The sequence below is a fragment of the Lonchura striata genome, chromosome 3, assembly GCF_046129695.1.
Source record: "Lonchura striata isolate bLonStr1 chromosome 3, bLonStr1.mat, whole genome shotgun sequence".
Taxonomy (NCBI): domain Eukaryota; kingdom Metazoa; phylum Chordata; class Aves; order Passeriformes; family Estrildidae; genus Lonchura; species Lonchura striata.
The window spans coordinates 104117964-104190052 of record NC_134605.1 but is presented as its reverse complement, the minus strand read 5'-3'; the positions used below and the strand labels follow the sequence as shown (position 1 = coordinate 104190052).

Genomic DNA, 72089 nt, shown 5'->3' with positions numbered 1-72089 from the left:
TGGAGGTGAGCTGGGGCTACACTGCTTTTGCAGATGAGGAAGCTGACACAGGAGAGGTCCGTGGCTTCACACAGGGCCACACAAGGGGTGAGTTAGATCAGAAAGCTCTGGCTCTTAAACTGTGCTCAAACCACCAAACATCAGGGCAGAGGAAAATGGGAAGGAGTAGGTCCAAACCAGAAGTGAGCAGTGCCCAGGACTATAAATAGTTTAATCTGACACAGCTTTTGTGAAGCTCATGTAAAACACAGAAAAGGCTGGTGTTGCCCTGGGGTTTATGGCTGTGTTTCTTTCCAAAACCCTGCAGATCACTCAGCCCCCCAGTGCCCAGATGAGTCCTGGAAATGAAAGCCCAGCAAAGCAGTTTGTGACCACATAGACCTTGTCTGCGGCCAGGGCTTTGGGTGCTATCACAACAAAACCAGTAACAAAGTACAGCTGCTCAAAAGCAAACCTACACACAAAGCCTTGGAATAGTGGAGCAGTGAGTGAGAAACAAGGAGGAGCAGGGGAGAGAGGAATGGAGATGCTTGACAAGAGGAGCTCTGGTAATCCAGGATCTCTGGGGGAAGCTAAAATGCAGAACTGTCTGCAGTATGACTGGATGTGTTTGCACCCAAACACAGAGTGATTGTGTTCAGAGATGTAACTGCCTGCCCTGTGCTCCTGGCTGGGAATAAAACAAAGCCCTGCTCTTTGGAGAGGGGGGAACGTGACTCAGCATGGAGGAGTTCCAGTCATCCTGCCAGCATGCCAGAGCTGCTGTCCTCAGGCTGTACGTGCCCCTGGGCCACATCTTAGGAGAGGAGGGATGTTTTCATGGACACTGTGCCAGAGCAGAGGCAGGATGCAGAGACATACGAGTTACTCATCCTGGCTTAAACCCCACAGGATGTCTCAAGTGACTGAGCTGTAGGCTGAAATAGAGACTTAAACTATCAGTTTGTGGATTTTGGCAATAAGTCTTTTTCCACAGAGAGGGCCAACATGGGATGACCAAGTAGATAACCCCAAATGACAGCAGAAAAAGCTGCCAGATGGAGTTGTCTGTTCCTGAGGGATTTTGGCATCACTAGTGGCTGTAAATGCCCAGACCCTATTATGGTAATATCAGAGCAGAGAAATTGTGGTCACAGGAGGAACAATGCTTATTTTTTGCTCATCTGTGCTGGGTGATTTTTGTAGCTGTTTATAAAATTCTGAAATCAAGAAATTTCTGTCTTCTCCATTTTTCTGCCAGGGCAGCTTCTGTTTCGGAGAACAGTCCCCAGATGGGGAGCACTGGAAATGAGATGTGAAATGAGAACTCAAATTTCACATTAGAATCAGAAATTAGGAACAACAGTTAGCTCACCTCTCTACTTTCTATGCAGGACAAATTAATTCCCTCAAAATTTCAATGTTTTCAGTGTTATTTGCTTAATCTGATGGAACTGATCTTTTATTAGGAAATTAAAATGTTGTAGCATGATTCATCAGGAAGCAGATAAAATATATTTAAGGAACTATGTTAAATTATTATATGTCTAAACATGTATAATAAAGCAAGGATTTTAATATCCAATTTATACAGAAGGTTGTAAGAGATTTATTGGACCAGACATTCTAATGCATGTTAATTTTGGGTGTAATAACAGAAATGCAAAGCAAATTGGAAGACAACACCTGCGACAGTTGTGACATAGTGGAAATAATTCAATACTACCCATTAAAGCTGAGCAGAGACGGAGAAGTCAGGAAGATGATACCACAGAAGAAGAGAACGAGCTGTTGCTCCTCCAGAATCAGACATGGTTTCTGTCTTTGCCATTTCTTAGCTCATTACCCCTAGAACAGGCTCCAGCTGTAGTGCATTGATTTAGCAGTCAGCCATCCTATTTCACAGCTACCTTCTCATTAAGTCTTTCATTAGAAACAAAATCAAAACCACTTGTGATAGCTCTGTTAACTGCCAGCAATCTGCTGACTGGGTTTGGAAGCCATCACCCTCACCTTCCAGGTTGTAAGGTTTTCCTCACTTGTTTGCCCTTTTCCTTGGATTCTTGCTCTGTTTTCACCCATATATCCAACAGTGTCACAGACAGCAGTTTCTCCACAGTTGCACAGACTGCTGTCCCAAGGGGGCTCACTAATATCTGTGTAGAGTAAGCAGGATTATGATGTTTTGAATACTTTCTAGTGCTGGTTTTATTTACAGTGCTCCTCATTTCAAGGATTACTTGTGATTTCTTGTGACTGATAGTGTTACAGATGTTGCACTGGAGCTGTGATGGCAGCTGGAGCATACAATGTGAGAACTGAAATTCTGTTTAAAGCTCCTGTGGTAACCCAGGAAAATAATATTCATTTGCCTCCCATTCCATTCAAATACATATGTGTGGACACTATGGCCAGATGGCAGCCTGTACAGCATTTATTTCTGCAGCTCTCTGAGATACTTTACAGGAGATTTTCTTTAGGATCCACATTGAATGTTGTTGCTATACTAAGCTTGTTCAGCTGGCCTGATTCCCTTTGGTCAGATATGTATAAGGGTATGTTTAAAACATTTTTTCATGGGAAAAAAAAGGTAAATTAAAAAAAAGAAAAATACATCCTAGCTTATTGCTGCTTTCTGCAAAGGTCTGTTCTCTTCACCAGGGTTTACTTTGGCAGACTAGAGTGTGCAGATCTGCCTGTGGGTGTCATTTCCAAGCATGTTTGCTGTTCAAATGATCAGCATCTGGTCCTTTCCTATACAGAAGTCTGGTTCCAATGATCTTTTTAGAAGTGGGAGAGAAATAAAAATGTGACTCAAACATCACAGTGCCATGTATAAAAGTACCCTATGGCCAAGCTTCAGGACCTGACTCTTCCTGCATGGGGTCAAACAAAATGACACGCATAAAAATCTGGACCTGATTCTCTAGGTTATAAACCCACAAAACCTGGAGTTTTCCAAGCTTAGAAAAATCTTTCATTATCTCTGTTCCAGGGGATGGTTCCTATGGATTATTGAGCAATTCAGTTGCTCAGGAAGCCTAACAAAGTGCTAGAGCCCCTCAGCCCTGAGGTACCTGTGCAAAGGGTTCCTCATCTGCTCAGGCACTCCCTGCTGCGAGATGACAGGTGCTCTGCTATTGCCCAAGTCCTTTTCATCAAGGGCTGTCAACAGCATGTCTTTGTTTGCCCAAACCAGCTGGGCTCTCAGGCTACACCTAACTCACTCAGGCTGCATCAGACTCGTGGCATCCTTCTCCAGTAAATGTGAGGGGATGTTGGTGCAGTAGGAGCCCCTTTTGCTTAGAGACCTTGAGAAACTCAAAGGTAATATAGGGTGATGAGTGCTGAGGACCCAGACAGGAGTTAAGAACGGAGTTTACCTCCATAACATAGAGCTCTATTGTTATAGCAAAAATAAATAATAATAGCAACCACAATAAAAGCTGTGACTAGGACAAAAGTGTTGATTCATGCCAACATCCTCAGGATACATAAATATATACACACACACACACACATACAAGCACACTCTTGAGCCTGCAGGTACCAAAGTTGCATAGGTAAATATCCAGATTAGCTGTCACATGCATTTTACTTCTGTAGCACTTCCCTCTCAAGGATCTCGGGGACCTTTGTGGACATCCACAAACAGTTGAAGTGAATAAATATTGAATGTGCATCTCCAGTGAGGGAATCCTGACCCTGCTCTGAGCAGGGATGTTGAACCAGATGGTCTCCAGAGCCCTTCTATCTGCAATGATTCTGTGAAACAGCCTTAAACAACATGGAAAATCTGGGTTAGGATCAGATCCTTTGAGTCAGCTCTGAGCACACCATTCATCAGCCCACTTCTTAGGACTTAGATGGGTGGAAGAGGTAGTTGTCCTCTAAGAATGTTACCATCAGGAATTTTATGCTGATCCCAACTACTACCTTATAAGGAAGTTGGACTTTGATGATCCTTGAAGGTTCCTTTTTATTGTATGATTTCTAAGGCTGGTAAAACTTCATCTTTTTTCAAAATCTTAGAAAAATTATACTCAACAAGGCAAAGTTCCTTCTTTGGATGAGTGTTTCCAAAGATCTCAGGCCTTGACTTGCTTCTAGTTGAATCCATGAGAAAAAAATTAACAAATTAATTCAAAAGAACTTGAGTTAGGTTGGTACATGGAAAATTCCACCATGTTGCTTTTAGTGAATAATGACTCTAATTAATAATAATCAATTTTCTCTTTTGGTGCAGTGGTGTACTCAGGTTAAATGATTGCTACTTGATACAGTGACAGCTGTAACTGGTATGTTCAGTGCTAGGTCAGGTGGCACTGGATCTATTTTTCCTCTGTTCTCCAAATGGCAGTGCACAAATCCCTTGCACATTTATATCCACATAGCCCAAAAATGACTTGAGCCCATCATCCCTCAAGTAGCACTGGTCCATGTTGTTGCATGAGATTATTCTGATTATGTCTGTTGCATCAGATCATTTATGTTCTCCTTTTTGTCTCCTGTGTTGTCCTTTTTCAGGGTTTCCTCACTGCAGCTTCTCTTCCTTTGCACACTGCATACCTTGTTTAGATAAGATATTCAGATTTGGATATCTTAGTCAGCTTCCATGATATTTAGCTCCACAAAACCTTCTGGTAAGGCAAACCAAGCTGCTTGCCTTAGTGGTTTAGTTCATCCCTGTCATAAAATTTAAGCCTGGTGTGATGGAGGTGTGTGGGGTAATGGGATAAGCCAGTTGGGAAAATGCAGAGTGGGAGAGGTATGTCCCTGCTGAGAATATTTCATTCACCATTCATGGGGAAGAAAGGTCACTGAGAGTGAGCCATAAAGTGGATGAATTGCCCAGGCAAGATATACAGACACCAGAGGTCATACATTAAGTATGACACTTTTTATGAAACTCATTTAATGGGGGGTTCTGTATATCCTAAATCTTATTTTTCTTCTGACACAGGAAAATTCCCTTAGGCTACCAGCATCAGCTGTTCTCTGTTATGCTGCCATCTGTTATGTAAAATAACTAGAATTCCTTTTTTCTCCTTCCCTCATGGCTTTCCTGTTTTCCAGCTTTGGTCAGTTTTGTCTTTTTGGCTTTCTTTTATGATGCAAAATAGCTTTTTACTTGTTAAATAAATAAAATACTGCCAGAAAGACTTAAATTATTTATCTTTACATATAAAATGCATCATTTTGTTTTTACAGTAGTCATTTGAGAAATACCCATTGCTTTGCTTTCTAGTTGCTGACTTAAATCACAATGTGTTCCAGAGTGTATGGGGCATTGATGCTGGGAGTTGAGGCAAGTTCCCTGTGATGGTGTGGTGGTGTACTTCAGATCCAAATCCAGATTCAGACTTTAAACATTTTCAAAATGGAAATGTTACTGAATTAAGGGTTTGGATTTAGAATTTTCATTCATTAAAGATCCAATGCTAAAGATAGTGGGCCAGGAATTAAATATATGTAATATTTATACTGCCAGGGTGCTCCATACATGGCATTGAAGTATTTGGTGACTTCTTAGGTTGATATGGACTTTGGAAATATCTGAAACATGCTGTAAAACAGACTGAACAGTTGTGTTGTTATCTTATTTTAAGTCTTTTCTTAAAATTTTAGCTGTTCTTCATTTTTTTCTGGTAAGCCTCAAACAATTTTTAGGGCAACCCCTCAGCACATTTCCCTGTGCAGACTATACATTCACTGTTTTTCTGAAACTGAAAAAATAATCATGTACATGTAGAAAAATCAAATTCCATCTGACCAAAGGGGTTTTACAGAAAAATGACTCTTCTGCAGATTTTCAGATGACTGCAGTAAATCCAGGGTTCAACAGTCTATACTGCCCTCAGAAGACAGCAGATGCTGTGATGCAATGTCTATCTCTCCAGCTCCCCTTCCCCCTGGGGGTCTGGGCAGCTCCCTCTGTTCCCTCAGCTGGTGGAAATCATCTTGGAGTCTGCAAACTCTCTGCATCACCAGTCTCTTTATAAAAGTTTTTACTTTATAAACGTAAGGGACAGTGGAGCTTTTCTGTATGCTAACCTCAATTTTGAGCTCTATTTCCAGGAAGAGGGAAAATGTGATGGCATGGGAAATTACTGATCCTCTGCTGTTATAAAAGGGACAGAAAGAGAAAAGGTGTTCACTGCCTGGTGCAAAATAGCTCTTCAGTGAACTTTTGTGGGGGAGCTGGGAGGGAAGAGGCTGAGGTTTCTTCTTGGAGCTGATCAAGGAGAAGCAGAGAGGACTGGCAGGATCTGCTTTCACTGGGGACTGTTGTGTCTGCTGGCCTCCAGCAGATGAGCTGCTGGAAATCACACAGAATTCATAACTTTATGCATTCCTAAACCATCCACACTCTTTTTTTTTTTTTTTTAAGTCTTTCAGAAGAAAAGCCACAAAACACACAAAGCCTGTTTCTATGTAGGTACTAACTTGCTCCACAAACTCACCCCTTTCGTGGATAGCCCCCGCTATTTAAGTGATCAAGTTGTCCTGCTGAGGAACTGTGACTGTTCTAAGGGCCAGCAGCAATGGGCTTGTGGGCTTCTGCTTTCGTGAAGGACTAAGAGATGGTCTGATACCAATTCAATTCAGATATGTAAATTTTGTTACTTATGTCTCAGCTCTTCTGAGACTCCATTAAAGTCATTAGAGGCAAAATAGGAAGTTGGAGTTAAATTCTCTTCTTATCTTTGCCTTTGAATGAGAAAAATACTCCCCTCAGCATGCTTCTTTGATGACACAGAAGGCAGAGGGAAGCTAAAAACAACTTTTACACATTGAAATTTAAGTGAAGCTGCTTCCACCTGGAGTCTGTGCCTGATGTGTTCCAGGAGGAGTCTGTGGCGACACAGCAAAGCTGAAAGCTGGCAAGCAGTGAGCTGACACTGAGCACAGCAGACTGGGAAGTGTCCATGGAGATGTTGACCAGATCAGTGGTACCACCACAGACACAACCAAAGTTGCTTGAGCTCTCTGTCAGATGCCAGTCAGACAGAACCAAATGCAGCTGCACAGAGTTGTCACTCACTAAGGTCCCCTGGGGTAAAGAAGCAGTGTATTTTTGAAGTTATGCTGGAGTATCCAGCATGGAGGATGTGTGGGAATTACCCAGATGTCAGTCTTGTAGCAACACATGGTAGGCTGAAGATATTTCCCTCTTCTGTAAGAAATCATGCTTTCTTGGATCAGTTGGGGAAATTGGCAATAAATAATGGCTTTGACCATTATGCCTTTAGGGCTACTGAATATGGGGGAAATGACATATATGCAGTTTTTACTCTATGCAAGCCCTCTAAGAAGGGGCTACACATGGAATATTTACTGCATTATTTTACAGGAATTCTCTGGTTAGGAAACTGCAGGACAGCTGTAAATAGTAAGTTACCCAAGTCACGGGACAGTGGAGTTTGCTCCATGAGATGTGTCTTCTGGGGGCTTTAAAGGGAGTTTATAGAGGTTAGTATATTAGGAAATTTGAGCCAGGACACTGAGCTAAACCTTTCTGTTACATGACAGGCACACTGAGCACTGTAGTGAGTTGCTGAAACTCCCCAGTCATGACTGCACAGTATGTTCAGTATCACTAACAGAAATAAGGGATTTATCAGTGGCAAAAATCCCAATAACTCATCCTGTCTGCCACTTCAGAATGATATATGCTCAGTTTTCTTCTTCTTCCACGGACTTGCAGCCACCTTCAGGGATGGGACAAGAGCAGCTGTTCAAACACTGTGTAGCAACCATAAACCATGCAAGGAAGTAGAAAGATTTATCATTACTCTTCATCTCCAAGGAATTCCTGGAAGATGGTGGAAATTTCTTTTCATCCCCAAGTATACCATGTCTCTTCTGACAAAGGTATGCCAAGGTATCTTTAGTGTCCCAGCACATTTGACTTCTTTTTTTGTGCCCACCAAAGGAAGGACCTACCATTGCAAGGCTCATGGAAGCAGAAATATTGAGGTTTCAGCTCAATTTTGATAAATTGAGAAGAAGTGAGTGTTATGAGTGAGAAAGCCTCATTTAATGGGAGTACTGAAATCCACATGCTCTTAATTTTATTTTTTCCTAATCTCTCTGAAAATGCAGAGAATGCAAAAGAGTTTACGTAGAAATCTATGCAGAACTCCAGAGTCCATTTCTGACTGTCTTGTTGACACATCATTTGATGGCCTTCTATATAACCAATTTTTTTCTCTCCAAAAAGTAAGTGGAAGAAGTGTTCCCATGTGATTATTTTCAGGAAAATAGTCCCAATTTGATGATATTGTAGGCATATTTATCTAATTATGTTTTTCTAGCTGTGTTAAAGAACTATCTTGAGAAGTGCACTCAAAGGAAACGTACATGATCTAGCATTGCAATGGGAAGGATTGCAGTTAATTTAGTTAAAACTCAGACACGGGGCTGGGCTGTCAGGACTTCTCTGCTTTGTTCAGGGTGCAGGAGTGGCTCCAGAGCCCTCAAAGCACAAAGAAAATCAGAAACAAGGTAGCTCTGCTGTATCTTCATGATCCAGACACACTGTGCTAGTGATGCCTATCACCCATGTCACAGAGGTAAAGGGTTTGATCCTTCAGCTGGACTCTCTTACACAGGCTCCCCAAAACCAAAGCAGAGCAGCTAAAAGTGAAAACCTATCTGAGCCTTCACGCATCTTTAATTTTGGACAATGAAGCTTCTATCTCTGCTTGAGAGATCCAATATTGCTCCTGGCATGGATTTAAGCAGCTGTATGTCAAGGATTTACAAAAATTCGAGCAGCAGAGTATAGCCCAGGGCTTCAGCAAGCACAGTTTAAATGGTATAGTTAGGCATTTACTGAGATGTTTCTTGGTGTAAATTGTATTACCTGTTCTTCACACTTGCTTACAGCCTTTGTTAGCAGAGACAAATGGTATGATCGTAAGTCCTATTGAAACATTCAATCTACTTTTAATGCTGGGCTAGTAAATCCATAAATGCCAGCATTTATTAAAAATGCCATTTTCAGACATTTACATGGAAAAGGAGCTGTTTATTATGAACCAGGTCCATTGCACCTCACATGTTTTTCAGGTATGGCCCACAGAAATCCAGCCTGGAAGTGCAGAGGAGCAGGGCTGTCCTGGCAGCCTCCACAATGCCTTGCTGAAGACTTCTTTCCTCCCTCTTATCTATCTGGACTGCAGCCTCTCCCCAGGTGGGGAATCTCCCTTGCTCATATCCTGTGGTCCCAATGCAGACCAAAGTCTGTGAGCATTTCTGTAACATACACATATAAAACATTTTCAGAGGAATAATAGGACACTTGAAAATGGGAATTGCTTTTCTTTTTTGAGCTCCCTGCAATGGATGATGTTTACCAATCTACCAGGAGCCAACAGCTCATGTTGTCCTCTTTCCCCCTCTCACCCTGACCTTGGTACAGCTCTATTATATCAAGATACAATATTCCTACTATTGTTGAATCTCACTTCCTGAGAGACAAAAATCTGGGTTCTCTCCCTCTAAAAGTGTGACTCACAACAGGAAAAAAACCTTCACAGGAGGTCTACTCTTCCAGAATAGTTCCTCTTCTTCTCATTCTTGAGCTCAGGAAATTATATAATACAAAAAGAAAATGTTTTTTAAAGGGAAAAGGGCAAACTTGGATTGAACAAATATCTTTCCTGTTAGGATACTCATGATGAAAACTGCAAATGTCTGTCAAGGGCTGCCCTTCAGTCAAGGCTGTGCTTTCTTTCCTGGCCTGAGTACTTTTCTCCTAAAAAACATCTTTCTTGCTGTCTTAGAACAGATGCTAAGTGTGAAGAAAGAAGGAAATAGCTGCAGCAGAAATGTAACTTTTAAAACTATTGCTGGTAGATATTTGCACAAAGGACTGTAGATATGATTGAAGTTGATGTAAAGGAAACCACCTATGGACCAGAAGCATTTAATTTCTGTCAACAGAGTACAAATAGTAAATGGCTTTGGCTTCCAGGTATGATGTTTACCAATACCTGACACTTACATATATAAAAGTGTATGTTTATTATAGCACATTGTCTTCATTTTCTTCAAGGCTACTTTCAAACAAAGCTTTGAGAAGCTGGCATTCATGAGCCCAAAGGCTGAGCAGACATGGCTGGGCACTGCTGGTGGGTGTCCAGACCCTGCCCCAGCCCTGGCCAGGATGCCAGGGCTGGGGCAATTTGGAGTCCAGCCCCTCTGGAACAGCCACAGGGTGTTTATTGCTTGTCACTAACCCACCCCAGTTTCCCCCTCTGTGCAATGAGTACTGTTCTCTGTATCTGCAGAGTAAATAAAGAATAACTCAATCTCACTTATTGTGGCACCTAAGAAGCTAGAAAAGAAATCTAAGTTGTTTCAGTTCTTTCTGTGCAATTTGTTCAGCTTTCCCTCCTTCAGAAAGGAGGGAAACATGCAGTGGCAAGTCTGACTGTGAATGAGTTTAGGGAGGGTGAATCTGTGGGTGTAACTCTATCATCCAGTGCAGCCAGGTCCAAAAAACAGGCCTGTGAGCCTGAGAAAAATGGGCATAGAAATAGAGAGACAAAGAGGGAATAGACAACAGAGGGGAGAGATTGAAGAGAAGGAAGAGACAGAAGGAAAGGAAAGGAAAGGAAAGGAAAGGAAAGGAAAGGAAAGGAAAGGAAAGGAAAGGAAAGGAAAGGAAAGGAAAGGAAAGGAAAGGAAAGGAAAGGAAAGGAAAGGAAAGGAAAGGAAAGGAAAGGAAAGGAAAGGAAAGGAAAGGAAAGGAAAGGAAAGGAAAGGAAAGGAAAGGAAAGGAAAGGAAAGGAAAGGAAAGGTGAAATGAGGAAAAAAGAAATAAAGAATAGAGGAAAGGAGGGAAATACATACATCATGTTTTAAAATTATAACTTTCCTTAAAATCTAGTTTTCATTACTGAGTCAATATATGAAATTTACCATTAAAAATGTACTAAAGGAGAGTAACACAGCAAATACTATAAGGATGGAAATATAACCACAGCAATAAACTAAAGTGGCTCAAGGCATACCAGCTCTGCACACTAGCACCAAACACCTCTCCATCCTCAAATACCAAGAGACAATATCAAGCCAAAGAATATCTCAGAGAAGTTTTTTTCTCCCTAACTGTTCAAATCCATATCTGACCTCTGCTGGTCAGGTTTCTCCATGATGCATTTGCAGAACACCACATATCGCCTTCCCAGGAATGGCTGACAGAAACTGGGAAGTGATGTTTTGTATATGGCTATTTTGATTCTTCTCTCAGCAGAGTTTTTAGGCAGCTGGGGAATCCGACCACTGTTTCTAACAGTTCCCTGGGCAGGCAGCAGTGCTTTGGCAGCCAGCACTCAGCGGGGTGAGGTGTGCGGCTGCTCTCCCGACAGGTACCCGGCAGCGTGACCGCGTTTCGCTCACCTGCCTGGGAACTCGCCGGGTCAAGTTTCCCACGGGCCAGCGCACCTTTACTGCCACCCAGCCACTGGGACAGCTACGGCTCTGCTGACACAAAAATCCCACCCCCTGCTCACGGAATGCTTCGTGGTCAGACTGTTATTAACTCGGATTTTCATGCTCATGATCCAGCTGTGTTTATAAAAAACGTAATTGACTTTCCTTGCTCGTTTTAAACATTTAGGAAGTGCAGAGAGAATGTGCCTGCATGGGAACGTGCTGGACTGGCCCAAAGCTGGGCGAGTTCTCTCTGACTGCAGACCTGCATCTGAGATGCATGTGACAGGTAGGTGATTCGTTTAATACATCACTGAGAGGTATTCACACATAGAGTGTGTTGCAGGGACCTGGGAGCACAAACAGACCGCAGTGAGATGCATATTGCAGAGGTACAAGTCTTCACAAACACCCCAACCTCATGCTCAGCCCTCAACGAGAGCCATGGCTTCGTGGGGAAGCATTCCCCCCTCCTGAGTTCGGCAGGGAGCATCCCCGCTCTTCAGTAATAATAAGAATAATAATTTAATTTCATGTGACCATCTGGCAATGACTGGTCCATGAACATTAATCACAGGTAGCCTCTAAAAGTAGCTTCAGACACAAACTGAAGTGTTCCTCAGAATTACCAGCTCCTGTTCTAAATGGCAGTGTTTGTGAGCTCTTGAGCTTTAATATAAAGTGTATCATGCACAGGAGCTGGGAGCTTTGCATGGACTTAAATGTACTTTCTTCTTTCATACATTAATATGTTGGTTCCACACTGTAATCTTTGGCTAGCCACAAAACTCTGTAGGCTTCTAGATGCTTGTCCCCTGTTAATGAGCCCACAAGACTGATTTCTCAGTCTTATGACATCAATGTGACCTCATATTTACATGGAAAAATCAGTGGCTGAAAGTATTGGCACAAGTCAAATCCTGAAGTCCTTTCCCAACCAGAAACCTCATCAAAATCAGTAGGGCCAAAGATGTAATAATTGCTCATGTAAAAGTTTCAGAGCTGTTCTTTCAATCTCCATATCTAAAAAATACCTGTTAAAATGTGTCAGATCAGTTTGCTTTGTGTCTTTTCTTGCTAACTTGAAAAATGCCTTGATGATTGCACAATCACAGTCCTTCAAAGAATATCTCTGATTTGACTGTAAAAAAGCTTCATAATGCTGGATTTGCCACACAGACTACACTTGCCTTTGGGATGAATGGGGTACATTCTGCCTATTGAGCCAAAATCCATGCAGCAGTGCTCAGATTTTAATGAACAGAAAATCTTTGCTGGAAAGACAGGTTAGACTTGATTTATTTTTTTCTTAAGAAGAGAAAATATTGTCAGTAGCAGTGGGAAGGAGTCAATGTGTGTTCACTGGTTACAGCAGTTACAAGATCTTGTATATGAAAATGTATTAGAACCCCATGGTTTTCACATTTTCTGAGGAAAATTTAGTTACAGATTCGCATTGATGAACAAATGCCATGAGCTTTTCCCACTCCTATTGACATTAAGGGGAATTTTGTCATTCATTTTCTAAGGAACAACTTTTGGTTATTCTCTTTATTCCATGCACAAGAATGCTAACTGAGCAGCACAGGGATTTAACTTCAGAACACGCTTGTGGGACATTATAACACAGACAATGCAGAAAACCTGATTTTAAAGATATGTCTTAACATAGACACTGCTGTAGGACCAGGGAATGAGCCTATTGTGTAGACAGCAGGCAGCCATGGAAATCAAGGACCGCAGACTGAATTTAAGTGAGTTCCTACTGTAAAGCAGGAGAGGATAATGTGATTCATGGATGTATGAACAAGGAAGTAGTGAGTAGGAGTGGGGAGCTGATCTTATCTCTCCTCACTGCTCTGGTAAGACTAATACTGGCAAAGTGCATAAAGTTCTGGTGCCTTGTATTTTAATTGTAAAAGCTGGAGACAGGTCAGAGAGAGGATGAGAGAAAAATGTCTCTCTCTAGTGAAAGCCTGGAAGGAATCTCTCTGCTTACCTTATCAAAAAGATGGAGACATGACTTGATGACTTGATTAAAGCATACAAGTACCACCACAACAAGATAATACCATATGCAAAAGATCTTCTTCATGTAGTGGAGAGAGCATAGCAGGAATCAACGGCTGGAAGCCGAAGCCAAACAAATTCATACAAAGAAACCCAGGCATGCATTATTAATAGTAAGAGCAATTAATCCTGGGAACTACTTACCAAAAGTAGGGCTGAATTCTCTGTCTCTTGATGTTTTCAGATCAAGATTGGATGTCTTCCTAGTAGAGATGCCTCAGGCAAACCCTTATGAAAGGGAAGCAAGGTGAGACATAATAGTCTGTGATACACCATCAGACCAGTTGAGTAGATGATCCTGTTCTTACTACCCACTGGCTCTATCACTGCTAGTAAATTAAAGTGTCAGGACCCAGGCCCAGACTCCAGAGCATGATCACCTATGCTATTAAATTGTTAGGACAGTCCTTCATATGTTGTTGACCAGGGTAAACTGACCCTCTCCCAGACACACCTAGCACTGTTTGGGAACAAGTATAGTCCAAGGTTACAAGAAATTTGGTCATGGGCACTGTATTTTGGAGAGGAAAGGAACATAATAGTCGTACATGCTGACCAGACCACCCTTTGGCAAGATCCATTTTTGCCTGTATTACTTGCAAAGATTTGATTTGGCTACAGCACCTCAAGGTTTGACACCAACCAAGAGAAACATCTGTGAATCAAATATTCCAGAGCCGCCTCCAAGTAGGTGGAATGATGTTGACACACTCACAGCTTTGAAGAGCTGTAAAATGGAAAAAGGAAGAATGTTTTGACATATTTTGAATATTCAGAAAGGCTAATTGTTTCCTGAAGTAACTGACATTCCATGGGAGTAGTGTATTCCTGCCCGTCATGTCCATACTAGATGGAGACATTGAAGCAGTGCTTCCCACACAGCCCTGGCAATTAGGCAACATGGAGCCTGATGGCTGGGATCTTTTAAATGTCAACACAGCTTCCTATTCCATGCTCACCCGGCCCTCATTAGCAGCACTGAGTTAATGTCTTTGTTGCTGCTGGTGATGATGTGCAGGGACACAAGGGCTATACCTCGATGTCTGCTGTAATAGGAGAACAAGGAGTGCAAGTTCAGGATTTAGTATCTCATCTCAGGGATCCCACAAGGATGCTTTTCACTGTTTCTGAGTGCTAGAAGCATTTCTTGCCTCCTGAATATTAAACAGACACTAACCCTCAGGCTTTTTATAGAAGAAAAAATACCATATGTTCTGGCTAAAGCTTTAGTAGGTTCTAAACAATTTCTACAGTAAAATTGCATCTACAATTAATTTTTTCCAGCACTGTTGAACCTGGCAGCACAGTAAATATTGTATGGGTCGTAAAGACAGCTGAGCAGCAGTTGCTGTGGACATCAGAGGCCCCTAATGCATTAGTTTGTCTAGTGGTAGACATGGGACAAAGGACTGGAATTATAGCAAGCCCCTATGTAAAGACTTCCAGATTTCATCCCTGTTTATAAATCAACCAACACAGAACCCTCAAGAGAAAACAAAATAGTACTGCCACTTCTTTCTAGTGTAAGAAATGAAGGCAGAAAGACCAGGTGCTTTAGGTCCATGAGATGTACAAAGAGAACTGGAGGACAGGTCTCCATTCCAGGCCTTTGTGCAGAGACACCACGTGTCCATAAGAGATGTCTTGCTCCGTGCTGAGTACTGAAGTGCCATGTCTAAGTTAACAGACAGTACCTGAATGAGGGACTTTAGCGTAAGTTCCCATATCTCCCCAAATCCACCTTTTTCTTGGCATGTATCAAAAATCTCTTGCCCAAGAAAACAGAACAATTCTGAATCTCTCTGAGACTCTCCAAAAGAGCTCACAGCTGCAGCACTGGAATGGAAAAAGACCCTTTTAAGTTCTCTTCTGCAAGCCTGAAGATCCTATGCTGACAAGAAGGTCATCTATCTCAGATTAAGGTTTATTATTTTTGTGAAACTCAGATCACTCAACACCTGGAGGCAATTTCCTAAGCATCTGCACTTTTACAATGTGAAGCCAAGGTAGGATGAAAGGGCAAAACACAGTCAACTCTCAGAAAATCTGGCACTCCTGGGCTTAGCAAGCTTGCCTTAGCTGAGTAAAGTTGCCATTTGCAGGATATCTGTGAAAAGCTTCTGGATTAAGTGAAGCAATGTTATGGTTATGATTTTCACTTCATTATACAGACCACGCTTATTTTAGAAAATTGCATTCACATTTCTTGCGGGCCTTAAAATATTATGTTGTCATAAAAGGTGGATATAACACTGACAAGCAGAACTCTGAAAAGATGATACAAATATGTGAGCGAGGTGTAGACAGGCCCATGGTTTGCCATCACTCATCCCATGCCAGCCTGTGCTCCTGCAGTCACAGCTCAGGCACAGTTCAGGAGCTGAACCACTGCCAACAGGCGCTTACGATGGGGCCACTCAATTTTGGGGACAAGGTTGCTTACCTGTGTGGTCATGAGGAATGCCACAACTCTAGGCCATGGGGCAGCATGAGTCCTAGAACTACTTTCTTAGTCACAGTGGTGACATCTTAGGATTTATCTTGCCAGGACATGAGAGTAAAGGAATAAATGAAGCTCTCTGAAACAATTTAAACATCAGGACTTAGCAGAAATAGTCATTATTAAATTTATTACATTAAGTTTAGGTGTCTGCATCTAAGTGTCAACACATAAGGTAAAGGAGAAGTTGTTTTTATCACCTGAGACCTTGGTGCTCTCTCTGGCTTCTAGATAGCAGTGCAAACATATTTGGGACTGTGCTGTGTCAATTCCCACAGCACCACATAAAAGTCTTGTGCATCCCAGGACATGTGTCTGGCCAGTGGAGCTGAGCCCACAGCCCCTCAATACAGAGCTGAAACCCACCCCAAACTTATTAAGGACTGATTTTTAAATTTGTAATAAAAGTAATTAATTTAAAAATACAGACAAATAAAATAATATGTTGGTCTTTTAATCAAGATAATTATAAAGATTGAAATGCTACTCTTAGTTGTTTTATTCAAAGCATACAGAGGTATCACAGGTATCAAGGGCTACCAGTGTGGATTTTCATTATTTGTATTATTCTTCATTCTGCAATTCTAGGTACTGAAATTTTGCCTGTGTGAGATGGCATTGTGTTTTCAGAGAAGGTCATGGGTGGATCATGTCTCTGGATGCAGCACTGGTCTCTAGTGTTTTTAATATTTTTATAGAGCACAGAAAGCAAATGTGGGGATAAATTCCTAGGACATATCTATGCTGCTACTGCCCCTCTGCTGTGTCTCCCCCTCCAACCCATGAGGACTGAACCCCTGTGGAGCCCGGCCAGCTGGGCAGTGGGGCGAGGCGGGCGGACGGAAGGAATTTCTCCTTGGATCCCGGGGGGCTTGGAGAAGCTCCCTCGTGAGTCCAAAGACGAGCTGGTCCCACAAGCAAAGGAAAGAGGCGCTCTCCCTCAGGATTAGTTTCAAAGTTTAATGAGGGCCTGGGGAGATCCAAGGCCACATCTGACCTCGAAGGACATCTAGAGCAAGAGAGAGGGTGTCCCTGCCCAGAGCAGCCAGATATGGGGGGGCGGGAAACCCGAGCAGGCAATGGGGGAAGGACATGGGAGCGGCTCTCGGGGGGGCAAGGCCTCAGAGTGACCCTGAGGAGGGGCTGGGGGAGGAGTCCCAGCATGGGTCCAGCTACCTGGTGACCCTGGGAGAAGGATCTGGACAAAGGGAGAGGGTCATCAGGTGATGGACACATCACCTGGGAGGAGACAGGGGGATGGGTTGGGGTTTGATGGACATACACGTACTGATGGGAAAGGTGGGATGAACCAGACAGGTACAGAGGGGATATGGAGGGACAAACCATTATGAGGGGATATACAGTGCAAACACAACTCTACACCCCTCTATGACAGTGACAGTGATTTCTCAGCCTGAGGCTCTGCAGTGTGAGAACTTCCAACAGAACGAACAAAAGGACAATTGTAAGAACAGAGTGGTTTGGCAAATAAATGAGTAAGAGACACTGGGCACATTCAGAGTAGCCAAACTGAGCCTGAACACATGACCTAGCATCCGCCAGGACACATCCGTGTCCATGTCCAGTCTCGTGAGGGACAAGCTGTCAGGCAGGCTGAGATCTCAGAGATCTCCACTCTGCCATTGATGGCCTGCTGTATCACAGGATCACAGAGTATCCCAGGTTGGAAGGGACCCACAGCTGGGTTATAGAATGTCTTGAGGTGATGAGAGATCCTGGGAGCATCCCTCACCTCATTGTTGTCATCCCATTTTTTAGGTTTTGTCTTCTGTGTTCTGTAACACTTTCAGCATGTGCTGCTAAGCTGGGTCTGGTTTTGAACCATGTGTCCTTGGAAACTGGAGCACCCCTGTCTCAATCATACTTTAATAAACTTGGGACACTAAATGCCTCTGTGCACTTTGTATTAGGTAATGTTTGACCAGTCACAGCAGAAAGCTTTAAATGAACAGAACTTTATTGGAGGAAAGAGAGGGAAGGAAACAGAAGGAAGCAACAGTTGGGGAAATCTGAATTAACACCCAGCCAGCCCCAGGCTTGACTCTCAGTAGAGTTATAAAAGACTTAGCCTGGACTCCTCTTTCTGTTTGCAGCTGTGACAGTACAAAGGGACAGCACTGCCCTCCTGCCCGGTCCCAGTCAGATTGAAACATGCCTGTGCTCAGGGTGTTACAGTGGGATGCTTGCTCAGGCCATTTCCAGGGCTCTGAGTATCCCATGGACAATGCAGTTGCCCTAGACTGGTGCCTAATAGCCTCCAAGCTGCAGGTTTTGCCATGGAGTGCTGTGGCTCATGCAGTACCAGCTCTTGCTTATAGCAGGGACCTGCTCCCCTCTACAGGAATCACTTGCTTGGGTCACCTCTGGGCCATCCACCCGCAGCTCCCTTGAAAAGCTGCAGATGCCTTTTCTCCAGGCTCCCCAATGGGGCCAGTGAACTCTACACCTTTTAAGACACCCAGGATCATGTTTGCAAGCCTCCTGGGTGCAGCAGTTGTTTCCTACCATGTGTTTTCACTGTACCAAGGCCATAAATTTGTAAAGTTTATAGGTATTACTATTGCAAGTGACAAAGATGGTTTCTGTGGTGCAGTAACACCTGGTCTGTGAGGGGATTGTAACTCGACCTAATGGCCAGAGGTGATGGGGTGCAAGAAGGGATGATATCCCTCTGCCTCCTGATGCCCAAGAAGAGGGATGTGTGCTTAGGTACAGGGGGAAGAATGGTACAAAAGGAGCTAAGGAAAGAAAACACAGAGAACAAGGAGAGAAAACAGTAGGCAGAGCACATGATATGAAATGGGTCAAAAGGGCAGGTAGGGAAACAGACCATCTGCGACATGGTGCAGCCATTTCCTACTCATAATATTTCATTTTCCCAGAGGAAAATGCGCTTTTCCTCCTTCCCCTACAAGTCTTCACTACTGGCACAATCTGTGACCTGGGGGCTGCAGGCTAGGACATCTCCTGCCTGCACAGCCACAATGGCCCCAGTGCTAGTGACATCCAAAAGAGCCTGGAAATACTTGTTTCCACCCTCAGCATGTTTTGTACTGATATAAGCCTTGAAGGTTCTTATATCGAGAACGAAATGCCTTTGGTTCAGGTTTGCCAAGTGCTGTTACACTCCATACTCGTATTTCTCCAAAACCTTCCTCCCGGGTCCCAGGATATATTCTCCCTCTTACTACATGTTACAGAAACTCCGTGTTGCACACACCAAGTACGGGGTTAACTGAGCCCTTCACAGCACTCAGATTTTTGAAAAATGGGCAGTGGGTATTGTTTCTTCCAGCGTGCTCCTTCCCGTGTGAGGTGCGGAGCCGGAGCGCTCCATTAGGGACACGGGACAAAGCTGAGGCTGCTGTGACACCCCGAGCCGCAGCTGGGCTGTGGGCAGGGTGCCGGGCTGTGGGCAGGGTGCTGGGCTTGGGCAGGGTGCTGGGCTGTGGGCAGGGTGCTGGGCTGTGGGGAGGGTGCTGGGCTGTGGGCAAGGTGCTGGGCTGTGGGCAGGGTGCCGGGCTGTGGGCAGGGTGCTGGGCTTGGGCAGGGTGCTGGGCTTGGGGAGGGTGCCGGGCTGTGGGCAGGGTGCTGGGCTTGGGCAGGGTGCTGGGCTTGGGGAGGGCTGCCGGGCTGTGGGCAAGGTGCTGGGTGTGGGCAGGGTGCTGGGCTTGGGCAGGGTGCTGGGCTTGGGCAAGGTGCTGGGTGTGGGCAGGGTGCTGGGCTTGGGCAAGGTGCTGGGTGTGGGCAGGGTGCTGGGCTTGGGCAGGGTGCTGGGCCGTGGGCAGGGTGCTGGGCTGTGGGGAGGGTGCTGGGTTTGGGCAGGGTGCTGGGCTTGGGCAGGTTGCCGGGCTGTGGGGAGGGTGCCGGGCTGTGGGCAGGGTGCTGGGCTGTGGGCAGGGTGCCGGGCTGTGGGCAGGGTTCCGGGCCCGGCCAGCCGAGACACGGCGCTCTCGATAAGGGCGTGTGAGGGATGCTGGCACCAAGCAGGGAACATCCCCTTCTGTCTCCGTGCCCCCGAGCTGGGCTGCCCCGCTCCACAGGAGCTGACTCATGGAGATTCGCTAACCCAGGGAAACGCGAAATATTTAACATTCCTCGCACCGTCTCACAGGGAAAAAAAATAACAGTGATCAAGGGAAATGTGAAATAGTTGACATTCCCCGCACCCTGTCACAGCAAGAAATGCTGTGGGTTTCGTGCCCTGCGGGCCCTTCACTCTGAATGTCCGCGTTCCTGGCGGCGCGGAAGGGCCCGCGGGGCTCCGCAGGAGCAGGAAACGCCTGGGTCGTCCGAGGCCGGTGTGGGCGAGGAGAGCAGCGAGCCGCGCTCAGCAGCCCCGGCAGCCCCCAGCAGCCCCGGCAGCCCCGGTAGCCCTCGGCAGCCCCCAGCAGCCCCGGTAGCCCTCAGCAGCCTCAGCAGCCCCCAGCAGCCCCGGCAGCCTCAGCAGCCCCCGGCAGCCCTCAGCAGCCTCAGCAGCCCCGGCAGCCCTCAGCAGCCCCGGTAGCCCTCGGCAGCCCCCAGCAAACCCGGCAGCCCTCAGCAGCCCCGGCAGCCCTCAGCAGCCTCAGCAGCCCCGGCAGCCCTCAGCAGCCCTCAAAGCCTCAGCAGCCCTCAGCAGCCCCGGCAGCCCTCGGCAGCCCTCAGCAGCCCTCAGCAGCCCTCAGCAGCCCTCGGCAGCCCCGGCAGCCTCAGCAGCCAGGGCTGGGCTCGGCCGGGGACGTGCCGGCAGCCCCCGGGCATCAGGATGGAGGGGCAGCGCCAAGCTTCTCGCAGAAAGCAGGGAAGAGCTGTGAGATGAAATGGAGACTTTCCCTGTGGAAGAGTCCGGATTCACATTGAAAAAAAAAAAAAAAAAATAATGTCAGTCTGCTGTCACATACCTGGCTTGGCCCTGTTGTAATTTACATGTGATTCTTGAGCAGCCCTCCCCGTGGCTGGGGCAGGCGTCAGACATTTTGTGCTTAAGTACAAATTAAAGGATGTCTTATCTTTGTTTTCCCGTCGTCTGTCCTCTCTGTGCCTCATATAGCTGACCTTTATACATCCTTACTTTACAGGAAAGGGCAAAACACCTGAGAATTCACTTATATTGTATCAAAGGGAATGTCTCAAGAAGCCCCAAACAACAAAACCACAAACCCCCAACCGTGCCTCTGTTCCTCCGTCCCTTCCTCAGGTAGGCATTTTGGGACCTTTCAGTATCAATCTGGCAGTTTGGGATCCTGTTTCAATTGAAGTGTCTTCATGAAATAAATCTTACTGAAATCTGCTTCTCCATCAGCAGAAGAACCACCCTGGATAAATCCCACCTCTCTCCCTTCTCTAAATGGCTGTGATGATATCACTAACTTGTGCTGGATCTGCATGGCTTAAAGTTAGCAACAATGTACGGAAATAAACCCAGCATTTTTACCATTTCTTTCTCAGATACTCATCTCCTAATTTCTCTTTCTTACCTACATATGAGAAAAGAAAGTGAAAACCTTTCTGCTTGTCAGACAATTAATTCCTCTTTTTAATTATGAGGGTATTTTGCCATAAATGTGGTTTAAATTCTACCCAGGTTGTCTTCTGCTTCTCCCACTACTTCTCAAAACCTTTAAAATATATAATGTGTTATTGCTTCATGGGCTCATTGACTCCCACATTGTGCTGGAATATGCTACCATGAGAATACTTATTAAGTCAAGCTTTTTAAAAATTAAAGAGGCTTTAAGCAATCCTTCTCCCTGACAGTTCTGATTGCATTGCTGAGGACAGACAGGGCTGAGGCTGCCTCTCTGCCCCCTTCCCACAGGGTCTAGGTGGTTTGAATCCCTGCCTCCCTCAGCAAGGCTGCTTTTTTGGACCAATTTCTTAATTTCTCACCCCTGCATCAGCTGTTTCCATTGGTGAAATGTGAAAGAAAATCACCCCACAAGTACGACAGCAACTAAAGAGAGTTAAAAGTCTCCTACAGAAACCTTCTCTATCTGAAAATTTTGGTTAATATGAACCAAAATTATTTTTTTGGCTATGTATATCTGATTTGGAGGGGGGATAAAAGGAAATTATTTTTTGCTTAACATAGGAGAAAATTATTGCCCAAAGGTAACTAAGAGACCTTTGCCTAGACTTTGCCTAGACCAGAATTCCAATGTCCTCTCTACAAATATCTGGACATGAGAATAGGGACTTGACTTTTCCTCTACAATCTATATCTGAGTATGAAAACAACATTTCCTGTTTAGGCAGAGATTGAATAAACAGTTAGAGGAGAAATTTTCCCTTAGGTTGAACTAAGAAACAGAAGTTTAGGGTTTCTGGAGATGAGAAATACTTCTGTATTTCTCTATCTAAGATATTTTTGATCTAAACCAACATGACTCTTAGGGGAGATAGAATTTAAACCCTCAAAGGCATTTTTTAGTAAATTTAAGATAATTTTAAAATTCAAGATGGCTTTCTGCAGTGAAAAGTAAAAGGTTTTGTTTAGCAAAAGCCAAGAAGGGATACCAAAGTAATATTTCCAAAACATATGCCTCTATTTTGAGGGTCAATATTTTTTGCCAAACTTAAGCCAGATTTGTAAGTAGATTTATTCTTTCTGAAGGTCTTTTGATTTTGATGGGGATTTTTTTATTTGAGTTTTGGTGGATTTTCTTTTTCTTTTTCTTTTTTCAGGAAAAAGCATACTGTTTGTAAAACTGAATTTAGAAAGCTTCCATGTTCTCTCACTGCATCTGGAATAAGGATTGTGACCATTTGGTTATGCTGAAGTAGGTAAGAGGCTTCTCCCTCACTCCTATTATTTTTTCATCTCTAAAAATAGTGGTTTTCTCCTGTGGTGAATCAAGGAATCAGTTTTCTAGTCGGATTTCTTGCCAGGCTGTGACCTGTCTCCCAGCAGGATGAACTCCGCTGCAAACCTTCTTTCTAATTTAATGCCTGGCCAAGGCATAGAAGCGGTTTTGAACAGGAAGACTATCAGCAAACCCCTGTGCACTTTCCAATCCTCTGGCATCTCACCAGATGAAAGAAAGAGGTGATAGAGGAATTATCTCAGGCAGTGGTGCGGTCTCTTGGCAACTAGTTCCTGAGGGAAGCAAGAAAAAATTGTCCTCCAGGTTTGAGGCTCTCACTATCCAAGGAAGAGAACTAAACACTAATGTATTACTTTTGGCGAGCTACCTGTAGGTAAAAACACATTTAATTTCTTGAGCTGGATATCAGTTACAGTATTGTGAGTAATATCAGCAGGATTACGGCGATTTTGCCACTCCTGCAGAGTCAGAGGACAGCAAACTGAAATCGCTGCCTTGATCTGCTCTGCCTGTTTGCTCTTGTTAAAAGGCCAGGGACTGGTTTTCAAGTGGGACAGGTTTTTGAGGGCTCATTGTCAACAGCTGAAAGTGCTTTCAGCACAGCTCACACCCAAAGGCAGGTCAGCGAGCACTATTTTTTCTTCCCTTGGAAATGTACTGAGCGACGCCAGGGATGCAATTTATGTAACACAGTGGTGTGCTACGGCATTCTGCAGGCAATTTAGGAGCCTTGTGATCTAGACTAGCATGAAGAGACAAGGTTATTTTAATAAATGCTCACTCCTGCCCCTACGGTATCATCAAAACAAAAAGTTTTACATTACCTCTGCTTCAGGCATGCTGGTTTTCAATGGCAGCATGGTGCACTGGTGCACATGGGAGCTCCAGCTTCACAGCCAAACCACATGCCACAGATTATTACAAATTAATAAAATAGTAAAAAAGTTTTGGCTTCCTCTATATTTGTAGGACCAGGATGCTGCCATGCATATTATTGTATCCTTAGATTTTACATTTCCTTCTGTGGGCAGAAACCTTAGAACCCCCCAGATTAATATAATTAAACAAAAGTAAATGCCAAGGGAATAAGTGCTGCAATATAAACTGCCTAAACTCTGATTCCTCAGTGGATACCTTGCTTTTATAAGAAATAGCAAATCTGAGTATGACCCTGAGTGCCCAGCCATTGCCTCCAGGCTGTCGTGGGGAAAGCAAAGGCTCATCTTGCCACCTGCTAATTCTCAAAATTTCGTCATGAAATACAACATCTGAAAGGGCGGGACTGAGCTTTACGTCACTTTTAAATTCAATGGCTCATTCATTCAAATAAGATTTATACAGGCATTATGCAATTTTGCAGCACACAGTCACCAGGGTTGTGTAATGAATATCTTGTGAACCTTAACTGGGTGTAGATCATCTCATGACCATGGCTGGGAACCAAACAGGGGCCATGTACCTACTGAACGTATAAAAATGTGTTGAAGTCTCTGACTCAGTTGTTGTCTTATATAAAAGAGAAATGCTAGAGCATTGTGAAACCTTGGAGTTATGCAAGGAGGGAGTTTAATTACTATTATTGAATTTGTACATTTTTTGCACTGCTTGTAGCTTTTAATTACTCATTACATTTTAAGTACTTGACAATTAGAAATAAGAACTGCAGGCAAATTTGTCCTTGATACTGCTTTTAGAGCAATTGAAAGTTAAATCCATCCATAAGCTTATTTTAATTCATACATGATGTAATGAAAAAGGAAAGCTAATAAAAATCTTATTCACTCGTTTCTTCCTGAGAATTTGTCAAAGAGATTAAACATTTCTCATTAGCAGTGTTTTTACTTCTATTAAAAGGTTTTCCCACCTTGAAATACTCCAAAAGTATTTATTTATGTTACCAGAAATCATTTCTGGAAGTTATAACATGCACACATCTATTTTCCAGCCTACAGTTTACTGGGAATATTGACATAGTTTCTTGCAAACAAAAGGCGTAAAAAAAGTAAAAATACAATATTTATTGCTAAATGTATGAAAACATAATAATAAAAACTTGACACAATTAATTGGAAGAAAAAAATTCTCATTTAAAAATTCAGGATGGAAAACCAAAAACTTAAGTATACCTTATTATCTACCAAAGTTTTGAGTGCTAATGGAGTGAAAGGCAGAATGCTTTGGGTTTTGTCTTTTCTACATGGACATCTGCAATCATTCTTATAGAAAATATCAGGAGAAAAACAAGCAAAAAAGCATTTGATAATGATTCATGCTTGCACTTGTAAACATGGCATAAGCACTCAACACAAGGAAGTGAACATCAGTTCTGCAGAGTTACGGAAAGAAATATAATAATGTACACTAGGCCAGAAAAAATGAGCATTTCAAATAATGTTGACCGTGGTCCCCCTTGTCCCTTAACATAGTTCCCATGCCCATGGCAGTGACAGTCACTGGGTTTAACTGAATTCTCAGTTACATTTCTGTTGCCACTGCTGAGTTTAATTCACTTATTTGGTTTACTAGTAGTTAACAACTTGTGTGAACTGAAGGGACTGTGATTATCAATACCAGTATTGCTCAATACTCAGGATTGAGTCTCCATTGATTCTATTAACCAGCAAGGAGTACAGAGCCTGAATTGTGGTAATGGGGGGAAAAAGTATCACACTGATGTCCCTGTATTTTTATAGTTATCACTTTCCACTTAGTCTATGCTCTGCACATCCTCAGGGTTGCAGCAATTCATTCTGGTGGCTGATCTCAGTTTAGTAATTTAATTTGTTTCCTATATAGCAGAGTGATGGCACATATAAACAAAGCATGTCAATTTGATTTGAGCATTTTGACTTCTCCTCTGACGTCTTTACAGCATAAGCACAACAATAATAAATCTCTGCCACTATTTATTTTTTGCACCCAAAATCCCTGGCCAAGCTCAGGAGATGAATGTTACTTATTTCTGCACAAAAGTGATGATTAGATTTTTGCCCTAAAGGTTCAAGGTGGCTACAAAAATAACTGAGTCACTACCCATGGAGGTATTTAAAAGAAAGACATGTAGATGTGGCGCTCAGGGACATGGCTTAGTGGGTGACTTAGCAGTGCTGGTTAATGGGTGGACTCTATGATTTGGAGGTCTTTTCCACCCTAAAGGATTCTGTGATTGTGTGAATTAGCATAATTTCAAGGTTTATTCCCACAGACGGGTTTTCCTGGTAGCCAGAAGGAGATGGCAGGACATGGAGGGTGTTTTGGGCCTGGATGTGCCCAAGTGCTGTGCAGGACAGCTTGGTGACCTAGAACAACATCCCAACAGGTACTGGTGCCTGTGCCTGGAGCTGTGCCCTGCAAGCCTGGAGTTTGCTGGTGCCAACACACCCGACAAGGTCAGACCTCCAGCTCCAGCCACCTTCCCGAGGTAGCTACAAAACAAGCCCCAAATTACATGAAGCTCACTCAGCCCACCACAGGATATTTATTTAGCCTTGCCACTCTCAGGCAAAGTTTTCAGCTGGTGGTGAAGAATTTGATGCTTAACACTGAAGCCAAAACCCTCAAAGGCTAAGAAGCAGTGAGAGGCAGTGGCACAGAGCCGCGGATCCCGGCAGCCCGCGGTGCCCCTGGCTCGCCTGCCCCTGTTTTGGGTTACACAATGTGGGTGACTCAGCCAGGGAGAGGGAGCCCGGGGAGGGGGAAATAAATGTGTTTGGAGGAGGAAATTGAAGGAAGAAGAGTATTTTCTGTAGGGGAGTAGAGTGGTATGTAGGACTGCTCGGTGGAAATCCAACATAAACCTTGCACAAGCCTGACTGCTATGATTCCCACGACTGTCTTCTCATTCCTTAAGTAATTGAGGCTTCAGCTCAGCAAAGCATGAAAGCTCAGGCTTCATTTTATGCTGTCAGTAAGTGCTTTGCTGAACAGGGGCTTAAAGTATCAAGCTCCTTGCATGAGATTTATCCCACCTAATTTTAGACATTTGCAGTGCAGATACCTACACCAGAGCTAGTGACCCCAGGCTCTCCCCACTATGAATGAGGACAAATAAGCATCTCTGGGGTGCTGTTCATTAGGCCTACTCTACCTTAGAACAAGAAATAGCACTCACAGAAGTATTTGCAATCAGAGCTCAAAATAGCTAAATCAGATGTAAACATCTACAATCTGTGTACCTACATTCATGCACCTGAACCACAACAGCCTCAGACAACAGATGAGTAGGAAGAAACCATACCAATTGGGAGAAATCAGGAAAATGCAAACTTAATTTTAACAGAGAACGGAAAATGAAAATTATTTTCTCCCTGAGAAAGTTACAGTTGGAATTGTTTTTAAGACAAACAGAGGAAGAACAGAATAGGCCATTGTTATTCCCTTGTTTAAGGCATTATTTCTTTCATACTTGCATTGTTTGAGATTGCTTCCCTGCCTCCATCAGTTACTGGGGATGCCTGCTTACATGCCTAACTTTTAGAAAGCTGTATTTAGGTGAGGTTAATCTCCTCTTGTGTCAAACAGATTATTTTTGAAGGAGTAATCTCAAATATTTGAGATATTTCTGCAAAGTTATTTAATTTAGAGCTCATGTTTCTCTGACTATTGAAAACCACTGCTTTCCCTGCGTAGGCAACTGTGATGTAAACTTCTGGGGATCACTACAAACATGGGAATGCCTGGAATCCCTCTGGGAAATAACTGCAAAACCTTTAATCCCTGTTATCTCTGAGAGCACATATTTTTGTTTGCTTGATTAGCAGTGGGAGAGGATGAGAGATTGGTGTGTTGGGCAGTAAAGCCTTGTGCTGTTTCCCTGCTGCTGCCTCAGGCTGTCTCGGGGAAGGTGCTTGTTCCTGGGCAAGGACCCCTGAGCAGAAGAGCAGCAGCAGTGCTTGGTGTGAAGTGGTGGGAGGCAGGGAAAGTGTGGCAAATACAAAATCAGCAGCAACAACTGCAGCTGTTCAAAGTACAACACAGTGACTAGTACTGTTAGACTTAGTTGGTGCTCAATCACAGAATCACAGAACCACAGAATCACAGAATGGCTTGGGTTGGAGTTCCAACCCTCTGCCATGGTCATGGCCATCTTCCACTAGAGCAGGTTGTCCAACACCCCATACAACCTGGCCTTGAACACTTCCAGGGATGGGGCACTCACAGCTTCTCTGGGCAACTTGTTCACTGTTTCACCACCCCCACAGTAAATCATCTCTTCCTAATATCTAATTAGGAAGAATATCTAATTAATGTGCTCTGACTCCTATGGCAGGAGTTTGGGATGCCCACTTAAGCACTGAGTTGAGGCAATAAGTTATCAATAAAATTGCTTGACATTTCCTTCTGCAAACAGTGGAGACAGGCAGCTACAGAAAATAATTAATCCTATCCCAAGGAAAAAATTTAAAATTTGTGGATTGAATCTCTCCGTGAATACAACAGTCACTCTTTCTAACTGCAGGAAAGTCATGAGATACTTTACAGTAGTGGATAATTCACTCCTTAAACATTCCTAATACAAACACTGCTAACACAGAATCTCACGACTGGAAAATTCTTTTTTTCTGCACTTTGACATCTACTAAAATGAGGACTGTGCTGAGATTGCTGCTTCCATGTGCTCTTACAGGGCAGCTGATAACAGAGTTCTGGGCTCTGTGAAGCCTGCAGAAGGAAAATTCATGTAGAGGACTACAAGACATCTTTGTATTTTGACATCTTTCTGACTCTAACGTGAAAGCTTCTACCACAAGCCTGGGAGCTATCTGGGGACCTGATCTAGTAAAGGGTGTATTTTACTTGGGGACAGATTCTGTTTGGCTGTTTTGTGGGACCAAAGAACAGGAAATGATTCACTGACAAAGGGGGGAACAGATGCCTTGACTCACAGTTTCCTGCTATAACCACTAGACAATTCCTCTAGCAATTCCTTACTGCATCAAAAGGATGGATTAGTTTCTTAATTCCTTCAACATCATGAAATGGTTTTCCAGTATTATACATCCAGGCTTACCATATTGCCTACTGGAGGAAGAGCTCTAGGTTTTATTCTGTAAGTTAGTAGAAAAAGTGCCAAACAAGTGTATTTGCCTGTCCAAATGCTAATTGCTGATGGAACCAAAGTGCCAAATCTGCTGCAGTGCTTTCCTCACATGTGGAGGGCTGAGAATTATGGAGTTGATTTACCCATATCTGACATAGTTCATGAAATTCCAAAAGTAACAGAAGATTTTTTTTGCCTAATTTGGTATTTTTCTGGATGATGTTTAAGAATCCCAAAAGGATTGTGTCCACATAAAAGCAAATTTCAGACATTACTGTTCTATTAACTCATTCTGGGGTTTCACTTTCTTTCCAGTAAATAGAACTGCTTTGTATCCATGACCACTGTAAATGGTTTCTAGATCATACAAGGATGATCAAAAGAGTGATTTACCAGGCATGGATGCAAAAAGCTTATACTTACACTTAAGCTCTCAGCTGTACTTGAGAATCTTAAATGAAACTCTGCTATCAGATTGTCTCATATATGCAGTTTCTTTATAATGATTTCTCCTAAAGAGAAAACACACTGTTTTCAAAACCAGTGTGCTTAGGCTGACAAATACACAGGATCCCCTTGAAGGAACACTCAGAGTCAGCCCAGACAGCATTTCCCCTTGCAGGCTGATTTTAGTTTTAAGACTGTGCCATCTGCTGTTGGAATTGGAGATTTCTCTGGGTCCGCAAAGTCTGCAGCAGTCAGCTCCGATGGCCTGGCCACACATAATTCACTCCTTTTGTGATTTGTCCCAGGTGGGGGACACATTGTAGAGTGACTGCCATCCCTGTCAGAGGCTTCAACCTTCCCAGGGTCATTTATTTCACCACTTGGAAGGGCTCTCCTTTGCCACGGACATGTAAGGGCTTCCATTTTCCCCTCCTGCTCAGAAGTATCAAAGGTGGTATGACACACATGGGCTGTAGAGTCATAGTCTACAATATTAGATTTTAGCAGAAAATAGAACCTTCTTCTGCTCTTCAGTTCCATGAACAGAGAAGGTGCACAGACAACTAATGGGCAATTTCACCTTCCCAGTCTCATACTTTAGTTCCCATTGTTTATATGCTTGTGGGATCACAGAGCTATTAAAAACTAGACTGAACAATAGAGATATTATTCTGCTACTGAAACTGGATTACACTCTTAACCACAAGCATTTCTTATGTGCCAACATGAAAGCGATACCGCTTTGGGAAAACTGAAAATGACTGTGCACTGGGTACTCAGATTCCTCACAAGGGTGACCCACATCTTCTGCAGAAGCATTTCTGAGCTCAAAGGTCTACCAGGAAAGATTGGCAGGGAAACATTCCCAAATGCATTTTGAAGTTTAACATTTCAACATGGGGCATTTTCCTGGTAGTTGCTGCAGAATAGGCATGCTGTGCTCCATGCCTGTCTATGGCAGTTCAAAAATGAGGCAGTTGGTATATGGATGAGTTTTCCAAGGGAACAATACCACATTTTGAGAGACACAACTGACCTGGAACATCTAATCCCACTCCTGTTTCCTGTTATAACTGCATCTGACTGCCTCACATCACCAACATGCCTATTTACTTACACTATTAAAAAAGGAAAAGTCTTACATTTTATACACAGAATTATGTGAGCAGTTAGTTAATAGGATTCTGTTACTGAGAGCAATAGGACCTGGCACCTTTGGCACTTGTCTAATGAGGGGGATGTATATGCCTAAGGATCAAACTGAGAATGGCCAGAACACCACACAATAAGCTCATTAGAAATCCTCAGACATGCACCTTAAACCCTGTTGTGCTTCAGGATTAAGGCAGTTTTTAAGGCTTGTTTTTCTCTCAACAGCATGAAGAACTCCCAGATCAACAAGCATCATTAATACTCACAGCTGGCATGACACCAGTGCTCCTCCAAGTACCTATCCCAAGGCTTTAGGTGTCCATCCTACCATGAACAGTTCCTGCACCAAAATGTCACCACCTGCCATGCCAGCCCACACCACTGGCCACACCAGCTGACCCTGCTGGCCACACCAGCTGACTCTGCTGGCCACACCAGTCTGTGGCTTGTGGAACCTGCCCCAATGCTACTCACAGGCACAGGACATTCTGAAGTTAAAACCAAAGCTCACAGGGAGAGCAAGGGGTGGTGTTGCCTTGTGTAGACCATGGGCTGTTGGAGTTGGGGAATGCTGGTCTGAGAATACAAGCAAATAAAGGATGTGAAAGCAAAGCCATTAGCTCCTGAGCTGATATGACTTGGCCAGTATTACACAGCAGAGCTGGGAAGTGAACATGCCCCCAAAGGTCATGTAAACCATGGTTTGTTTTCTAGTTGAGAAATAAAACAGAAAATACCAGGAACACAAGTAGAAAATCCCTTTGGCAGACTGAGAATGTGGCTAATACTGGTGTTCCTCCTCTGCTTCATTTAATCATTTTAAAATTTGTTTATAGCAGCAAATTATTCCATTTCAGATAGAAACATGATGAAGTGTCAGTAGAGACCCTTGACATAATGATGGCCAGCATTTCCTTCCATGATCTGATTTTTTCCCACAGGACACACCATTCACACCAAGCCCTTTTTCAGTGGGAGCTGCTCTCTCCCAATACTGCCTGCAGCCTGAGGCTAATAAGAGGAGAGGTGTACAGAGATCAAGATGCTGAAGACCTTTCCCAGTTTTCCTGGCTTTGGAAGGTCTCAGAGCAAGCCAGAAGCAGGACTACAAATGAAACAGGAGGGCTGAAAGCAGGAGGTAAAAGTAGCTGTGATTTTTTGACCAAGAGGCCTTGGGTGAGAGTGAGACATGAAGTGAGCTCCTCCTGGAGGGAGGCCTTGGGTCCAGCCATCACTGGGCAGACCTGGCAGATGGAGCTGGGCTCCAGCCTCAGCTGCCCTCTCCTGCCTGTCCCCAGGCCAGCACAGCTCTGCCCAGCAGCAGCACCACTCAGATAAAGAAACTGAGCTACTGCCTACATTTTCCAGCCTGGATTGCCTCCTGAGACACTTTGCTTCCCACATTCCCAAGGTAGATTTAAAATTAGCACTGCCTCTGATCCATGCCAGGTAAACAGATCTTATTTTCCTGGTTTGCATGTTTGAATAGCATGTGTTGCATGGTATCTAATGACCACGGTAAGCTGCAGGCAGCACAGCTTTTGGAGGCTGAGAAAAGACACATTTCATCTCTGGAGATGTCTCATGCAGTGAATTTAAGCTCAATACCCTAAATTTAGAACAACATTACATGAAAGTAACATGAATTGTAAGGAGCTGCTAAAGGACTTGAACTTGGCTTAACACACATTCCTGCAAGCACTCAGAAAATTGCAATGTACTCCCTTCTGAAAAACAGCTACCAAATATGCAGCCTTCCCTTCTAAAATGCTGCATTATTTGGGTAGAAATCTGGAAGAACAAGTAACCCTGTGCATGGGAGTCTCCAGCAGCACTGCTGCGACAACATGTTGCTGTATGGTGTGGCTGGCAGGCTGGTGGGATGGCTCTGAGTGCTAAATTATGCAATGTTGTGAGAGATACAGCCCCAGAAACTAAATGTTATCAGAAAAGTCACAATATAGTTGCTATGGCAATTATAAAATGGGAAACCATCAGTGTCATTTATTTCATTATTATCACATGCCTTATGATGAAATCTTGGCACCCTTGGTTGGGGAAAGAGACTATAAATGTGGGGTTTATCCCAAGTGGCTGAGGAGGTTTTTTTTTTGTGTAGGCTGAGCAGCAGAGCAACAACCCCAACAAATCCTGATTGTCTGGATCTTTGGGGCATAACTCAGGGACACAGTCATGGGATGCAGACAAAATGGTAGCTTGAAAAACCTTAGGACTTAGTTGCTAATAGAGATTTCTGCTAAAAACCCAGATCCAGAATCTTCTTTGTGATTACTGTAGCCCTATGGCTTGGCTGCTCACAGGACAGAGCCCTTGTTAGAGCAAACCTATGTGCACTGGAAGCACAGGCAACTGCCAGCCATGGAGGAGACTCAGCCCTTCACTGTGACACCTCCTTTGAAGGAACCAGGGTCAAATTTTATTTATTTGAAATTAGAAAACTGGCTAGGAAGCATAAAAAACATAAGCAGCCAGCTCCACTGGTGCCCCTCATATGTTGATGAGGAAAAGAGAGCTAAAATGATCCCAACACCGTGTGTCTAGGGTCAAATTAATAGGTTACAAAGGCTGAATGGTACATCTCCAAAAGACAATGCAGAAAAAGGATGTCGAGGGAATGTGCAAAATAAGAGACTCCAAAACCAGCATGATACCTGTCAGAAATGCCTTTTGGTGAGAAATACAGTTTTAATATCTTTTATTTATCAGAAGTCAGTCTAAGAGGTAACCTGCATGTGACAGTGAGGCACTTTGTCAGGAGGAACATGAGAATTATATCGCTTTCAGAGCAAGTCACAGAAATCAGTGGTGGGAAACCAGAACTAGATAACATTAAATTAGCAACAAGATGTAGGCTTTTTCCTGTGGAAGATGACTAAACATGAGAAGAAAACATGGAGGATGTGGTGGATGTGGTACATTTTTCAGACCTCACATCTCCAATCAAAGTGGAAGATCCTCTTCAGATGCAAAGTTTATCTGAGCACATCTGGGGACAGCCAAGCCTCTGATACTCGGACTTCATGAGAATGTGAAACTGCCTGAGCACTGCAGTGTAGCCACACTTTTACCAGTGGATGTGTGCTCAGACTCTTTTGACACTAAAATCTCCCTGAAGGAAGTGATACCCTCCCTCCAGTGTGTCAGCTGCATCTCTCTGAATGCTGGTTTTGATAGCAATAAACTGTGTGTCATCACTCATTTACTCCATGCTCACTGTGTCGTGTGCCAGTTTGGATTAAAGCAAGGAGAGACATCTTAATTTGGAGACTTCTCTGTAGATATCATGTTCCTATAAAATTGCACACGTGCTGCTGGTTGCTGATGAAGGGACCTAGGAAGTCTTCAAAGCACGAGCTTGAAGTGTTTGTCAAAAGAAACAGCAAATTACCAGCTGGTTTCCCAGACAGCTGGATTTGGGACACAGGCTGAAAAGCACTGAGAATAAATATGCATGGAAAGAACCTAATAAAGCCCTCTCTTTTGCTGCCAAACAAATACATTTATTACTTGTATAAAATATTTATAATAGTATGTAGTAAGTTGCAGTCAGCTTTTTTTTTTTTTTTTTTTTAGAGGGGCATAAATTTTTCTGCCAGACTCCCAGATCACCACTGAGATGTGCAAAAAACCTATCAATCCTGCTGTATATTCATGCAGCTCTGCATAGGCTTCCACCCAGGGGAAGAATGGGTGCTAAGGGTGCGAGTGACCTGGGGCACTTAACAGCTTCTTTCTGAATTGTTTGACAGGGATGCAAACCTCTTCACCTCCAGGACAGCCAGTTATGCATACTTTTATGTCTACTTCTGCTTTGCTCTCGAGGCCTTTGATTTTATCTTTAAACCAGCAGTGTTTATGGTTCTCAAGATGATGTGTTCTGCTAAACAAGCTCCTTTGTCCCACAGTGTGGCTGACAAATCTGCTAGTGAAACAATTTTGCTATTCAGGAACTTCAGTTCTGCCTCCAACTTTTTCTCTGTCGCCTTTGAACTGCCACTGCTGCATTGATGCCTGCTCTGGCTCTGCCTGCCATGCATGTCATTGCTATAGCCCATTAAAAGCAGTTGCAGCCCTGCTTACCACTGGCTTCCTCCTTCCTTTGAAGCCGCTTTCTTTGACTGGTCTTAATTAATGCATAAGCTGGGAAAGTGCCTTCTTTCCTCCTTTCAAGATGTTTTTTGTTTCTTTGTTTTAGTTTCATGTCTTTGGCTGAATAGATGTTTCCAGTATGTTCTTTATGAAAATGAAAGGGAAATTGAAGCTTACACAACTTTTTTATTGGTGAAAGAAACCCAGGCCGTGGTCTTTTTTGACTGTGTTACCATTGCGTGCTTTTTTTTGACTCCATTTCTTCTCTCTATTCAGGAAAGCCAAGTAACATGATTAAAGTCTTCTTCCAACTCAAAGACTTTGACAGCAAACAAAGATGGATCACTTACCAACTGAATGAATCATGTACAGGAAACCAAGGCAAGTGTTAAACATATTTACTAGGGGAATCAGTTAAGAATGGTATGCTGAAGATCTGCAATTAATTAACAGCAGTTCCCTGTACTGAAACAAGAGATTGAAAAGCTATTAGATAATTAGTGAAATTCTATAAAGCTGCATTCCTCAAAGCAGCCACAGATGCCTAAAGGAAATGTCGGACTGCTAGGCCAGATACCAACCTGTCAAGGAATGAATCATCTTACTTAATGTCAAATACCTGGCCACGTGGGCAGCTGTGCAAAAGAGCTGAATAGTCTGAACAGATGGAGCACTCCTCTCTCATTACTGGTCATTGTCACGCTGCTGCCAGGCGTGCAGCCACCACCTTCCTCAGTTTCCTCATCGACAGGCTAAGCAAGCTCAGTACTTCATCAGCTTTAGGCATGTCCATGGAAAGTCTCTGCTGCACCAGGGCTTCAGACAGGAGGAAAAATGGGAGACGGGAGATGTTTGCAAATTACACAAATATGTGATTAATACTTGTCCTGAACATCAGCAGATGGACATCAGGACTTGGTGCAAATGTCCCTTCAAGCCTGTAAACAAGAAGGTTGTGAGATAATCTCAGCTTGTAAATGAGCTTCATTACAGCAGAGCAGGAGGGTCCCAGCCCACAGCAGGGCCGCAGCAGCAGCCTTGCTGGGGGACACATCCTCACTCAGCATTTCATTGCCCACGAATGCCTGAAGCAGAGACCTATGCTTTGATCTCAGCCACGTCCAAACATCCTTCTGCCCACATCTGCTCTGTGCTCCCCCGAAACCTCTCCCAGCTGTGGGCTCAGAAACACAGGGATTGCTCCATGTCACTTAAATAGGTGCAAACCCCCACAGTTACCCCAAATCCCTGAGGCTCAGAGAGTGGAAAGCAAAGCCTTGTGATCCTACATGAAGGTCTGTTCTGAACAGCCTGGTCAGCACCAAGGGCTCCTTCAAGGGAAGGCACAGCTCATGCTCTGCCGTGATGCAGGGATTTCTGAGCAGCTGCTTACAAACAAAACTCACCTGCCTTCTTCCAGATGCAGCTTGCTGAACTCCTTAAGGTTAGGGAGTTTGATTAAAGAGGTCTCCTCACTGGCCCTCAGAAGGTGGTTTTGATGGGGCCTCAAAAGAGGGGTTGCTGGGGCAGGTTAAAAGCTTCCTATCTGTATCTCTGACTTGTTTGACATCACTAATGTTTCTATCATGTCTTGATTAAACATGAGTAGTGTCAGGGTAGGGCATTTCTCTTGAGTTTTCTGGGAGAATCCTTAAGTCTACTGTTAATACATCAGGTCAGAACCTTATAATTTCTGTGAAATGTTATTAAAATAATTTAATTTCTTCATTTTTTAGTAAATTTCATTTTTAATGAGTCAATAGAAAATTGAAATAAACTTAATGCCTTAATTTCAGCTAGAAAACTCTGCTTTGTCTTTACCAAGAAAACCGCCCAAACCAAGGTTTTTGCCTTTTTTTTCAGTTGCTGTATGATTTTGTCAAAATCAAACAGCTTTCATTAAATATTTAAACATTAATAAAGCTTGATTTTTCTTCAGAAAACTTCTCAAAGCCTACCTTCATAATTTCAGCACCCTGAATGACAAACTCAGCACAGAAGCAGACAGGTTTGACCAGGACCCATCAGGCATTAGAGTCTGCACTATTTTGTCAGTGGAAATCCACCACATTTTGATCTATGACAGATAGGTGGATCCAGCTCCTAGTTATTGGACTTTCTGTCCAGGTATGAAGGGAGAACAATTCCCCATCTGACATTTGCAATTATCTCATGTCACACATAAATGGAAAAATATCTCCTCACGTTTGCAATAAAATTTCAGTTTTCCATATAACATGACATGATAATAACTTGTGCTATTTTCATAGAGCAATAGTGTAAGAGATATGCTGCCAATGAGCCAGTAATAATACTAGGGAAAAAAAAAGGTCTAATGTGATTATGCTTATCTTTTTAAATAAATGCCATTAGAGGCCAGCCACAGTAATTGCCTCCATTGAAGAAAAAAAAAAAAAAAAAAAGAAATAGAAAGGAATGGTGCAAAGCAGTAATCTCATACTCAATTAAGCAATGCTGACTCCTGAAATGTCTTTCAGCTTATGTTTCCCCAGGAAAAGAAAAACAAACTAATTTAGATGAGCTGAAAGTAGTGAATTTATGTATGAGCTGAGATACAGATTGTATGCACTTTAACAGCTCAGACCTGGAGAGATGTATCTTCATTTTACAAACAGAGAAATAAAAAAGGGTAAAAAATAAAAATCAAGATAAGGAGAAAAATAAAATACAAGTATCTAAACTAAGCACATTACTGCAATTTTTAACTATGGAGGAAGTCCCCCTCTCTCTGACATTTGCACATGACTACTCAGTTATCAGCTCAGGGCTCCAGATGCGTGCAAGATAGACATATTCTCACAAGACATCAGTATCAGGCCTAGGAACAGAAACAGGAACAGAAATTCCTGAGGTTTTAAACCACAAGATTATTCAGTGCTGAATTTTAGAAGATAGGCAGTATGAGATACAGACAGAAAATGGTAACTTTGTGTGATCCATGTTTAAGCAGAAGTTTCCTATCAAATAATATTTGAAGCACCACCATACCCCCACAGCACCCTCCTGTATATTAAGCATTTCTCCCAAAACCTTCTTCTCCTCATAAGGCCATTCAGCATATCATTTTATTCACAATTCTCCTGTATTTCATCTGGAAATTTCTAGAGTGTTATAAACACCCTACTGTGCTTTCAAAACCTAGACTTGTTTAGGATTAATTGTAATTCAGCCCAGAACATGGGAATAATAAATCTTTAATCCCTGAAGATCTGATAATCCAATGGAAGCAATGGAAGGATGGAAGGATGGAATGAGTCTTCCCCACTGGTGTCTTTTCAGTGGGTTTAGTTTGAGCTCCAGCACTTGGATCCACACTCAAGAGAGAGCACTCCCTGCTGGGTGTGAAATAAACAATGACAGATAAAAGTCATTCCCTTACCAGCCTTTTCCTGTGCTGGATTTACTACAAACGTGACTTTTAATGCTGTTTTATTTAAATAAGCGTTTGGTTTTGTTTTTGTTTGTTTGGTTTTTTGTTGTTGTTATGGCCCCTGGTAAGTCCCACGGTGTTTGTGCCAGGTGCAAGACACAACCATGCTGAGAGAACAAGGAGCTCACTCCTTTCTTTCACTGCTATTCAACGTTTATTAATTGCTCAGAGGTTGTCCCCCTAGATTGAGCAAGGCAAAAACTCAGCTTTCCACTTAAAAAGAAACTCGGTGACTTTGAAAAAAGACATTCTAAGAGCATCATCTGTGCTTGTTCATCAGGTGGCTGAAGACATTTTCCATCCTGCACGGCGAAGAGGTCTGTGGTTCGAGGCGCTCTGCTCCGCGCTCTGCTGGCGGCGGTAAAATGCTGTTTCTCGGAGGATGAGCCCGAGATGAGAGCGCAGCCCGCGCTGCGTTACATGGCAGCGCTTGTCATCATCACAGCCATGGTGCTCGATAACGACGTGCTTGTAGCGCTGCCTGACAACAGAAGTACATCCCTAAACACTGTTCTGTCTAGACTGGGGAATTCTGCAGAAAAGCATCACTTGTGAGCATCCCTGCATATCCCAATCCTCAGCGAACATCTGCTCTCGAAACAACGCTTCTGCTTCGAATCGCAACGCCTTCACCTTTCATCGCGTACCACTCATCCTTCCATAGGGGAGACCCAATCCGTGCATTAACCCCTTCCTCCCCTCGCACCAGCGATCGGCCGCGCCCGGGGTCCCACTCCCGCCCCCCCCGCTCGGCGCACCCGCCCTTCGCCACGAAGCTCCCGTAAGCACCGACGTGTCCGCGCCCCCCGGGCCCCCCCGCATCCCCGCCCCGGCCGGCCGGTCCCCCGCCCGCGCCGCTCCGCAGCCGCACCGGAGCCGCTCGGGGCGGCGGCGGCGAGCGCGGCTCCGGCACCAACTTTGGGAGCGGAGCGAGCGGAGCGTCCCCGGCGGGGGCGGGCGGCCAGGCTGGGGCCGGCGGCGCGGATGGCGCTGGGCGCGGGGGAGCTGCCGGGGCGGCTGCTGGCGCTGCTCTGGCCGGCGCTGGTGCTGGCGGCCGCCGCGGCCGCGCTGCTCGTCCTGCGGGGGCTGCGGGACCGAGGGGCCGCGCCGGGACCCCCCCGGCCCCGCGCCGCCGGGGAGGCGCAGGAGGAGGAGGAGGAAGAGGAGGAGGAGGAGGAGGAGGGGGATGGCCCCGCGGGGGCCGGCGGCCGGCCGGCCGGGGCGCTGCCGGCGCGGCAGCCGGAGGAACAAAGGCGCACGGCGCAGGTAAGGGTAGTGGGGGGTCGCGCCTCGCCCGCTCCCCGGGACGGGGCGAGCATCCTTCCCTCTTTGCTCCCCGGCATCTTTTCGGGGTAGAGAACACTCCTGCACCCTCTGCGTGCGGCCCCCACCGGGCTGCTGCCATCCCATCTCACTTGTCTCATCCCATATCATCCCGTGCCGCCCAGGACGCACCGTCCCGAACCTCTCGATGTGATTTAGGGGTTAGGGGTTTCAGCATTCCCGTTAACCCTGTGGTGCCAACAAGGTTGACAGGGAAAGGCAGCAGGTCGCCCGAGCACCTGGCTGGGGGCTGCTGACACTGGCCTTTCATCCGCCGTTCTGGCTGACAGCGTAACTCCAAATGAGATGGATCCCCTTTGCAGGGAATTAAGAAAACTCCAGTTAATGTCCATCATATTAAGAAGCAATATACAAGATTAGTATCCATACTACGGTGTTAATCAATGTGCTAATTATGTGTATTTACTCCAAATCAAAGCTCTGTTAGTGTTAGTGTATGAATACTGTGAGCTGATGACCATGGCCACCCTGTTGAATATATGCTGTGAGTTTGATTTGATGCACAGTGTTGAAGTTTCTGTATGACATTGTCATGACGGTTGCTTTGACGCACTATAAGCTGTCTGTAGCAGAAAATCTCAGTGTAAATTACAGAAAACAATTTCACTGAGGCAGTGCAATATGGAAAGCTCTCAGAATAACTTACCAAACATAAGTATGTACTTAAAATTAGTACACTGAGCTTTTTTAAACATTTTAATCTGTTACTATTGTCTCCTAGGTCTCATTTCTGAGCAAGACAAACAAAATGAATTTGCAGGATTTTTTTTTTAAGTGTGCTATAAAATAAGTGGGTTTGTTCCTCAGGAACAGAAATGTGTCAGGCTTTCTATTATTAGTTTTCAAGGGTTTATTATTTTGTCATGGATGCTTTAGCTTTTAGTTGTATTATAGTTATCTTTTAAAAAATGATTCAATTCTAGATAATTTTTTCTTTCATCAGTCAGAGAAGAATCTTGACCTGGCAGCACAAGTACCCCTGAATTAGTAAAGAACAATTAAATCCAAAAACAATCTGAACAGAGCTGCCAGTGTCAAGGGGTAAAGAAGGATTTCAGTAACAATTTTATCATACCTTTATAATCATCAATACTAGATGACTTGAGTTGTCTGCAGAACAAATGGAAATTTTCCAGAGCTGCCAATACTGGAGGCTGTGTGGGACAGAAAGGGGAGAAACCCACTTTATTGTTTAATCTGTTACTATTATCTCCTAGGTCTCATTTTTGAGAAAGACAAACAAAATGAATTTGCAGGGGTTTTTTTAAATGTTTGCTATAAAATAAGTGGTTTTGTTCTTCATGAACAGAAATGTGTCAGAGACATTCCAGGTGCTGTGATGGTGGCAGGGTTATTAGTTCAAGCTTATGGCATTGATTTGAATAGATATCTTCTAGTCAGAGATGCTGCATCTCACAGGCCTAAGTAACAGAAACCAAAGAACAGGAATGATAACCTGAAGGGATAAATTTGTTTACAGTCATGTGCAGTTTCTGCCATTAATCTCATCTTTTCCAATGCTGAGCAATTCCTACTCTTTAGGAACTGGGCTCTAGCAGTTGCATTTACACAGTAGCATCATCTTCTGTATGAGACGCCCTGATTATCATGCAGGGTGTGGAAAACATAGTCCTGAGGAGGTGGAGAACGACAAGAGAATGATCAAGAAAAATAACTTAAAAGATCCTAAAGATAGATAACCCAGAGAAAATTTCTTGCATGCTGAAATGAAAAACGAAGGCTTGTTCTCCCATGACAATACCATGCCCTTTCCTTTCTGTTTGTCTCTTTTGTTTTCTTTTCCCCATCATACCTTCTCCACTGCTCCTTGTCATTTCCCATCAGGTTCTCTCTGTCTTTGGAACATCATATCCTTGAGGCAAAAACTGTATCTCCTTATTTAAGTGTAAAATGCTGCCCTGCTTTGGCACTTAGCTGATGGGAGGATGCCAGAACAGCCAAACACCTTTGATATGCTGAAATTTGCATATGAAAATCTCCACCAAAGCAGCAGCAGAGGTGCCATTAATAACAAAGTCTCCCATTCATACACATGGCCAATGTGATAAGATGGGGTGTGCAGGTATTGCAGGATGGGAGGATGGGACCCCCTCTCTGCTGCCTGCTGAGATATGAAAAAGACAAGACACAAACTGCCTCCAGTGCTCAGGTGTGTTGATACATCCCAGCAGCCAAACATCTGCATATCCTGGAGTGGTGGATAAGTCAAGATCTTAATTAAAAGAACCTAGGTGGTTAATTATTTTTTCAGTTTGGGAATGCATGTTTACCAGTGATTCCCAGTTGCTGCCCCAGGGGTGGGCTGTCTGGTTGCCTTCCCATGAAATCTGCTCTTACTTGGCTGCAGGATGATGTAGGACTGATCTTCCCTTTGTGTGTCCCTACTCCCCATTGCAATAGGCAGACAGACACTCTCCAGGAGCCATGGTCCCTGTTAGACCCAGCCAGATTGGCTTCAACAGCCCATGTGAGATCAGTCTGTTGAACAGACTTTCATTGAATCATGGAATGGTTTGGGTTGGAAGGGGACCTTTAAGATCATCAGGTTCCAACTCCCTTGCTGTGGGCAGGAACACCTTTCACTAGACCAGGTTGCTCAGAGCTCCATCCAGTCTGTCCTTGAATACCTCCAGGGATGGGGCACCCACTGCTTCCCTGGGCAACCTGTTCCAGTGCCTCACCGTCCTCACGGCAAAGAACTTCTTCCTAATATCTAATCTAAACCTCCTCTCTTTCAATTTGAACTCATTCCCTCATTCCCCCTTGTCCTCTTACTACATGCTCTTATAAATAGTTATGCCCTATCTTCCCTTGAAGTTCCCTTCAGGTAGGGGAAGGCCTCAGTTGGATCTCTGGTCTAGGAATGGTAATCCCCAATTTAGTGCACCCACCAAGATTCCCCAAAACCACACGCTCCTCCCTTCTGCTCCGAAGCTTTTCCCCTCCCACCTGCAGTGGGATGGACTTGAGACTTGGAGGCACAAAAGGTAAAGATCTTAAACTGAGATAAGATCATTTTACTGGAAACAGCAACGAGATAAAAAACAAAAACAACAACAACAAAACCACAAACAAAACACAAAAAAACCCCAACAAAACAAAACAAAAACCAAAAAAAACCACCAAAAAACCAGGAAAAGGAATAATACGAATGACACAGGGTACAAGAAAATAAATTATTTACACAGAAAACCCCTTGACAGTAGACAATACCAGACGGGAAGGACTCCCTTCTCCCCAAAAGAGTCCCTTCCCTTGGCACCCCAGCTAATGACAGTAAGGTGGGATAGAAAAAGCTCCGGGTCCTGGCCCTCAGAGTTTCCGCAAAAAAATTAACCCTGTCCTGCCCAGAACGAGGGCAGTCACGCTGAGGTCTTCTCTTTTGCAGGCTGAACAACCCAAATTCTCTCAAGACTTTCCTCATAGCAGAGGCTCCATCCCTCTGATCAGCTAGGTGGCCTTCTCTGGACTCACTCCAACAGCTCCATGTCCTTCCTGTGCTGGGACCCCAGGGCTGGATGCTGCACTGGAGGTGGGGTCTCAGCAGGGCAGAGCAGAGCCCTGGGGCAGAATCCCCCCTCCTCTGGTGCTTTGGGTGCAGCCAGGACACACTTGGCTTTCTGGGCTGTGAGAACACGTGGCTGTGTCATGTCCAGCCTCTCACCCACCACTGTGGTCCAATGGTTTCATGGCCTCCACACAACCATGCAAGCACACTTTGAATGTGATCTCATTATGCATAGAACAAAACAAGTTACATTCTGGCTGTTGTCACATAGCCACACACACACCAAAAAAAAAGTCTGGAAATTATGCTGAGAGTGTTTAGCCTTTTTCAGGATTGCCTTTTCCCTAATTTTGGGAAATTGCTAATGGGACTTGCTGGAAGCCAACTGATCTGAATGGCAGTTTTTGATTTGGGATGTTTGTGTTTATTCAAAGTTTTTGAGCTGTTCTGCAAATTGGTCAGTTGTAAAGAAGAACATTTTTTACAAATGCAGTGACATCATCTTCCTTAAAAAACTTCTAAAAATATGTGCTATCTGATACATTCCAAAAGAAAGCTTTATGCTTTTCTGAAGTTTTTTTATAAACTGGAGATACTTTTTGCTTCTTGCAGGATTGCTTAACAGTACCAGAACTACATATCCATCCCTTCAGCTTCAGAATTTCACAAATAGATGGGTTTTTTTTACCTTTTCAGGTTACACAGTATTTTTCATGCCAATGAAACACAGTTGCACAATTATTGTTATACAGCTATCTTGGATGAGAATTGATTTTTAAAGTATCCTGGAAGGTGTTGGAGTTTGGTAATTGCCTCCTTAAAATGGAGCTGTTATCCCTTGTTGAGATGGTGCTCTAATTAATCAGAATAGAAGATGCCAGGAAACTGATTTCTTCCCTCCTCACAACAGTAGTTTTAATCTACTCATGCTACAGAAACTCTTTCCCCAGATATGTTTTTTTCCCCTGATGATGAGAGCAGCTAAACCAAAGCAGATACATGTCAGGTATGATTGTGTTTATGGCTGCTGTGTGGCTTCTGATGTGTCCAGGGAAGGCTGGCCAGCTGGAAGACATGTAATGCAGGCAGCGTTATCTTAAGGATGTTTCCCTAAATTTTCTTGTGCAACTGTTTTTGGATATGAATGGCTACATATGCAGTTCTGGCTCCCACTCCTTGTTATCAACCTGTGTTTGTGCTCAAGGGGTCCCCATGGGCAACTACATCCCTGGGAATATGTGCAGATTAATGGATTTTCTGTGCTGATGGCCCAGATCCTTTTCCACAAGGTTATTGGAATATCCATTTGATGGGAGAACTGCCCCTTTCTTTTCTACATTAGGTGCTGTAAGGGAAAGGGAAAATTTTGCATATTCTTAGTGTGTAGTTCTATATATTTCTGTCTGTTCATTGCATGTGTTTCCTATGTAATTTTCTTTTCCAACAGTCTTCTTTCCTACTGGGAACACATTTGTCTGAAGTGATTTTGACAGGGAAAACTTTGCATTGCCACATATCGATAACAGCTATTAACAACAAGATTATTAGTACTTACAGTATTGATCAAAAACCAGGATTCTGCTCTCTTTTCCCTCCCCTTTGCAGATATGCCTCTGTAGTGTTGTGAGCAGCCATGTCCCAGAGAAGTTCCTTTATGTCCTTCTGCCATGCATGGGGAGCCACTCAGTTTCCCTTGCTAACAAACCCAACTTTTTTTTGGCTTTCCATTGTCACCTGAGCAGTTGTCATTATGTTATCCTTTCTCTAGCTGTTAGAACTGAATGAGTGATTTCCTTTGAAGCTGGTACTCTCCTGTTTCTCTGATGGCCTCTGCCTCTGCGTAAACCCCATCCTTTCTCCTCTGACAAATGCAGGCTTGTCTTTTCCCATTCACCTGGTTCCCATTGGTTTAGGGAATAGGTCTCCCTGAGCAAAGTCCATCGTCAGGACAAGACCATGTGGCAAAAAGCCAGACTGGCCAGGATGTCTGCTTCCATTTATGGACCAGAGTTAATGAAAGCCAGCACTGCTTTGTTTCCCAACACGTTTGTCTCGCCGATTGCTGGCTGGCTGTGGATGCAGAAACGGGAGCCCTGTCTGGCTGCAGCAGCAGCAGCAGCAGCACTTGGGTTTGCTCTCCCCATGGTCCAGCCCCTGCTTCTGTGCACAGGAGACAGGAACCCACCTGCAGAGAGCCAACAGTGAACTGCAAGTGGTGCTGCAAATAATCTGACTCAGAGCATGCAGTGGAGGGAGCAAAGACTGGATCTTCCAGAGGATGCTGAGAGGGATGAAGAAAGACTTCCTGCTCACTTTTCAGCTTGTTAAAGATCTACTGAGAAAGCTGAAAAGTGCAGTCATACCTTGTTCAGTTGTAACAGAGCATGTTTAAAGGAGATTATTTATTTCCCTGCTAAGAAAGTCCTTTTCTTTTTGTTCTTTTCTCCCACTCCCTTCCTTAATAATTTAATTTAGTGCATATGGGTGTTACTTTCATCATACCAGTATTGCCCTTTAGCCTAAGTCCACGATATTTTTCTTGTGTTGTAACATAAAGTGAAAAAAAACCTCCAGGTTTTGGTTTGTTTTTTGTTTGTTTGTTGTTTTTTTTTTTTTTCCCACTGGAATTGAGCACTAAGAAACAATTTAATTGAAGTGTTTCTTAAATCTGGAAATGGTTTTGTGTTCACAGACCCCCTGCCAGAATGGGGTAGTTTTGCTTCCTTTCATTTTCAGTGTCCAACCCACTTAATTTGAGTTTTCTGAAAGTGGTAGCTGAGAACAATTTTCTGAATCTTTATTCATGTTCTTAAATGAATTTCCTGATTTCCAATGTGTGAAGCATATAATAGCTCCCTTTGGGTTTCATAGGCTGAGCTTATTTTGTCCTAGTATCCCTCTACTGGGCAAACCTTTCAGTGCCTTCCTAAGGAAGGCAATTTTAAGCACCTTTCCCAAGAGGGACAAAGGGCAGTTAGTGAACCTGAAGCTGATATTCTCATGATATTTAATTACTCCTCTAACCAGTTGGTGGCACTGAGATGTGAAAGCAGGCAGCCTGATCTGATAGACACAAAGGTGTTGGGTTTTTTAAAAATGACTAGTCTAACAAAACTGAAATTCATAAAGGTAAGTCTCTAGGCATACAGCTTTATGCTTTGAATACAAGGTTTATATACTAAACCCAGCATTTTTGGGCACTTGGAGATGTATCACTTTGACTCCTTTCTTTGTGACTTTATGTAGAACTATATTAACAGCATAAAATAAATTAAAAACTAGCTCAAGAGAATCAGAAATTGCTAGTTTCAGAACAATCATCAGAAATATAACTTTAGGTTGCATAAAAAAAATGAAAAAAAGGCAGGGGGTGGGGGGGAAATCCTGTTCCACTGGGTCATGAACCAAATGACCATGAACTAAAAACAATCTTTCTATTGTTCCACAGAATGTGAGTAGAAATTAATATGCTAAGTCTGATTCCACTAGAAGTCCTGATTCTGTTTCTCTGCATATATTTGATGTATTTGGAATTGCACTTAATATAGTCATTTAATGTGGTGGATTTAGATGTGTTTTCCCTGTACAAAACTACATTTTTCATTAAGAAAAAAATTCCCCTGAAAATATTAATTTCTCTGTAATGATTCCATTAGGTTAAATAAAATACAATAATGAAAATTCCTTTTTCCTTTTCATAGTGGCCAAATGGCAGGATAAAGAGGCATGACTAATCCCCTACCCTAAGGGCTTCAAAAGGGAAGAATAGGGTAGGGTGGGGTTCCTCAGCCACACGGCCAGCTTACTGCCTGAAAAAGGGTTGGATAAGGGCAGGATTTAATACAAAAGGTCAGGCTAACATAATACGTTTCCACTGAAAGGAAATAAAACTCAGTAAAAATTCTTGGTGATGAAAGAAAGGGAGTTCTTGGTATTATTGAAGGATGGCAGAGAAGCAGGTCTTTCAGGTTCAAAAGAAGAGCATCACCACAGTGGTGGGACATTTGCTGAGAATCAGTCAGTGGTCAGGTTTGGTATTTTTTTGCCCTCAGCTGCTCTTTAGGAAGGATGCAACAAGGTTCAGGAGTCCCAAGTGGGCACTTAGGGCTGAATAGCCAGTCAGTCATCATGAAGACCCCTGGGATATAATAAATGACTATTTAACCTCCTAGTCAGTGATGGAGAGAGAGGGGGATGTTTGTCTAGCAGGTGAAATATCATTTCAGTAGTGAACGTTGTGCTTGTCTGGTAAAAGTACGCAGCAGTCAGGTTGGCAAAGCACTAAAACAAAGTGCTGCAAATTTCCAGCTCCTTGCTTAATGTCATTTATATGGAGAGAAAGTCCAGGAACGTGATCCTGCCCCAGATGAGACGAGTCTGTCAGAGCCAATATATTTTGCATCTCCCCTAATCCTGTATTGCACTGAGCGTTTTCCTTCTGGAGTTCTTGCCTGTGTGAGAGCCCTGTTCAGCCTCGGGCTGTGCTCGCTTGTGCCAGCCTGGGGGAGGAAGGCAGCTTCATGCCCTTAATCCTGACATGTCCCTCTCTGCCTGCAGTCCCTCATGCTTACAGAAGCATCTTGGTATAAAGAGAGGCTAACAGGAGGTGGGATGTCTTTTATCCTCTTATCTGTGTGTTTCTGAAAGACGGCAAAAAAGCATCCTCCTCTTTGCCTCCTAAGCTGGTGTTGCTATTTCTGTGCCCATGGTGGCAGTCTTGCTCAAACTGCCTTCACTTGGGAGGTCCATTTGCAAAGCCTTTAGAAAACAGTGAAGGTTTCATTATGAAAACTGGGAAATCACTAGGGTCTGATGACATCAGGAAGGAATATTCCACTTACATGTTGTTTGGCTTCCCCCAGTCATCTCTTCTTGCATTCATCCAATAAAATTCCATTTTCCTGAAGTTCACTGTAATAAAATTTAAAGTCATTCCCCCAAGATTCTATATTGCATAGGAATTGTTGTCCACTGAGACAAGATCTATCTGTATTCTCACACATTTAAATGGACAGAAACATATACTGGGAAAGAAAGAATCATATAAACTCAAGATTTTCCATATCTACATGGTTCAAATTTTCACCAAAGTGTCCCTGGTTTTGTATTTTATATCCCACATTTTTGTGAGAAGCTGCTTCCCTCCCTGCGGAAGGTAGAGTGGGATTTTTCCCTTGAGCAGAGCAGGAGATAGAGAACAGTTTGCTTTGTGGTGGGATTTATGGAGTGCCTCTAGTAAATGAACCTGAGAGGCTTAGAAGAGAGTGCCCGTGGGAAAAAACAAGACAGCCTTGCTAGCTACTAACAAATGTTGCTGGGTTTTAACAGAGAAGTAATTATTTTACTAATGTTCAGAATAACATAATTGTAAACAATTATATTGTTTGCATTTGACAGCCAAGGGGGACACAGGAGATTTTGGCATAAGCTTATAATGTGAAGCTGGTGGAATTACTGATATAATAGGCAAGGGTTTTGCCTCCTACTCCTGTGATGTTTTACTGGAAGACCCCAAATCAGTATTGTCTGTGTGCAAAATCCACAATTTTGGGGCTTCTTCTCCTAATCATTGTAGAACTTGGGATGAACACCAGCTGCTGGGTCCATGTCCACCATGGGCTTGTAACTGGTCTGGAATTCCAAGAAAACACCTCCAGGGATGAAACATTTGCCAGCATACAGGTGTCTGTCATGCACTTCAAACCAGACCTTTCTGAGACTTGTGAAAAATAGCTCTAAAATCCCCAAAATATCAAAGAGATGACCATTAAGAGTCTGAAGGACTGCAGCCCCACTGGGTCTGCTGGGGAGAGACATGGGCAGTGACCCACAGGATTTTATCTGCTGTTAACTTATCATGGCCCCAGTGTCTCAGGGACAGAGATGACCTGTGAGAATGGGAGAGGGAGGAGGCAGGAGGCAGCATCAGCTGGCTTCCCTTCCCCAAGAGGAATGGGCACCTGAATTCAACAGGGATCAGATGGGTTTTGCTCCAGGCAGGGCTGCCTTCACCTGCCAGGGATCTCTTTGCCCCTGGCAGAGGATGGATCAAGGATTAGGGTGACAGCCTGAGTAAGGCTCCCTTCTGGGAGATGTGGGGTCAACTGGGCAGCCCAACAGGTCTGATGGGCTGAAGGAAGCCTGGACAGTGCTGAACAGCAGTAGCTGCATTGCACAGGGAGAACAACCTGGAAAAGTCAGAGAAGTGCCATACAACCAGCAATGAGCTGCTGTGTGTGTCAGGGAGAAACAGAGGCACCTGTGGAGGGAGCTTCAGCCTTGTCTTGGATGCTGCTGGCTCTGCAGAGTGTGCAGTGGCCCTTGCTGGCACAGCCCTTGCTGGCCCAGCTGCAGATTTACACCCTCCCATCCCTGTAGCTGGTGGCTGGCAATTCCTGGGGAATTCTGAGACAGCTGAGACATTAGTCAAACTATAATTTGAAAAATCCTTAAACATTTATTGTTTATTTTACTGGATCAAGGTAGCATAAAATCCATTATTTTAGTTGGTCAGATAGACTTGAGAGGGAACATAAGGTCCACCCCGACTGGGAAACAAGAATTACAATAAGCCCTCTCATGTCTATGCTGTTTTTTTAAGAAAGGCTTACCCTATTTGAAAAACAACTTTGATCCTAGACAAATCTTATCATAGACCACAAATATGTCTGCTTTGGAATAAATCTTTGTGGAGTTTCTGGACTTACATTCATAAAGGCTTAGCATACGTTAATTAACTTGGAATTAATTACTCCAGTTGGAACAAGGCCACAAATTCTAGCCCAGATTCGTAAAGGGGGTTACTTAGGTGTATCTTTCAGACTATTATATGTATTTTAGGAAGGTATTGAAATAAATATATTTTAATATATATTTACACATACACACACATACATGTTTATGTACTATAATTCATTTTGTTATTGTCCACCTCCTAGGTTCCAGTGAATGGCCATCTTATCACATCAGTCAACATCAGAGAGAAAAAGCTCCTCAAGGTACCAGCAAAAGTTTTAGAGTATTCTCTTTCATATTCTCTTTCAAGAGACAGTTGTTTTAAGAATGTTAATTTCTTAAAGGTTGCTTTTCCTTGGTTTGCTGCACTTAAGAGATGCTGCAGTAGTATAAGACCATGTAATTTTCTGGCACAGCCACATTGTAGTTTTTGTCACTGCCACCACAAGGGGGATGGTCTCGTCATCCAAGCCCAGAAATGGGTGCTGGAATCTCCTGTATTTCCATTCCAGCTCTGACAGGGACATTTCCTTGGGTCTGTGTAAGGGTTTTACCTTGGACATTGAGCACTTGTATTGGTGTGGAGAAAGAGGCTAATGCTTTAAAGAGCTTCCAAGGCTTTACAGAAAGTTCCAAATTGCCCAGAGGAGCTGTCTGCCCTGTCCCTGAAAGTGTTCTAGGCCAGGCTGGATAGGGCTTTGAGCAGCCTGGTCTAGTGGAAGGTGGCAGGGGGGTTGGAACTGGATGGTCTTTAAGGTTCCTTCTAAACCATTCTGTGATTTTGTGATTCTAAGTGAGGAGCAGCCCCTGAGTCTGGGCAGGGAGGTATGTTTTCTGGTTTCCCTCCTTGGAAGAGTCAAGAATCGCTGTTTAAATAGAACATTCAAAATTTATGGTTTAGGGTTAGCACTACTGTTTCATCAAGCTGTATGCAAATGGCCTCAGCTACTCCTGAGCCCTTCAGATTAGTGCAAACTACAGATATCTGCATTAAAAACAGGCAGCTCCATGGTTGGAAAGGGAAGGGGAGGGCTGGGGTTTTTTTTTTGTTAAGCATTGTCAGGGTCCTAACTCTTGATTATAGCACTCCTGATTTTAACAGGGGTAAATAATTTAGACTTTCCTCTTTCAGAGGAAGAACTTAGGAAAAATGAATGCAAATCTTACTATAGAGCAGGTACCTGAATTAAAATGCGAACTTTCTAATCTAGTAGATAGGATTTGTAGGTCCAAAGCAATAGCATTTATTGGTTTGGAATTTGCAATAAAATCTGTTCAGGAAGACTTTTGCACACACTTAAAAGACTCCAGCACCCCCCTACTCTCTCTGAGTATCATGGGTTGTCTCCATTTCACAACTAATGTCCTGACTCTTTTTTCTTCCAGATGAAACATAACAAATATTTTTTTTCTCTTTCTGCTCTATATCTCCTCTATACTGTAGCCTAAGAAGAAGAGGAAAACCCAGTGCTCAGAGAAGAACGTGCCAAAAGATCTGCTTTCTGTGGAAAAAGACAAACTGCAAGAGGAAGAAGGTAACAAAAGATCTGATTCTTGTTATCTGATTCATATTACCATATAATAACATGGGATGAAATATGTCAAAAGGGAGGCCTTCTCTGCAATTCTAGAGTTCTGTGTCAGTGGGGAAAGCTGCCAGTTTGGGAGTTATTTCTATCACCTGCTCCTTTCCACATGTAACTACGTGGACAGGTGCTGTTGTGATCTGGTTTAATTACAGAGGAGTAAAGAGAACTAATTCCCTGTGAATAAAATGGATCGAACCCTGGAAGATTTGAATATGCCCAAAAACACGATTCAAACCAATGAGCTTAGATGTTGAGATCAAAAAATTGATGTATTTTATTTAATAGTAAGAGGCAAAGAGAAAAGAAAGAAATAAAGAAAAATAGAAAAGAGGTGTATGGGGGAAGAGGAAGAGTGACAAAGATCAGAAATGTATCGCCACTCCATGGGTTCCAACAATGCCTTGTTGCTTCCCTCCATCTGGTCTTCTTGGTGGTGAGGGTTCCCTACCTTAAAGTATAAAGTGCCATGGATTAATATACATTTGGGGAAATGAGAATGTCCGTGTGCCTCCCCTGATGGGGCAAGTTTGACACTGTCCCTTGCAACACTATGGATCTCTTACATCACGTGCAGTGCTCTGGTGCAGGGTCTGGGGACTCTTTTTGGGAGGGGCCTTTGATGGACCATGACACTTTTCTGCTGTCCCTCACACGTCCCTTAGGATGTCCCTTAGGTCTGGCTTTCCTGAGCTGGTCTGCACAGCAGCGGGTGGGCACTCAGTGCCTCGGGCCAGAGGCTGTGCCACACACCCAAAACCTTTCCTCCTCCCCCCTTTGGTGCAGGGTCTGTGTGAGCTTGGCAGCTGATAAACCTGGGGTTGTGGCTCCACCTCGGAGCAGGTGCTGTGCTGGGCTGTGGGTGCTCTTCCAGATGCTTTGAACAATAGTGTGACTTTCCTTATCTCAAGTTGCCTTATGGGCTTAACTCGCAGTCCAGGGTTTCAGTCAGGAGGCCCATCCAGGGTGGCCTTCGGTGATGCAGCTTCATTATGCTCTTTTTCTGTAATGGGCAAAAGTCCTTCATAAAGATGTTTAAGCCATAAAATTTCAGTCTCTGACAGGAGCCATGTGCTTTCCTGCCACACTCCCCCAAGTCTCGACTGTGTACACAGGGAGGGCAAATCTGCAGGTGAGGAAGGATCCCTGAAGTGGTCAGAGGCCCTGTGGTCAGCAGAGTACTTCCGCTAATCCTGTGGCCTCTGCCCTGCTGATACACAGATGGAGCAGCACACTGTTGTGCCCATGACTAAGGCTGGTAAAGGTGCTGGGGCAATTCACAGCCAACTTGTAGCACGCTTGTGAGCAGAGCCAAGACCTTTGCTTGCAAGCAGATCTGCAAAGAAATCTGGCAGAGGCCAGCAAGGCTCAGGCAGCTAGAATTTCACTGGAAAATCCATTGCATCCCATGAGCCCTTCTCTGCCTCCCCCCACCAAGGGTTGCACTGAAAACAACAAATTCTAAGCTTTTCTGGGCTTAAAAGATTGCAATGTGATTAGTGTGGTGGTGAAGTCCTTGCTGCTGTTGGACCAGAGTCCTTCCTGGGGCCCGTGAGGTTGCTGGGGGAGAAGGGAACACAGCAGAGGCTTTCTGCAAACAGATCTGTAATTTTTTGAATGGATGAGCCAGCTGAATTGTTTCATGTGTTTTTCAGGGATGCTTCAGATAAAGGAAGTGTCTTGGTCAGTTCCAGGGGCTGTGTTTTCCCCTTCATTTACCATTTTTGCCAGCACCTCCTCTGACTTCTTGGATCATGGAGAGCATGGATGGAGACAGGATGTGGCCCCACGGGTGTGGATGAATGTGTGTGTAAAGCAGCTGAGTAGGAGAGGGTGTCCACATTGCAGAACAAGTCTAGGGATAGAGGAACTCAGTAAATTGAAGCCTTATTTAATGGTTAAGATTTTCATTAACTTCTCCCCCCTGTCAGATATATAAGGTGGTTGATGCTTTGCTGTGACATCTCCCCCAAGGGAATGGGTGTCACATCAGGCTTACACACAGGACAGAAGAATATGTGCACAGACAGGTCTGTGATGGGGATTTCTTACATAATACATCTCTGCAGAGGAAACAAAGGCTGCACACAGGGGACATGCTGCACAAGGTCTGATGTTCTCTTACAGCCAGCATCAGAAACTTTCAGATTGTTGTTTACCTTGGTGCTAAGCAGTAAAGGCAATGAAGAAAGTTGTTTGATAGCTTAAAAATGGACATTGCTCTCTGTTATAGGAGTTTGGCAGACCAAGATCAGCAGCCGTGAAAAGAGACACTTAAGGAAGGAAAGGCTGAAACAAAAAGGTAAATGTACAGGCTCAATTTGCACACCTGATCTGGCTGGGCTTGTTACCCCTCCCCACAGCCCAGTGTCTCTTTGCTCTATTCATCATTTGGCAGCAAAATCCATGCACTCACTGAGGCTATTTACTTAAGAAAAGACAGCTTTGGGAGCTTTTACTTGGGAGCTTGCCTTTTACTCTGTGCTCTCATTAAAACACACAGCAGAGCACACAGCATTACCCACAGGACTTTGAAAGCAGATGTCTGTTAGAGCATAGATCTGCTAAAGGCTTGGTGTCACGTGGGCTTGTTCATTTTGCATGGCTTGACAAAGGTTTTTTGATAATGGATGTGTAAAAACATGAATAATTTTCTCAGTTCCAAACAGGTTCTTTAGTCCAGGATTGTCCAGACTAAAGAACTATAATAGGAATAGGCTCTTTTCCTAATGAGTTAAAATGAAATTACAGTTTGTGCTCACTCCACATTTTTTTTCTGGGGATTTCAAGGTGTCTGCTGTGCGCTTATGCCTATATACATCTCTGCTAATCATACAGCAGAAATCATAGTGGTTATATGTAATAACCACTATATGAAAGCAGATCATGGAATTAAAACATTTGGAAGTATATTCATTATATGTGATAAAATGATCAAAATAACCTTTAGGTTTATAATATTAGAGTAATTTAGAAGCTAAGATAGGGGTTTGGATATTGGAGAGACATAGCTGGATTAGGAAATTTAGCTGGATATGTGTGAGTTAGTGCACTGTCTGCAGTAAGGCTTTTAAAGTGCTCTCAGGTACTCTATTGAAGGGTAAGAGAACATTTTCAATAGAAAAATATACAGAAACCTTGAGACCACTTTATCTATCTTTTGGATTATATAGAGTTAAATATCAAGAGTTTAGATTTTTGACTCTTGGTTTATCAAGGGTCTTTAAAGGCTAGAGGTGCTGAGGTCACCAGTTTCTCTCCAGTAAATGGGTCCACATTTCCTTCTTCATGTAAGTTGACCTGTTGTCATCAGTGGTGCCAGCTCCACATGCAGAACCCCACAGGGATTAACCCTAAGGTCATGCAGGTGTTAAAGGCTTTGCTAACCCAGGAAAGGGAGCTCCAAGTCTCATTTGAAGCACCAGAAGTCTTTGGTGCAGTCCTGCAGTCTGTGCATGAACCCTGGATCGTGCTGGCATGGGCATTTACAGGGTAGTGAGATGTGATCTAGGAAGAAGCCCTAACCCTGATGACTGCTGGCTGCTGTTCCCTGGCAGGGGAGAAAGAGCAGCATCATCATTAAGGTATATGAAGGTGGAGTTGGTGTCAGCAGTGGTCTCCTCCTCACCAGAGCTTCAGAAAATGCTTTGCTATTCTGAAGGCTGGAGTCATGAAACACTTGAGGAGTCCTTTGGAACAAAACTGTTGGAGATAACAGTCATTTTTTAAAATATTCATACGCCTGCACTGATTTCTCTAGCAGTCTTGAATGACCAACATCCAAGAGGTTTGCTTTCTTTTTTCTTGGAGGTCCAGCTCTTCTCTTTCTCTCCCTTCACTGCTGTGGACCCCCAGCAGAACCCTGGAGGCCCTGAGCCTCCTCTCCAGGGAGGGATGCCCAAGGCTGCTGTGGCACCATCCTTCTCACACTGGCCTTCTTGTTTTCCACTTCAGTGCCCCATCCCAGGAGCTGCGTTTCACTGCCACCATGTCTGTAAATAATTTCAGTTGGAAATAGTCTGATGGGTTTAGATCAGGCTTTGTTCTGTTTTCTCTCCTGAACAACTCTTCCTTGTAATGAAAAATAATGATGATCCTGTTGTAACGATGATCCTGTGGTAATGTTTATTCCCGAGAAGACCCCGGCAGAGCATCTCTGGGTAGCTCAGCAGCTGAGCCAGCCTTTGACTGGGACGAGAAGGGAGCGGTGTGGCCACTCACAGAGGACACTGGTGGTGGTGGAAAAGGTGCTTTCTTTGCCAAGGCAGAGTGTGGGACTGTGCTGAAGGGCTCAGGAGCCCTACGGGCAGAATTGGCACCCTCCAGGTCAGAAGACGATGTTTTCTCCAATGTAGGTGAGTGCTGACATTCAAATATTGCTGAGGGGAAGCTTCACAAATTGCTGTGTCCTCATCAAAGTGCAGCCCCACCAATATTCATCCTGCATACATAGTGTTGTCCACCCCCCCTTGGACCCTGCTAGGTGTCATTTATTTCCCAGCAATGTGAAAAGAGGATTCTTTATGGCAGAAATTCCTTGTGTTGTAGACTACCTGCTGGGTGCAAGCTGTTTTCTACCCACAGGTACTATTTGTGTCTTTTACAACCAAAGTCTTGCCTTCTGAGGATGCTCACACCTGGCCAGAGTTAGGCTGCAGGGTATATCTGTGTGTTTCAAAAAAGGAAAAGGCAGGGTATTCCTAAATCAAAAGCATTTGATTTTGACTACATTCTCAGTGATTGATTGAGCATGGTGGCTGAATTTAATAAGGCCGCATGATGACTCACCTTCAGTAGCATTAATCCAGTACTCTGATGATTCAGAAAATGCTCTTAGGTTGCCCTCATGTGAGTTACCTTCTCTGCTAGAGTCCTTTTCTTGCAAACTACAGGGTTGATGGGGGAGGGCATTAGTACCATTTTTACTCTAATGCTTTCAAAAGGCCATTTCCAATACATGATGACAACTTTGCCAGCAGTGCATAAAGGGTATCAGTTCAGATGAGTGAAGAATTTAAGTCCAGAGAAGTGCCACGCTGGTGTGACATGCACATTAAAAGTCTGAGAAGGTATACATGGTGATGGGGCTGGACTCTCTCTGTCCATAAAGGTGATTTCTCCTTGCTTGATGCTTGTCCAGCAACAGCAGTGGATGTAGGCCTGGAATTAAGAGAACATGGAAGGGATGTAATAAGCTTGGGAGCATGAGGTAACATGACATCAGATTTTGGGTTACTGTTTGTTTGCATTTTAAATTCAGGAACATGGGATATTGCAGATGTAAAATCCTGTCCTGTGACCTTTGGGACATTGTCAGATCTCTCCAGGGATTTAGGTGAGTGGCCTCTCGTTGTACTTCTGTCTGAATTCTTATGTCACTTTCTTAGCTGCTTGGCTGAAAAGGGCTGTCACTGATCACACATGGGTCTTCTCCCCTGGAGCCACATCTCATTAGTCACTCTCCCTTGCAGAACTTGCTTGCATCTGCAATCCAGCACATCAGAGTTTTAGGGAGCGACATCAGAACCTTTTATTGAGCACTTTCCAAACTCGTGTGCTCATCTTGGAATAAATTAAAAAAAAAAAAATACTGCCTCCCCTGCAGGTTCTTTCTGTTAGGTTGACTCACACAGAATGTTTCTGTTGTGCTCTGATAACCAACAAATTCAGAGAATTTCAGACCAAGGGAGGGAGTGAATGTCCAGCTTGGACAGGCTGTGTTAGAGGCTGCCTAGCCAGCAGCTTCTCATCCAGCACAGTGAGGGATTTCCTGCCGGAGCCTCTCCATGTGTGGCCTTGAGAAGGATGGAGCATCTCCTCGTTTTGCACTGAGCTAAGCCTCATTTCTGGCTTTCACTTTGCATCTTTGCACCTGTCAGTTTTCACTGATTGACTGCAAGCACCCCTGGTTCATACATTCCCTGCCTAACAGAAACTCATATTTGACTGAAAGTTTAGCTGTATGATTAATGCAGAGTCTGGTCCTGAATCTGTTAGAGATGCTAAAGACAAGCATAGATACATATAGATATCTGTGCACAAAACAGAGCATGTGATGTTAATCAGAATGCTGAAATCAGCTTCTGAAGCCAGATAAGGCAATTAATATAACACATGCCATATTTAACCATCTGTCTTCCAACACTTTGTCAGGGGATTCAAGCTGTTCCTAATGTATAAGTACTCAACAAGGAGAAATACTTTTTAATATCTGCATTTATGCAGCAAAAACCCCAAACTGATACACAACACAAACCTCAGAGTGCATTAGGTGAAAGGAAGAAAGGAAAAGTCAGAGATGTGGAAAAGCTGTGATTTATGAAAGATGTGAAGAATACCCTAAGTCTGTTATGTACAGGTCTTAGAAAGGGGCTAAGGGGAGTCATTCAGGGAGGCATGTGAATCCTACTGTTGCTTTAGTTACTGAAAGTAATCATCAAAGGAACTTTTTCCTCCAGCAGTTCTCTTACCTGTGCTCTTTCATGGAGCAATTAATTTGGTAATTATGGATTTCTGTTAGCTTGAGCAGAAGCCTTCTCACTGAAGGTGGTGGGAGTTGGAGCTGGATACTCTGGATGCGGCTTTTGCTCTGCAGGAACTGCAGCTCTCTCCTTAGGTCCCCCAACAGAGATGTGCCAGCAGTTTACTTTTAGGAATGTTGTTAGTTTAGCCATTCCTGAGTGAGTTGCTTTTAATAACTTATGCATGTAGTGTCCTCGTCCGGCCTTTGTTAATAAACCCACAGTGATGAGAAGCGTAGATTAATGTGTGGCTTAAATTACATAACATCCAGGCATTGTGACATAGTGAGCAGACAGAGGCATGATTAATTGGTTTTAATAATGTGAATATACCTATGTCATTAGCTTTTAAGTTTGGGATTTGGGATTTTTTTGATTTAATTTTGTAATGAAGATGCTTTCCTGTGTGCAGATAATGTGAAGAGTAAATCATCTGAGGACAGTCCTTCCAGATGCTGTTGGCATGGCAGCTCGACTTTCCTCCCAGCAGATGATGCGTGGCAGGGGCAGGGTACGTCTCTTTGCCCTTTTTCTGTAGACAGACAAGTGCACCAATTCAGGAACTCTCTTCAGTCCATTCCCTAAGCCTCAGACATCAGGATCCACTTCATATGGCTCATTTGCTGGTCAGGGAGAAATCCCGTGTGGGTCTGGTTTTGAGCAGGTGCCCAGAGCTGCTGTGAGCTCAGTCTTCAGGGCAGCAGTTGTCCATGTGGAATCCTTGAGAAGGGCAAGAAAGTACATTTTATTTGTTTTCCCTCAGAAGAAAAACAAATAATGCAGTAGGTACAGTCTGTTTTTGTGCTTACATAGTGGTGCAGAGTGTAACTAGAGCTCTGGGCAGCAGCAGCAGCTGTAGGGGGCTGTCTGCAGGCTCTCCAGCAGTGCACTGCTATCAGCTGCGGGCAGATAAGCACAGAACAGGGCAAGCACAGGGCAAGCACAGGGCAATCCCTCCCCACAGCCTGCAGAGAGCGGGGCAGGGACTTCCTGAGCCACAGGCAGCAGCATGGGCTCTGCGTTTCAAAAAGCCCCATGTGTTAGCAGTCAACTCAGATTACTGAATTTATGAAACAAGTTCAAAGCTGTTTGGTTTTCATAACTGAAGCATTGTGTTTGCCTCCCTCCCTCCCATGGTTGTGTGGGAAGGTGGAGCTGAGTGAGCCTTTTCCAGGCAGCTGCAGCCAGAGATCAGTGGGGTGGCTGGGGGAGAGCCATGGGAGGACAGGGTGCTTTTCAAGCTCCATGTACCTTTGCCAAAACTTTAAATTTCCTTGGAAATGCCCTGAATCCAGATGCAGAATACAACTCCAGTGCATTGTGGCAGTCAGGATTTCAGTCTTTTTTGACTGGTTATGGGTGTTTTTTAGTTTTAAAAGAAAGACAAGCGTGGGTCCTGAGTTGCTGGAATAATTTGGCATGAACAGTGTGGGTATTAGATGACCTTTTCTCCTGACCTTTTGGTCAGGATCAAGTGAAGTATTTATATATACCCCTGTTGTTGAGAAGCCTTTCTCTGCTCTTGCAGGAATGATGGCTGATGAGCTGAGCAAACCTCTCTGTGCTCTAGCTGCTCTGATTGCTTAACTGCAGGAGAACCCAGAGAGGTGGAATGCATTAAGGAGAAAAGATTGTGGTTGTCTTGCTTCTCTGCCCAGCAGTAACTGAAGCTCTGCAGCAGATGCATTATTTTGGCCATGATTTTATAAATAAAACAGTTTGCTTTAAAAAGAATAAAAACAAAACCTCCAACCCTGAGCCTTCCCTTCCCTTGGTGCTCTGTTTCTTTACTCCTGCGTTGCTGCAAAGCGTGCCTGGCTCTTTCCAACTTTGGAGCGCTGTCGTGCCCACGTGGGATGGAGGGAGGCAGTGTGGGCAGCTCTTCAGCAGCATTCCCTTGCACTACATTTAGCACATGTCAGACTTGGCACACTCTGGCCTTGATCTGCACTTGCAAAGCTAAGCTTTTGGAGCTCCATATCTGTCTGAGAGTAGAATGATAGGAGCAAATTCAGCAGCTTGCTTCTGCAAACATCAGAGCAGAAGATTTTAGAGGATTCAGTCTGTCTTACAGCTTGCTGTTTTGTCCTGGTATTTTTTTTCCTTTGAATCATCAGCCTTGCTATTGATGCAGGGGAGGGGTGTGTCAAGAACATGTATTCCCTGAATTTAGATGAGGTAATGGTTGGCATTAAGGTTGGCGCTGCAAGCAAAATGAGCTCTTAGACAGTTAAACATGGCCTGTTAGCTCTTGCAGACCTGGAAACTAAAAAAAAAAAAAAAAAAAAAAAAAAAGCCATTCATAGCCTAAACATGACCTGGGGTCATTTTATTGAATCCAGAGCAGTACATGTAATGAGTCTCTGTGTTCTGTGCTGGGCTGGTACAGCCAAAGGAGATGGATGCTGGACTCCTGCCTCTGGCCTGGCTGGTGGAGCTGCCTTGGCCTGCTCCCTGCTCCACATCGGGTTATCTTTTTCTGAAGTACCAGCAATAATAACACCCTCACTTACAAAAGGCTTGAGATTTAAGTGTTGGCACAACTGAAAGTATATATACACAGAGGGAGAGAGGGAGTTAGTGGTAAAGGGAACTGGGCGGTCACTTTTGGAATATTTAAAAGACTCTCAATCAGGCTGGTTTCCAAACAAGACACTCCTGTTTGTTTGTGATTCCTGTCACATTCATTAATGATACACGCTTGCCGGTGATTAATTCTCAGTTATTGTCATATCTGGAGTCCTGTGTCTATTTCTGGGTGTCCAGTACAAGACAGTCAGTGTTATACTGGAGAAGGTCCAGCCATGCCAGTGTATGAACACCTGATGGAGTCATGACCTGGAGAGTGGGGAACAGGCAAATGGGTAAGAATTGAATTTCCACTTACCCATAACTGAAAGCTTTTTTGTATGGGGACAGTGGTCAGGCAGCAGACCAGTTTGCCCAGAGAGGTTGCAGACTTTCCACCCTTCAAAATATTCAATACTTTGCTGCATTCCTGTGAAACCTGCTGTAGCTGAGCCCTCTGAGAGACATGAGATAGGACTAGACAATCTCCAGAGGCCACTTCCAACTTCATTGATTCCGAAATTCTCATTCTGTTGTCAGTCATTTTCTCTGCATATTCAAACGCTAAGCCCTTGTTAGGCTGGGGGCATTCAGTGTCTTGGAGTTGAAGCCACATGGTCAGCACTGATGGCTGCAGTCCCAGCAGTCCCACCAGCAGGATGAGGTGGCCAGGACGCTGCCATGAGGGAAGAGGGTCCCAAAGTGGGAAGCTTTGTTCATCATCTTTTTTCCCTACTCATCATTAGTGTTTGCATAGTTTTAATTCCTTTAACAAAGAGAAAGAAAGGGAGCTGAACCTCTTCTGGTCCTGACATAATTCATGTCATTTTTGAGCCCAGGAAGTGCTCTGCTTGCACCAGGTGCCTTTCTTGCTTCTTCTACAGGGTTTTTCCTGATCCTCCTGCCTCTGCCTTGGAAGCTTTACTTGCCTGTGCTTCCTAATACTCCCTTTGTGTATCTATGCCACACATCTGCCACTGCCCCTTTGGTGACATTTATGTACTTGAGCTTTGCTGTCCCACAGAATGCATTGCAAGCTGTGGCTGGTTTTGCAGTTGCAAAACATGTAACCCACACAGTGAGGGCTGGGCTGGTTTAGAGCATTTGTGTCTGGTTCCAAGGCAAGGGAATACTAATTTTATCCCATGCATCTGTTTCCAAGTGCAGTGGACCTGTGCTTTGGCAACAGCACAGTGCAATCTCAGAAAATCCACATTCTGCTTTGCAAATGCAACAGCTCATGACCACAAGAGTAATTTTTTATCTGTGTCTTGGCATTCTCCCAATGAATCCTTCTTGATTGCCAAAGCAAAATTTCCCCATAACCTTAAGAAAAGTTCTGCGTCTCCTGACTCCCAGTCTTCCTTCTGTCCCAGAGTTACAATCAATTGTAATTCCTTTGTTTTCTGGGAATCAGTAGCTTTTTTCCACTAAAAGAAATCTTCAGTCTGAGGTTTATTTGATATTTTGCCTCTGCTGAATTATGCTGAAGGAAGGTGCCAAATAAAGGATTATTCCACCCAGCTATTGACCTGTAACACAGAAATTCAAGCTTTAGACTGGAAATTATCTACCCATTTCAACTGAATGTATTACACTTAGTCTACGAGTGATGTCTTGGCCAGGATTTGGGTTAGGATTGTGTTCATAACACAATAAACTGCCCTTTGCAAAGAGATGGGTTTTCTACAGCAGCCACAGAAAAGCTCGCTGCCATGGACAATATGCAGCCTACTGAGGGGTTTGCCCTCTCAGATAAACCTCCCTTAAGTTTCTGCTGCCCGTATTTTGCAACAGCATGCCAAGAGAGATGCTGGTAGATTAGAATCCAAATGTACAACTCCAGATTAGAAAATTTTTAATCCCCTTCTTGGTGATACAGGCTGAGTTTCACTGCAGTACTTTCCAGTTTCATTTTCCAGGCCAAATAATTAGGTTCAGCCTGTACAGTACTGTACTCCACCCTATCTATCAGCAGGCACAGAGAAGTTTCTGACTGTCCCTTTTGGCCAGATCCTGCTGCTGTGGGGCCCTGTTTGCCTGCTCCCAACACCCCCCAGGGCTCAGCCATCTGCTCCCTGTCCGCTCCTCCTTACACAGGAGAGAGACTGAGACAAAGGACATTCAGGTAACTGGGGACATTCAGGGGACATGCAGGTAATTGGTGCTGGGATGGACTTTCTGCCTGCAGAGGTGCTTGCAGCCTCCCTGATTTCTGAAGGCACCTTCAATGTTGTGCCTTTCATGATCTAAAAGTGTTTTCATTACATGGGGTACATGGAAACCACCTTGGCCTTGAAATGCACTCTGCAAATGTTTGCTGCCAACACAAGAGTACAGCTTTGTCTGGGTGCAGTTTGCTGGAGGACTGAGGTGTGTTGCAAGCAAGAACTTAGCTGGAAAATGACATTCAACAGCATTGCTTTTGTAAAAATAAACAGTAGGAATTGCCAAGACGTTGGTCTGTGTTGGTGCTGAGAGAGATATCACCTCTGTTGGGGCTAAACCCACATGGGGAGCAGGGGACATGCTGCTGCACGGCACATTCCTTTTAGTATTTATGTTCACAGAAATTACTGATCAGTTTTAGCCTGTGAGATAATTGATGACCCAAGGAGAATCAGATTTAAAAATATAGGGAGTATTCAAAGTTTAAAGACACTGTGGGAGATGTCACTGAAGGGAAATATGCTACACAAAGGAAGAGATTTTAAGTCAGAGCTTTGAGATAAGTACATTTAATCAGAGCTTTGGGATAAATACATTTAATCTGATTTCCCCATCAAATCCAGCAAATTTTAAACAATCTTATATTGCCCTTAATTTTAGAGTGAGTTGATTTTGAACACCCCTGGGACATAATACTTTGGGAAGAGTATTTCTGAGATGAGGCAGAGTCACCACTGTCTGGCAGTTTCATGCCCACGTGTGACAAGGGTGAAGCATTAACGTAGGCCCATCGCAGGCAGTTTGCCATCAAAACTATTTTCATGTTTAGAAGTATACACATGAATGCACTTTTTGAGATACCAGAAGTTAAAAAGGTGAAAACAACAGTTGTGGCTTTCCATGTGTTAAGTTATGGTCTGTTTTGCTTGCACACCCATGCGAATATACATCAGCAGAGCTGCTGCCTTGAAGCTCAGGATGCTGAATTCTGTTTTGGACTGGAATTTTATTGGGGAATGCATTCAAAATTACTTATTCCTTTCCTTTTTGAAGAATGAAAGACATATTGTCTATATAGAGGGCATGGATTTTAAACTGAGAAGCTTGAAAAATGTTTATAATCATGTTTATAACATTTGGCAGCAAACTGGTCGGAGCAACTTTTTGGAGGCAGTTTTCTTTTATCATTCCCAGCATGCTTTTGGTTTTGGCCCTGCTTCAAGTAAAAGTTTTTACCATCCGGTTTGGGATTTTTTTTTTTTTAAGAAAAGTAATCAACTAAGAATTATTATTATGTTTCTAAACGTATATTGTGTTTTTAAAGCCATTCTTCCTGTTAGGATAAGACTTAAGATTGTTACATTCAAATTGCTAAAAAATAATCAAATAGTCCTTTCAACATTTTATGCTGATTTATCTGCTTTTTTGCACCTCATTCAGTTTGGGTGAAGGAATTAAACTGGTCTGTTTTGCCTTGTTGACTGAGGATCGTTTGCCAGTGCTTTGTGGAGAGGCAGCTGAGGGCTTGCAGCCAGATTTTCAAAGGTACCAGATGCTGAAATATAGAGAAACTTAAAAGATTTTGAAAAGTTTTTTGCCCAGTTCCCATGAAATTATCAGAATTGATGCAGAGTAAATGTTCCCTATTTCATGCCAATTTAGAGTTGTATCTTAAGGAGGTTTGGAAATCAGTGCTGGGATGGTGCTTTTCTGGCTTACAATCAAGAAAAGAAAACAGAAAAGGAAGATGAAGTTGAGAATGTACTTGGTTCTATTTTTTGTAGAGAAAGAAGACACCAATGAGAGCAATAATGAATGCACAAATCCTTTGTTAATATTACTCTTCCATATGAATAATCACCCAGAGGATGGTGTGTTGCAGTGAATGGAAGAGCCTGCTGTGTCTGCCAGTGTTTCTGGATATGCCTCAATCCTTCTTCATAAAATTAAAAGGAAATATTTGACAAGCCACACTATTAGTTTTGTAAAGCTTGTTTTCTTGAAGTGCAGGTTAGAAGACATTTAGGTTTTGTATGTGCCTTTCTGCCCTTCTTATTCTCCTGTCCTGAAGTGTGCTGTGAATTGTCAGTCAATGTATATGTCTTTAATACATTTTTCAAATAAATTTTTAAATGTTTTAATACATTTAAGACATGCATACATGCACATCCAAATATCACATAAGCAAGTAAGAAGACATCAGGTAATTTTGCAGCATTTGTGCTACTCATGTGAGGCTGGGAAGTAGTATGGATTTGAACATATGTCATTTGTGTGCTTGCCCTAATAGGTGACCCTTCTGTGATTGACCTGGACTCTGACTGGAAAGCCCCCACAGAGGAGTGGGGAAACTGGACTGGAGACGAGGAGCCTCAGACAAGGGATGAGAAGAAGGTGAGGCAGTGCTGTTGATGGCCAAGGGAGACCTGGTCCACTGGGGTCAGCCTCATCCACGCTGGGATCTTCAGTCCAGCCCTGGAGCCAGGCTCCTTCAGTTGTGGGGGTTTTCTCATGCTGGGAGGAAGTGCTTGGCACGGTCCCTGCCTCACCTGAGACAGCTGGAGCTAGGGGAACACACTTGCAGGAGGCATGAGATGGGCTAGGGAGAGCTGGCTGGTTCTGGGAGTTCATCATCCCCCTGGTGTCACTGTCCTAAGCAGCAAACCGTGGGTGTTTGCACCCTATTGCTGCTGACCTTCTCAAATACCCAGGCCTTACAAGAGGTTTGGAGTCCAGAGCTGGCACGGCCTTCACAGCATCTCAGGCAGCCAGGACATATTTATTTAAGTTTGCTGATAAGAGGGTTTGGTGACAGTGATACAGTGGTATCTTGGGTGGAGATGTAGAAGCAGAAGTCTTGCTGTTTAAATGGTTTCTAGAAGCCCAGGGAAGTAAGTGTTCCCTTTGGGCAGCAGTGGGAAGAGCAGGCTGAGCTTTTTGCAAAGATACGTGTTCAGCTGAGGTGTGTACCCATTCCAGAGAGACAGGCCTGCTTGTACACTGTCAGCACACACTCCTGAAGGTAATCAGTTTTCCTGAAAAATACAAAATGAGCTGTCCCATGACTCCTCTTAAAAAAATCTGTGACAATTTCAGGATTTGCCAAAAGGCAAGGCAGGCATTCGTTTCTGTCTTTCTGGATCTGAAAGCAAAACACAACGGAAGAAGAAGAAAATGGAAGTGAAGGAAGCAAAGGGTGGAGCTGGACTGAGGCATGTGAGTATTTTGTATTCCAACAGTAGTGTTTGGTTTTCCATTAGCAGATGGGGGAATTCTTCTCTGTTAGGATGACCTAAGGGGGATTTTTCTTCCTCTCTGTCTTCTGTCTTTCTCTTCTCTTTTCTCCCTGTCTTCCCATAAAAAGAAGTTATGAGGATGGTGAACAGTGGATGGTATTCCCTAACATATTTTCAAAATACTTTGCTTTTGCAGTACAGAATGGTGTGCACTAAACTTGGAATGCATCTGCATAAACATTTTTTCATCCATGATTAAAACCAGATGCACTCCAAATTTAGTGTACAATTGGCCTGTGTTTCATCTGTAGCTGAAGGTCACCCAGAGATATCAACAGTAATGAAAAGGTGGTTCCCAAAAGTCAGTGGAGATAAAACAAGGCCACTGTTCTAGCACTAAAAAGCTTATTGAGAGAAAAATGTCTCAGAGTGCAACAGAGAAAGGCTGTGGAGAATGTCGGTTCATTTGGGATGGGAAGTGCACAGGAACAGTGTTGACTGACTTTTGGACCAGTGCTTGCATTTGTCTTCCCCTCACACCCACTGTGGTCTTTCATGATCCTTGAGATGATTTTGCTCCCAGATCTCCTGATGCTTTCATTTTAAGGGAAAGGTTGTAACTACCTCACTGACCACAATCCACATAATCATTAGGACATCCTATCAGTTCCCAGAGTGCTGCCATACTGTTTTATGTCCTTTTTGGACATAAAAAATGAAATTACATATGAAGCCAGATCCACAAAGTTGCTCATCACACTCGTTGTGCTCCCTCCACAGTTTCTGTGGACTCTAGTAATTTAGCAGTCACTGGGCACATCTTACTCTTCAGTGTCACTACACAATGACAGTACTTCCATCTTAGTATATCTTGCTGCTCTTCTGTTCACTGGGGAAAGCAAGGGGAGAAATAACACTGAAAGACAATTTCAACACTTTAATCCCCTCTAAAACAAATAAATAAGAGGTAGGTAGATAACATGGCAAACTATTCTAATCATGTAAAAAATAATTTGTCTTGCAGTTTCTTTAAAAGCCCCACAATAATGACATTTTGTCTCATATTTTGTACTTGCATATGCTTCGTTTAACTCATATGCTTAGTGAAGCATATTGTTTCAATTAAGCCCCAGCAAGGTTTGCAAACAAGAATGGAAGAAGGCCCCAGGGACTTGACATCTACAAAAGATAGCAGTGATGCAGTCAGTGCTTCCTTCGAAAAATCCTTGGACATTGTTAATAATTCACCCAATAATGGTAAGTGATTGTTTTTGCACATCTGATGAATTTTCAGAATAACGTGTAATCTAAGAAGTGTTCACAAATGCATTTTTAATTTAACATGTGAAATGCTTCTCCTTTAGCTGCATATTTTAATTCTTTGAGAGGCTCTGTATTACTCAGAGGCTATTCTGACAAATACCTGTTCCTGTTCCTCTCAGAGTAACTGAGCAAAAAAAAAAAAAAGCTACTATTGCATATAGTGACCGTAATTTTTGCACAGCTCTTTTCAACATGAAACAGAAGCAAATATGAGTGAGTTAGAGCCCATTAAAAACCTTGAGTCCTCCCCATGATTTTGAATTACCCTTGAAAATAGGTGGCCCTTGTAAAACATACCTAAGAACCCTTAAATCCTCTTCATCAGGCAAAAAGCCAACAGTTCTCAGGGATACAATTGCGTGTGGAAGGTTTGTGCATTGTCCCTGTTGTTTGTGTGCCAGGTGTACCTGGAAAAAAGGAGAGGAGGAAGAGGAAGAAAATGAAGAAAGAGACTTGAGGGAGCTGTGTAGCTGCCAGAGTGCCAACCTGATGGGGCAGACATGCCAAGGAGCTGCAAGGATTCTGCTTTCTGCGATGCCGCTGAGCCCCAGGCAAAGAGAGGCTCCGGAGACCTCCCAGCGAGAGGAAGAGAAGAGGAGCAGCGAGCCAGAGAGCGTGAGTGTGTGAGAGCAGAGAGAGGGAGCAGGCTGTGCACAGGAGGTGCTTTTCAAAGAGTGGCTGTTCATTGCAAGCTGCTGCCCTTGATCAGAAGATGTTGAATGGGGTTTGACTGGTTGCATTAAGTCCTTTCAGTTTTTTGCTGTCACGTTGTTTGTCAACTTGTAGTGTTCTATGCCATTGTAGAAATAGTCAGGCTGTACCTGACTGTGGTTGTACTTTGGTCCCATGGAGGATCCACCAGCTAGTCTGGTCTCCTCTGGCACTTTTTCAGAGGCGCTCATCGACAGGCTAGTAATGTACAGAAGGAAGCACTCTTCAGAAAAAAAGGGAGAATAACATGGATTATTCTCCAACCTCCTAACTCTTTTAAATCCTTGGTGGCTGCTATTGTCAGACCTTTGCCTTGCCATATTTTTACTTTTTACCCCACATCAGACTAGTTTGTTCCTCAGGGAACATCTAAACTAGTTTGCTCCTCAAGGCACATTCTAAAGGAGGTTTTTAGCTTGTTTGGAAAGATGGTCTAAACCCATTTTTCCCCTTGGATTTCATGGTGGGCTAAAGTTTAAAGTCTGTGTGTCCAAAGCATGTTGCATTTGTACTTACAGTAGATTGAGGTAACTTTTAAAAATAATTTTTCTTAATCTAATGTTTGGAAGTTTTTTTATCATTTTGTCACTTGAATATTCTACTATAAACTAAATTTGTGAATGAAATTTTTAAGTCAGCTTAGTATTTATTGAAGAGTGTGTAGTTTTCCTTGTCAGAGGGCTCATAGTATGGAGGAGAATGTGTTACAATAGAATACTGTGGTTTATAAATAATGCTGAACTGACACCACTAAAAGCAGAAGCCCTTTATCCCCAGAGTAGCTGCAGCTTTGGTGGTAGCTGGGGGGCCTTCCACAGCTGGTAGATGGTCCTGAGACTGTGCTAGACCCATCCCAGAAGTGCTGCCTCGAAGGATGAGGTAGTTTTTCTCAAATCTCCATCTGCATTTGACTCTGTGCCTTTGCAGATGGTGGGGGACATGCATGTTAAATGTGTGCACATTTGTAGGCTTTGGGCTTATGCTGTGAAACTCTTCACTAGGACAGTGAATAACCAGGGATGTCTGTGGCATTACACTGCCACAGCTGCACTCCTGTTTGCATCATGAAGCCAGAGGAGAGCTCTGTGCTTCTGCCATTGCATCCCTGATCCCCAGTCCCAGCTTGTCTAAGCTTTACTTGCAGCTCAAGACTTTTCCCTGATGGCCTTCATCTGTTGCATAGCTGCCACATCAGCTGTACCCTTCAGAGAAGCAATTAACTGCAGCAATGTATTTGTATTTAGAGTTTAGCTACTATATGTTGAAGGGCAGTTCTCTTGTGCTGTGATTTTTGGGGTAGTTAGCTGTACTGTGTGCCCTGAAATTTAGCACAGTAGGGCTGTTTCAGACAGGCAGGAGAGGGGTAATCTTAACTGATGCCACTTAGCAGCCCACTGTCTAGGATCTGTACATCTTGGTGTTTGTGTCTCAGTGTAGGTGAAATATTAGCAGTTCATGAATGGACTGAACAGACCAAAGGGCTTTTATCAGGAAAATAACTGGTTTGGAATAGATGCATAACAAGAAAATACATGGCCTTGCTGGAGGAACACATACAGCAAGTTCAAGGATTTAGAAGATGTGGTAATGAGTATGTGGGTAATGAACAAAGTTCTGCTATCTCTAAAGCCAATGGAAAACATTCATTGACCTCATTGGGGCCAGGATGTTGTCCATGGCCTTTGCTTAGCATCGAAGATAACCTCTGTCATCCAAAAAAGAAAGAAAAAAAGAGATAAAGAAAAGCTCACAAGATTGGTGGACTACAGATTTCTTCTACTTTTTTCTCTATATCTGCTTGTAAACATTTTGATGTCTTTATAATTATGCTTTATTTCAACATTTTTCAGTATTTCAAATGTCACTGTTCTTATAATAAAAAATCAAAACTTCTGTCTGAAGCCCAACACTCATGAGCTATTTTATTTCATTTGTATGTGTGTAAGTAAGAGCATGTGTTTTTTATTGAACCATTCTATTTTCAAGCTTTTTCGAGTACTATAATTTTTTTAAAGATATTCCCTTCATCTGAACTCTTCAATGTTTAGGAAATCCTCGTGACATTCTTTTGTTGTTGGGATGAAAGAACAATCCAGACTTACAAGCTGACAAGCTGACTGAGGTGCTGATGACAAGCAGCAGCAAATTATATTACTGTTTTTCTGTCAAATTCTTTAGTACCTTTCTTCCTGACTTCAGGGGTGTCTGAGGCCTGCATTTTCCTTCTGGCTTCACTGTTTCACCCCTGGGAAGTCACCACAGTAATAAAGAGATGGACTCAATAGTTTACAGCAGCACATTATTTAATACCACATTCTAATGTAGACAAAAAGAATATACCTCTACAACTAAATATTCTTGATCATAGGCTTTTCTAAATAATTGAAAAGCACCTTCCAGGGCAAATTAGGTGGCAATGTACAGCATTCTTGTGTGATTAATCTCTTTTGTCAGCAGTTAGGAAAGGGTATGTTGTTGCTTGTTTGAAATGGCTGTGGCAGTACCTGGAGCCTTCCTGTACCACATCCCCCAGCAGCACTGCTGCAGAGGCTCCCAGGGATACAGAAGTGTTCTTCAGTGAGAAAACTGAATTTACAAAAACAACCAAATCAGAACACAAAGCTCCAAGCAACTCTGTCAACTTCCCAGTTGTCAGAGGCTGAAAAATCATACAGCTTAATAAATGGCCTCTGCAGATGCTTTGAAAATCAGACAAAGCTTTGAGTTCCTTAAGAAACTCCCTTTCATCACCACATGTTCAGATTATTCCCTGGTTTCTGTGCTTTTAGGACAGAAGTTGTGCAGATCATCAGCCTGCTCTGCTGCCCTGGCCTCGGTAGGGTTACATGGGTGTGCTGGATGTGCACATTCTCCCAGTCTCTGATCTTTGCTAGCTGGAGACTATTGAAAATCCTCAGACACAAAATTCAACATCCCCCCCAACATGCTGAAGCATTGCTTGAGCTATAACTGAATGTTATCCCTTAGAAGAGTAAATCAAGAGTAGCTCTCTCTGGTCATAATAACCCAGTGCGTCTAATTGCCAGTTCATGGGCCAGGTCCAGCTGGCACCCCCTGCCTTTTCCCTAAGCAATTTATTAGCTGCTTGAGGGGCACTTGCCTTAGGAGCAGCCAAAAGTTCTCCACATGCCTGAAATGGCCCAGCAGCTGGAAATCAAGCGTCTGGTGCAGCCACAGTGTGGGAGGTGGGTTGAAGTGTGGCTGGCAAACATCTATGATCTGGTTAGGGGCAAGCAATTAATTGTTACAGCAGCAGCTGTAAATTATGAAATACCCGGCTTTAAGTTTCCACTTTCTCTTAAACTCAGTCTGCTCTATGTTTCTAATGACGCTCTTTCTTGTGGGCAGCTCTTGGAGATAGAAGATTGGCTATATCCCTAATAAAAGAGCCATATCCGTATGTGGTGAATCCATAGGCATTAAGATATAGCTGGTTATGTAACTGACAAGCACCTGACCTACAAAGTTGTGTTTACTTGCAGGCAGACAGCAAGATGCAGATATAGAGGCTGAAGCTTCACACTCAAACCATGATGTAACACTGCCAGGATAAAGATGGGCAACCACAGAGAGGAATTTGGCCTGCTGTGCCATAATTACCCATAACTGATCACTGTAATTGTCTATAATTATCAAGGTCCCACCCAATGTGGAGATCAGTGGCACAGCCAACATGTGCACAAGCTGACTAGCAGGTAGACATGCTACTTGCCTGGCAAGAAATAATTTCTTTACTATGGTTAGAACATGGGCCTACTCTGTAGTGCTGAGTATTTTCTAAGGGTAGCTGGATGTTGTGAGAGAGGGTTTTTAAGTCATGGGCCACAAAAATCAGATATAGGAAACCTTGTCCTTCTTTGATTGTACTGAACAAGACCCAGAGATGTTTTCAGGGTAAAATGAACTTTCTAGCATGCACCATCCCTGACATTCAGCCCTGCAGGTGTTCCTGCAAAGGAAAGATCCTCCCGTACTGACTGAAGAGACACTCTAATGCATTGATCTCAGAAACAACGCTGTGTCTTCTGTGGAAAAGGCCACTATAAGAAATATTGACCCCTGTGTCATCCCACCAAGAGAGTATCAAAATTTTGGTAAACACTATTTTCTATCCAACTTTGATTTCTCTGTGTATGCACGATTTTTGTTTGGTGGTGGTTCTGTGCAGAGCACGTTGCAGGGACCCACGATAAATGGCTTTATTGAGCTCTTCTGGCAGCAACAGTCTCCTGCCAGTGTTCCTCCTGGAAACCTGCTGGCATCCTGAACTGCAAACCCAGTCAAGGAGCCAGTGTGTAAAGAAATGACAGCCATTAGAAGGTGAC

At 43.6% G+C, this 72089-nt stretch overlaps 1 protein-coding gene across 1 annotated transcript; it reads left to right on the top strand.

Moving 5' to 3' along the window:
* Nucleotides 1-39005: 39005 nt before the first annotated feature.
* LOC110467986 (uncharacterized) lies at nucleotides 39006-69650 on the top strand. Its single transcript, XM_077781771.1, has 12 exons — nucleotides 39006-39095; nucleotides 39168-39287; nucleotides 49833-49892; nucleotides 51074-51164; nucleotides 53449-53517; nucleotides 55355-55570; nucleotides 56476-56550; nucleotides 58149-58247; nucleotides 64764-64867; nucleotides 65570-65689; nucleotides 66837-66966; nucleotides 67434-69650. The coding sequence occupies exons 1-12, from the start codon at nucleotides 39006-39008 to the stop codon at nucleotides 67487-67489; spliced, it is 1230 nt and encodes a 409-aa protein (XP_077637897.1). The 3' UTR covers nucleotides 67490-69650.
* Nucleotides 69651-72089: the final 2439 nt, after the last annotated feature.

Excerpts from the sequence above, each read along its gene's own strand:
- LOC110467986 (XM_077781771.1), top strand. The coding sequence starts at position 39,006 with ATGGCGCTGGGCGCGGGGGAGCTGCCGGGGCGGCTGCTGGCGCTGCTC. Across the intron at positions 39,096-39,167 it reads CCGCCGCGGCCGCGCTGCTC|GAGGAGGAGGAGGAAGAGGA; the intron begins GTCCTGCGGGGG and ends GGGGAGGCGCAG. Across the intron at positions 64,868-65,569 it reads AGACAAGGGATGAGAAGAAG|GATTTGCCAAAAGGCAAGGC; the intron begins GTGAGGCAGTGC and ends TGACAATTTCAG.